General features: G+C 36.5%; 2 protein-coding genes and 1 long non-coding RNA gene across 3 annotated transcripts; 2 read left to right on the top strand and 1 right to left on the bottom strand.

Annotated features, from left to right (window-relative positions):
* Positions 1 to 31008: 31008 nt before the first annotated feature.
* LOC130469945 (uncharacterized) lies at positions 31009 to 34493 on the top strand. The gene is made up of 2 exons (XR_008930104.1): positions 31009 to 31842; positions 32613 to 34493. It is a non-coding gene; the product is annotated as an uncharacterized lncRNA (long non-coding RNA).
* A 5983-nt stretch (positions 34494 to 40476) lies between these two features.
* On the top strand, positions 40477 to 53530 carry LOC110788924 (uncharacterized). Its single transcript, XM_056839481.1, has 15 exons — positions 40477 to 40651; positions 43680 to 44328; positions 44487 to 44799; positions 45510 to 45656; positions 45740 to 45828; positions 45984 to 46076; positions 48513 to 48639; positions 49206 to 49270; positions 49397 to 49571; positions 49844 to 50035; positions 50126 to 50173; positions 50931 to 51077; positions 51166 to 51248; positions 52666 to 52781; positions 53285 to 53530. The coding sequence occupies exons 2-15, from the start codon at positions 43733 to 43735 to the stop codon at positions 53368 to 53370; spliced, it is 2277 nt and encodes a 758-aa protein (XP_056695459.1). The 5' UTR covers positions 40477 to 40651; positions 43680 to 43732; the 3' UTR covers positions 53371 to 53530.
* Positions 53531 to 54564: 1034 nt separating this feature from the next.
* Positions 54565 to 60451, bottom strand: LOC110788930 (uncharacterized). The gene is made up of 7 exons (XM_056839482.1): positions 60251 to 60451; positions 59396 to 59611; positions 58616 to 58757; positions 57856 to 57944; positions 57711 to 57765; positions 57443 to 57528; positions 54565 to 54955 (listed from the first exon to the last, which is right to left on the bottom strand). The coding sequence occupies exons 1-7, from the start codon at positions 60287 to 60289 to the stop codon at positions 54800 to 54802; spliced, it is 783 nt and encodes a 260-aa protein (XP_056695460.1). The 5' UTR covers positions 60290 to 60451; the 3' UTR covers positions 54565 to 54799.
* Between the last annotated feature and the right edge of the window lie 11638 nt (positions 60452 to 72089).

Genomic DNA, 72089 nt, shown 5'->3' with positions numbered 1-72089 from the left:
TCGTGCCTAGAGAGTACGAGCTTCTAGAGGCACAAAAGCGCATTTACTCAGTTAAGATGGACAAAAATACACCAATTCGGTCTCATGAGGATATGATGTCTGCATTATTTTTCACAATTGAGAGACTTGGTGGTTCCATCAAAGAGTCGATAGCTATTGCACTAGTGCTGAATTCTCTTCATAGGGATTGTGAGGGGTTTAAGATGCACTATCTCTTTAATCAGAAAGAGAGCACATTATGTGAACTTGTGGAATTGCTCGAGAAATTCGAGAGAATCCTTAAGTTCAAGCAAGACCCTTTGAATGTGAGGGGCACCAAATTCAAGAAAGTGTGCAAGGGGAAGAAAAGCAAAGTTGGATCTTCATCCACTCCCCACTACTACAAAACAGACTTATAGCAACGACAATAAACCGTTACCATAGATCAACTAACCGTTGTAATAAGCCTATAGCAACGGTTTAAAAACCGTTACCAATAGGGGGCGTTGCTATAAGTATATGGCAACAGTTTTTCATATTTAGGCAACAGTTTTGATAAACTGTTGCCATAAATAACTATGGTAACGCTTTTTATAGGCAACACTTTCAACCTATGCCAACAGTTATTTAACAACTTAAGCCAACATTTACACATTTAAGGCAACAGTTTTCGCCAACTTAAGGCAACACTTATTAGTTTGTTGTTGGTTAAAATTTAAAAACTAATGCAACACTTACTTACACTTAAGGTAACACAACCAATTGTATCTATGACAACACTTTCGATTGAGTTTCTAGCAATGCTTAAAATTGAGTTTATGGCAACACTTTCGGTCATTTGAGTTTATAGCAACACTTTCAATTGAGCTTATGGCAACGTTTTTAATTGGTTTAAAGCTACGTTCTCAAATGGATTTAGTTATCCATATACAATTAATAAATATGAATGACATACAATATGATTCTCATAACAAAAAGTTCAAAAAATGTACACGATTCAAATAAATTAAATTCATAAGAATATATCTATTACAACTATCTCAATAGTTACGTACATATTGGTTCTAAAACTACATCAATTAAAATAAACAAAAATATTGCAATCACAGTCCGAAAGCTCTATTTTTTAAGACATCTTTAACATTAATGTCCCAACAACCCTATAATCCTTCACATATTTAAAATAGCTTGTAATTCTTGAATATATGCACCATCCTGCAAAATAAACAAATTAAGTGTAACATTTAAATAAGAAACTTATTATCAATGAATAAAATCCAAATACGTAAGAAAAAATAAGCTCACATGAATGACAAAATATAAACTTAGGTTATGCTATTTTGTTTAATGGGTAAAGGGCATCTTTTTCCTATACCCAATGTCTCAATGTTAATTCATTAAGACTCCCATTATAGACCTTTATCTATTACAAAAGTCATTAACATACAACGATAGAGAAAGTGAAAAATCCGGCAGGGTTTCCTTTAAAATTGGACTATCCACAAAAATAGGACTAATCAAAACCTGTTAAAATCAATATGACAAATAATTTCAATCCAACACCAACAGTTTTGAAACAATAAACAATATGTCGTTAGCTTTTGATCTAATTTAAACCTCTGTGAAAGGATGATATACATGTCTAATTTGAAAATACTTATCTGTGTTGATATGCAAAATGAGCTGATTTTAATGTCCAAAATATCAGGTATACAAACAGAAGCAGAGAACACACAATTCCTACACAAAGGGGTGTGATCTAGTCCTCAATTCTCGGACAACAACCATCAAGAGGCCCTATGCCGAGACTGACCTGATCCTACTGAGAGTTTTGGGTTTGGGAATATGAGCGAGAAAAATTCGAACATGCCAGCCTCAATTCTTGATTTTTCGAGGGTTCGCCGTAATGTCGTTTAAATCAGAATTACAAATAATAATTAACTTAGGTTATGCTATTTTGTTTAATTGCTTCAGAAACTAGGCTCGGGAATCTAATACCTCCTTACCTATTGTTGTGTCCTTACCATACAAATTGTCATTTCACAAAATAACACCAAAATATTTAAGTTCCATATGGACTTGAGTTCTGCCGATGGATTTGACATGGCATAGATAACATGTGATGAAGAAATACTTACACTCCACCAAGTCGAGGTTGGAATATGATCTCCTGTTTGAACTCGCTCTTTAGACCGTGTAAATAAACCCTCTATCGATAGTTCATATGAGATAGTTGTAGAGCGTATCAAATACTCATAATTAATCATGTACGTGCATTATCAGTCATAACGATTCCTTGAAAAAGTATAAAGATCAAGGTACGAAGAAGTGTATACAAATTAGAAGGTATGAGAAGTATATAAAAATTTGAAGGTACAAAGAAGTATATACTTCCTCCATTTTTTTTTAATTGCACCATCTGTGATTTCACGCTTGCCAATGCACTATTTTAACCACTAATATCTCTCATTATACATTTTAAAAAGTTATAAAAATTTGATAATTTGAAAGTATATTTCGAGACGAATCTAACAAGATCCCACATGAATATATTTTTCCTTACATATAAATCACAAAAAATAACTATATAAGAATATGTGAATAGTGCTAAAACCAAGATGGTGCAATTATTAAAAAATGGAGGAAGTACAAATTAGAAGGGCAAGAGAAAGACCTTTTAACCATAAACCTCGAGTACCGATCATCTCTTGGTTCAGAGCAAGCCCAGGCCATATCTTTGATACTTTTAACATATATACCCATCTATAAGTCTCTGACCTGGCCTGCCATCTCTATCTCATGATTTTCATCTAGGTGAGAACTGGAGGAATTGTTTCTTCTGTCAACCACAATACACAAAACATAGTATAAGATCTCATTTTCATTTCAAAATTAAATGATGCTGTGAACTCTTTTGTGTCATATTTAACATAGACTGGTATGGAGTCCTTTGCGTATCGTTTGATTGATCAACCTACTCGTGTAAACTATACATATAAATATAATTAGTCTAAACCTTTAAAAATAAAAAATAATGGTATAAGAATGCCAAGATAATGACATATATACCTGACCAAATCATATTTGATGAACATAAATAACTTTATAGGAATTAGGAAGGCATCACCAGCATTTAGATCAAGATGCCGGTATATTGTGTGAGTGGAGATACAGGGCTCATAGCAGCAAACTTGGTAGAATCACTGCTCTGAAGGGACATACTGTAGTTGTCACTGTCCGAAACCCAGGTTCATAACTCCCTAACACATCTATATTTGTATGATATTTATTCTAGACGCACTATACTTTTTTACAAATCATACATGTCAGTTAACAAAATTATGGGAACATAAATGTTGAGAAGGTGGGATTTTTATGGGAAATGTAGGGAGCTAAAGAGAAAGTCAGAATCGTCAAAGCTGATTTGATGGTGGAAGGAAGCTTTGATGAAGCTATCCAAGGTGTGGATGGTGTCTCTCATGCTGCTACTCTTGTTTTGGAGGGGGAGTTTTGGCTTCAGGTACTGAGGAAGAACATCTGAGAGTTGTTCAAGCACTCGGTAACTGCTGGCTGTCAGCATAAATGCTGGAGCTGTTACTATGAGCTGTGAGCTCAATTTTTTTAGACACTAGAAGAAAAAGCGGACGGTAAGATGGAGGTTGTTAACTGAAGTACAAAGAACAAGGCTGCTATAAGAAATGTTCATTTGGTACTGCTGGAGAAGATGTTATATTCAACTATGGAAGAGAATGTACAGACTCTCATACAGGCAAGATCACTCAAGCTCTTTGTTAATATATAGGTGTTCCTTGGTTCGTGTCTCAAACCTCAAAAATGCAAGAGTAAATTTTGAAGATGAAATGGATGCCGTGGCTGCTAATAAGGTCAAGCTAGAAAATAAAACACCGAGGACCATATCCAAGGGAGAGAGGGACGAAAAGAGACAATAACGAGATAATGATATATCTATTTTTTAACAAAAACTATAAGACCCCCCTGGAACAAACAAACAGAAACATCATTTGAGTCTTGTTGCAAAAAGGAAAAGAAGAAAAAACAGGTCCCTGGTAGATCCAGTCAGGGTTGTGGAACTTTTTACATGAAGTTATAAATCACCGAGGACAGTCTAATATTGCAATACTGCTACAGACATGTTTTACTTAAAATAAAAAACTAAAGATGGACTATGGGAAAAAAGGAAACATGTCAAAAGATGTTTTTGACAAATACAAAGATGGCTTTTTCAACAAAATTCACTTCAGGTGGAGTAAACCTCCACCAACATAACTTGACAAAAAATAAGATATTTAAGCATAACTTCTAAGAAAATAACCAATCAAAATAGTAAACATCAACTAATAAGTGGCAGCACGAAGATACTCATAATCTTATACATAGTAGGTGCCCAACTATCAGAACATAAATTTACCAAAATCAATCATTTTACTATAAACATTCATCAAGTCTACCCATAGTTTTTGGCATTTCAGAGAAATTAGCATGCTCAAAAATTCTAACAAGTTCATAAATTAGAAGAATAAAAAGGAGATTCAAGAACAGAAAGAAATTTCTATTGACCTAAAAGCATCAAGGTCATACACTTGATTGACATTCTGGACTCAACAAAAAAAATTCCCTAATTAAAGTATACAAATGAACAGATTACATTCTCAAAATTACATATCCAGGATGACCATGAATACAAGCGTGTAGGGTAAAGACAATAGAACTAAAATTACATACATAGGAAATTCAAAATTAATTCTGGAATCAGATTTAAAAAATCAAATCGCCAGAACAAGGATATTCATAAAAATCAAATCATAATAATTCACTTATTAAGAAACCCTAATTTAAGCCTTAAAACCACACATAAATCTCCAGCTATAGTCTATTAACAATATAAAATACAACTTAAATTGGGAAATTTAAGACCAAACCTGAAGAGAAATATTTAAACAAACCTTGTACTTCTCCAATTTGGAACGCCAATCACTAATTTTTCGAAACTCCAATTCAGAGGCCAATCGCCAATTTAAATATCAAATCGCCTGTGTACATACCCATTCTCCAATTCCCATGTTTGAAAGAATGAAGATGAAAAATTTGAAAGAGGACGAAGAGGATAGAAAAAAGTGAACGAAGAAGAAGGGTTTAGGGAGAAAACTGTATGTCGTACGTGGGAGGGAGGAAGAAAAACAAATACGGAGTAGACCTCTATTGAAAAATTTAGCCAAAATTTTATTTTTAATGTTTTTAACCTAATTTTTATTTTTAATGTTCTTGACCAAGAAGTGTTGCAATATCTCTTAGAAAACTAAAAAAAACAAAAAATAATACAAACTGTTACAATAAAATATTTATAATCCACAACCGTTGCTATAATTTTCTACAGCAACACTTTTCTAATGTCAAAGCTTACTCAAATGAATAATTATTTAACTGTTGCAATAGGGTGGCTATAGCAACACCAGTAAAACTGTTGCATAAAAGGGCGTTGCTATAACCCCTTTTTCTTGTAGTGCCCGGAGGGCAACTGGCACCTTCCAAGAGCAAGATGAGGAAAAATGCTTCTCCTTCAACATCGCAATGCTTCAATTGTATGAAATTGGTCATTACAAGCAAGATTTCCCTAAACTAAAGGAAGAGAAGAAGGACGGAAACGTTGCTTCTCCTTCAGGTATGTATGTTATACATTGTAATCTTGCTAATTCTAGTTCTTGGGTATTAGATATTGGTTGTGGCTCACACTTATGTTCCAATTCGCAGGGACTAAGGAGAAGTAGAAGGCTTGATAAAGGAGAGATGGATCTACGCGTGGGAAATGGAGCACGGATTGCTGCATTAGCCGTAGGATCTTATTTAGCTGGGAAACTCATCGTATTAAGTAGCCATTCCATACATTCCAAACGCACTCTATCATAGGCTTTATTCATATCAACTTTGAGAACTTCCATCCTATTTTAACCCTTCTTCTAGCGTTTAATGTAAGTGATTATTTCATTTGCCAAAAGATAGTTGTCCCCCATGAGCCTCTTAGGGACAAAAGCATTCTGAAATGGCCCAATTAAATTATACAAAATTAACTTCATTCTATTTGTGAGGCATTTGGAGATTATCTTGTAGATAACATTATAAGGACTTATAGGTCGAAATAGAGAAGGCTTATGTGGAAAATCGACTTTTGGAACAAGAGAAATGAGAGTACGATTCCATTCTTGCAGGATATACCCTGAAGAGAAAAAATAAAGAACCTCCCTAGTAACATCTGAAGGAAATAATGCCCTTGGTCCAAGTATGCATTCTATGTTAAGTCTAATAAATGCGGTTCAGTATTAATTAACAAGTTAATAATTCAGTGAGATCAAGTGAGCTGAATGCCTAGCTAGAGGCCGCTTCAGTTCAAGTGGAATTAATGATATTAATCCACAGCTTACTCTTGACTGAACCCGTAGGGTCACACAAATAGTACGTAAACGGATCAAGTATTTAATGGCATTAAATACTCCATCTATGGATATTCGGAATCGACGGATCTTGGTTTCAGTGGGAGCTGAGATCGTCACAGGCAAGAAATGAATACTCCGGAAACGATGATATTGCCGGAAACGGAAATATGGATCGTATCGGAAATATAAATATTATCCAAGTCGTAGATGTTGCCGGAAACGGAAACATGGTACGTATCGGAAAATATTATCGGAAATGGAAATATTGCCGGAATCGGAAATATTGCCGGAAACGGAAATATTGTCAGAAACGGAAATATTATCGGAATCGGAAAATAATTCCGGAAACGGAAATATTAAATATTTGTTCGAAACGGAAATTAATTCCGGAATCGGAAATATTAAATGTTGTTCGTATCGGAAATGAATTCCGGAATCGGGAATTTAATCGGAAGCGTATCGTACGAATTAGCATCGGACGAGGCCCGCTAGACGAAGGCCCAGCACGAAGCCAGGCCATCGCCCAGCGAGCCGCACGCAACGCACGCCTCGACCAGGCCCAGCGCAAGGCCAGGCCCAGCCAAGGGCGCGCGCGCGCACGCAGCACCGCACATGGGCTGTGCGCTTGTCGTGGGCCGCAAGGCCTGCGCGGGTGCACGGCTTGTGCGATGCGTATGCCGGAAATCCTAATTCTATTGGGATTCGTGCGAAGATTAAAATCCTAATCTTATTAGAATTGCTTTGTTATTTAGAGTCCTAATAAAGTTCTAATTAACAAATCCACATCCTAGTAGGATTACAATTCCTTTTCCATACCTCTATAAATAAGGGCCTAGGGGTCATTATTTATACACAAGTTTTCAAGTATTCAAAACTAGGATTTTTAAGCAGAAAAATCAGCCATAACTCTTGCCCATTTAGCCGAAAATAATAGTACCTTAAGGGCGATTCTAGTTGGTCAATCATAAGGCGGATTCGGACGTGCTGTGGACTATCTACGGAGGGACGACACTTGGAGTCCTAAAGACTTGTTCTTGTTCGGTTCGGGCGCAGCTAGGGAAGGCACGCAACAAAGAGTATGCATCTAAATTATGCTATATGATTATGTGTAAATAATATGTATTCCTGGCTTAATGGTTTTTTCCGCATGATTTATGAATTGTCATATGTATCATAACCTAACAACATCTCCACCAACAATCTCCCACACCTTTTGGAGGAAAATGGCAGGAACACCATCCGGACCTGGGGCTTTTAAACCTCCCATCTGAAACACGACATTCCTAACTCGAATGCAAAATTTCGTAAATTTAAGATGTTAAATTAAATATTTGCGATTCTTGTTGATAAATCTTGAATTTTTGATTGACCTACTGTATATGTTTAACAAGTTTGAATGCCTAGCCTTGTTAATTATGCAATCTAATTTGTAATTATGATTAATTTGTTGAAAATTAGAATAATTTAGAATTAATTTGATTTTCATAATTAATTATAATTTAATTAGAAACCTATGATTAAAAACCACCATAAAAATTGTAAATTTATGATAAATTTTAAATTTTTATGACCTAGGCTTGAATCCATGATAATCGGAAATCAATTGAATAATAAATTTTCGATTTTTCGCCCTAAAATTGTGAAATTAATATTAATTTATTAATTTGTCATTAATTTTAAATATAAATTTTAAATTTTATGCGATTCGTTCATATAACTTGCACGCACAAAGCAATGGACGCTTCGTGTTACCCTTAAGGGGTGTTGTATAGTGCGGGCATGCGACGACGAGCAAGGGAGCTCGTCGCCCGTGCGGCACGAATGCAATGAGCAGGGGCATGGTGCACGAGCACAAGGCAGCAGCCCTGCCTTGTGTCGTGGGCCACGAGCTATGGATGAATGGGCATGGGCGAAGGCAAGGCATGGCAGTCGCGTGTGGGCAGCAAGCGAGCTGCGCCACAACGCGCACTGCCTCGCGCAAGCGCGCGCAGCCTCGCGCGCAGCGAGCGCAAGCTCGCGTGCCACGAGCGCTGCGCCCAACGCTGATCGCGCGCAGCGCGCAATTGCTCGCGCACAGCGAGCGATGGCTCGCGTGCATCAAGCGTTGGAGCGCGCGCAGCAAGCGCTGGCGAGCGCGCACAGCGAGCGATGGCTCGCGTACGTCGAGCGCTGGCGCGCGCGCAGCGAGCACCACTTGTGCGATGGCTTGCGATAGGAAGATGCAGCAGCTATGCGACGAGCGCATGGGCTGCGCGCACATGGCCAGCGATGGCTGTGTGCGTGTGGCCCATGGGCGTGCGATGCGTAGGGTGTTTGCGTTGCGATTAGATCGTTTTGAATGTTTAATTTGAAATTTTCAGTTCACGTAATTTTAATTAATTTTAAAATTAATAATTTAAATTATTTTCTTGGATTTAAATTTTGAATATTGTAATTATAATAAATTTTATTTATTCTAATTATTTTACTAAAATTAAAATCATGAATTAATTTAAATACGACTGAAATTAAATTAAACTTTTTGGATTCAATTATAAATTTATATGAGCTTTAAATTTTAATTAAATTTGTATGTTTCCGGTTAGACTAGAAATACATTTTTATGTTTAAAATTAGTAAAGCATATGAATTTATTGGTTTAAGTGGGAGCCCTTTTAGTCATAAACTCTTGATTAGGTCTACAAATCCTTAAGGTTAAAACAACTTGATTAGAATTAATAAGGACTGAATAATTGGTAGATTATTGGTGCCCTTGATTAATTGCTGCAAATGTTTACGTGATGCATAATGTGTTTTAACTAACCAGCTATGTGGGCCATTCATGATAATGAATGGGTGAATGGTATATATTGTATATGTACTGTTTTGCAGGTTATGAAGTGACTAGTATGGCCCAAATAGGATAGAAAATATGGTCTGCGTACCATTAATTTGAATGTAATTGGTCTAAAGTACCAAAGTTGTTTTTCAAATTCAAATATGGTCTGCGTACCATCAAATAGTTGTAATTAGTTTTAATTATAGCTTATCCTATTTGAAGAAAATGGTGCCTCCCACGGAGATTTTCAAGACGGACTTTGAAGTCAAAGCTTCAAGATGAAGTCGGGCCATACTAGATCACATTTATCTTATGCATGCTTTAAGTTATTTATTGCTTTAAATATGTCTTAATTATGCATAAGATTGTGGCTTGATTATGTTGCATGATTAAGGATTTTAGTTCACTTAAAATCTAACCAACATAGTAAGAGCCTTAAGTTCCAAACTTAAAAATTGAGTTAAAAGGTGCCATGCCAAAATATACACTTGCTTGGATATCCTTTACATCAATCTAGTAATAGTTTTCGCTCAGCGAGGTGTTACTTATTGGTCCTAAAGGGGCAAGGTACACAAATAATTGTGAGTACATGTTAGTTTTGGTGAAACTCAACGATATAAGTAAGGAGTCCTTTTATGTCGTGGCAAAATCGATAGGTTTACCTAATAAGTTCTTAGACGTACCTATCAACCAAGAATAGTTTCTAGACTATTAGCAAAAGGCTTTTGCTTACCTAAGATGTTTTAGGATTAAGTCGACAAACTGTGCTTAGTTCTTCAATGATTTTAGGATCTTGGAATCATTTTATTCACACCTGCCGGAACACATAACTTGAATAAAATGCTTAATAAACATTAAATTATGCATGTATGCTAGGATTTAAGTTTATTAAGAGAAACTGTGAATGGTTATTTATTTGTTTATTCTTTTCAATTGTAGTTTTTAATATGGCAAACAACAATCAAAGCATCATCATGGGTTCTGAGCTTATGGTCAAGCTGAACCTGGCAAATTTTCTTGAATGGGAAGCTAAGCTAGTTGAAATAGTCAAACTCAATGGACTTGAGTATGTACTGTCACATCCCATGCCAAGCTACTATGCCAGAGACATGACCCCTGAGAGATTTTACGCCTGGGATGCGGATCTCAAAAAGGTTATGAGTCTCATGCTGAACAATATCCCTGATGATTGGGCTAAAAGGTTTGTAGCCTATGAACCTTTTACGCTCATCAAGAATCTGAGGGATATCTGTCGTGGAAGCACGGAGGACAGGGACCTGAACGTCCATGAGTTGATTGAATCAATGTCTGGTCTAAAGGTTAGTTCTCCCAACAGGTGTTATAGGATGGAGGTCCAAGAAACACATGTTCAGCTCCTTCGCACTAAACAGAGGGTAGGCGTCCCACTGAGGTTCCATGTGGATCTTATGCGTTCATACTTTGATCGCCTAAGTCTACTAGGAACACCAATAAGCGAAAGGATGGCAGTCTCTATCTTGCTCAATTCACTACACAGTGGGTTTGGTCGCTTCAAGCAACTATACCTAAGTGAACCAAGAGAAGAAACAGTTGCAGAATTTGTTCACCTTGTCAGAAAGGCTGAAATAATACTGGACTGTGAAGCCAGAGATTTACTCAAGGCTAGAAGGAGACCGTTCAAGAAAGGTGGAAAGTCCAAGGGCAATGCTAAATCAAAGCAGGACAAGTCCACATCAAGCTGTCTTTATTGTGATGGAATAGGCCATTACAAAAGAGAATGTCCAAAGCTAAAGGAAGATCAGAAGAACGGAACACTCGTTCCATCTTCAGGTATTTTCGTTATAGACTGTATACTTGCTAATTCAACTTCTTGGGTATTAGATACTGGTTGTGGCTCACACTTATGTTCCAATCCACAGGGACTAAGAAGAAGTAGAAAGTTAAGCAAGGGTGAAGTCGACCTACGAGTGGGAAATGGAGCACGGATTGCTGCATTAGCTGTAGGAACTTACTATTTGTCGTTGCCCTCCGGGCTAGTTTTGGAACTGGAAGAATGTTTCCATGTTCCAAGTCTTACTAAAAACATCATTTCAGTTTCTTGCTTAGATGCTAAGGGATTTTCCTTTTTAATAAAAGACAATAGTTGTTCGTTTTATTTTAAAGAGATGTTTTATGGATCTGCTAGATTAGTCAATGGACTTTATTTATTAGATCATGACAAACAAGTATATAACATAAATACCAAAAAGGCCAAAATGAATGATTCAGATCTCACCTATCTGTGGCATTGTCGATTAGGCCATATAAACTTGAAACGCTTAGAAAGACTTCAAAATGAAGGAATTCTAGAACCATTTGACTTAGAGGATTATGGTAAATGTGAATCATGTTTACTTGGCAAAATGACAAAGCAACCTTTCTCTAAAGTTGGAGAAAGAGCAAATGAACTATTGGGTTTAATCCATACAGATGTATGTGGACCAATGAGTACAAAAGCTAGAGGTGGTTTCAGCTACTTTATCACTTTCACTGATGACTTCAGTAGGTATGGTTATGTCTACCTAATGAAGCATAAGTCTGAATCCTTTGACAAATTCAAGGAATTTCAGAGTGAAGTAGAGAATCAATTAGGCAAGAAGATAAAGGCACTGCGGTCTGATAGAGGCGGTGAATATCTGAGCTATGAATTTGATGACCATCTGAAAGAATGTGGAATTCTATCAGAATTGACTCCTCCTGGAACACCACAATGGAACGGTGTGTCGGAACGGAGGAACAGAACCTTGCTAGACATGGTCAGGTCAATGATGGGTCAGGCCGAACTTCCATTAGAATTTTGGGGACATGCACTAAATACAGCTGCACTCACTATAAATAGAGCTCCGTCTAAAGATGTCGAAAAGACTCCATACGAGTTATGGTTTGGAAAGCCTCCAAATGTGTCTTTTCTTAAGATTTGGGGATGTGAAGTATACGTCAAACGATTAACTTCAGACAAACTTCATCCAAAATCTGACAAATGTATCCTTGTGGGCTATCCAAAGGAAACAAAGGGGTATTACTTCTACAATACATCTGAGAACAAGGTATTTGTTGCTCGAGATGGTGTCTTTTTGGAGAAAGATCACATTTCCAAAATGACAAGTGGGAGAAAAGTAGACCTCGAAGAAATTCGAGTCGAACAACAAACTCTAGAGAATGCTCAAGATGACATTCAGGATGAAACTCAGAGATCTTTAGAAGAATCTGGTGAGAATCATGGTCAATCTAGAAATTTTACCCCGCGTAGATCGCAAAGATATAGATCTCAACCGGAAAGGTACTTAGGTATTTTGACGAACGAGAGCTATGACGTTCTATTACTTGAAAGTGATGAACCTGCGACTTACAAACAAGCTATGACGAGCCCTAGCTCCAAGCAGTGACAAGAAGCCATGCAATCTGAATTAGACTCCATGTCTGAAAACCAAGTATGGGATTTGGTCGATTTGCCAGATGGCTACCAAGCCATTGGAAGCAAATGGGTTTTCAAACTGAAAAAGGACAAGGATGGGAAACTTGAAGTTTTCAAAGCTAGATTGGTTGCAAAAGGTTACAGGCAAGTCCACGGTGTGGATTATGATGAAACCTTTTCACCAGTTGCAATGCTAAAGTCTATTCGGATAATGTTAGCAATCGCTGCATATTACGATTACGAAATATGGCAGATGGATGTCAAAACTGCTTTCTTAAACGGCGTTTTAACAGAAACTGTGTTTATGACACAGCCTGAAGGTTTTGAGGATCCAAAGAATGCTAAAAAGGTATGCAAGCTAAAGAAGTCAATCTACGGATTGAAGCAGGCATCCAGGAGCTGGAATATACGTTTTGATGAAGCAGTCAGTGACTTTGGTTTCATCAAGAACGCAGACGAATCTTGTGTATACAAGAAGGTCAGTGGGAGCAAAATTGCTTTCCTAGTATTATATGTCGACGACATATTACTTATCGGAAATGACATTCCTATGTTGAACTCTGTCAAGATTTGGCTTGGGAAATGTTTTTCGATGAAGGATCTAGGAGAAGCACAGTACATATTGGGCATCAAGATTTACAGAGATAGATCTAAAAGGATGATTGGACTTAGTCAAAGCACTTATATCAATAAGGTGCTTGATAGGTTCAAGATGGCGGACTCCAAGCGAGGCTACCTACCCATGTCTCATGGAATGACTCTAAGCAAGACTCAGTGCCCAAAAACACTTGATGAGCGTAGACGAATGAATGGGATTCCATATGCATCATTGATTGGTTCAATAATGTATGCTATGATATGTACACGCCCGGATGTTGCGTATGCACTCAGTGCTACGAGCAGATACCAGTCAGACCCAGGAGAGGCGCATTGGACTGCTGCCAAGAACATTCTGAAGTACCTGAAAAGGCACAAAGATGACTTCCTGGTCTATGGTGGAGATGATGAATTAATTGTTAAAGGCTATACGGACGCAAGTTTCCAAACCGACAAAGATGATTTCAGATCACAGTCTGGGTTTGTCTTCTTCCTCAACGGAGGAGCAGTAAGCTGGAAAAGTGCTAAGCAAAGCACCATTGCGGATTCTACAACTGAAGCGGAGTACATTGCTGCACATGAAGCAGCAAAGGAAGCTATATGGCTAAGGAAGTTCATAGGTGAACTTGGTGTAGTCCCCTCCATTAAAGGACCAATTGCCCTGTATCTCTATTATATAAAGGAACAGCTGAGGTCTTTTTGGTAAAATAACTTTTCGTGTCCCCTTTTGAAAAGTCCGTTATACCCTCGATCCTTGGCCAAAACCTCAAACTCTTCGCAAAACCTGCTTCACTTTCTCAATAGAAACTCCGCCACTTTCTCTCTCCTCCTGTTGCTCAACCGTCTGCCGATCTCCGCCGTGGCCACCATCAGTCTGGTCGGCCTTCCAGCGCTTCCATCGTCGTGCGCTTCTCTGCAACAAGAAATGCTCTAGGTAAAGAAATTCGCAGGACCACCAGAAACAGGGCATCAATCACACACCTTCCTACCTCCGCCCTCCTTGCTCCCCGATCGTCACCACCAACAATCTCACCGGCTGCGCCTAATATGGTACTTGAAAACATCTTTCCCTAATCTCCCTTTGCGTTTTCTATTTACATTGATTTTCCGATGTTAGGGTTTTGAAATCGGGGGTTTAATCATGGTTTTGAGGGATGGTAACAAGTCCGTTGTCTTCCATCAAAGCCGCAGCCGCCACGACTGGAGCCGTCTTAAGAGAGAGAAAATAGGAGTAAGGGAAACGAATTTGCGAATCCTGATCTTGATAGATAAACTCTTCGAATAAAGTTTTTAATTTTTCCTTTTTATGGTGTTGGGGTTCGTTTGTTGTTTAAATTGCCAGATCTGGAAATTAATTTAGCAATTATTTTGATCTTCTGCATCTTGGAGTATACCTATCAGTTTTTATACCTAATTACAAATAACAGTGGTATCCATGTTAGTGATTTCATGTGTAATTGATGAATTTTTTGAATGTCCAGGGATTTCGTTTGCTATGTCCATTGTCTTCATGTCAAGGTTAGTTGCGATTCCTATATTTCATTGGTTTAATATTATCTGGTTTTTGCTCATGTTTACATGATGATTAGACATAATGAAGATTTTGTTTTCAATTGATTCGTTTCCAGATTTTAGCTGCAATTAACATTTTAAGAGTTAAATAAGGGTTAAGAATGTTCATTGCAGCTAGGCTTCATTGTTTCATTAAACAGGTAAAGAATGTCTTAAAATGTTTTTGTTTCATTGTAAATTTGTAACTAGAGATAAATATTTTGGCTAATATGTAAGGTACCCTTGCTGTCTTAGAGGAAGAGGTCAAGGATTTGAATGGGAGGCTAAGTCGACTTGGGGAAGAGGCAAAGATGGATAAATTGAAAGGACTACAGATGTACAATTTGTTTGGGTATATGCTGCTATAAGCTTATAATAATATTTTTAGCATGTTAGTAGAAGAAGTCTAAATTGTTAAACATCTTATATGTCAGTCTAAATTGTTATTATTATATTATTATTATCTCTAAAGAGTTAAGAGTTAATATCTATTGGTATTATTATATTAAACATCAATTAGTTAATACTTAAGTCTAAATTGTCATATTATTAATTATCTAATTTGATTTTAACAATTATTTAGACAATTTGATTTTAACCTTACATAGCCTGTACTTTTGTTAGTTTAATTAGTCAGTGTTTACTTAGTCAAATCATCTAAAGATTTCGTCTAAATTGTACAGGCTAAATAATATAACAATTTAGACAATTTAATCTTTAGACAAGTTACAACTTGATTTTAACAACAATAACAAATTTTCTTGCTAATTACTTAATTCAAAATTAGTTAATATGCAATTGTTTAAAACCCTAGAAAGTTCAAATTTGAAATTCGAGTGAAGCATCGAATGGATCGAAACAATGAACAAGAGAATTGCGTAAAGTGATGTTGCAATTATTTTTAAATTATGTTACTGAAACTCCATTCTGATCAACTATTTTATGAGAATTATTGAATTTTTGAACTCTGTATGAATAAATTTTCAATTAACCTTCTCCATTTGCAGCTGGCGTGACATTGGTGGAAAAATGCATGGACGGCCTAGAAACCCTTCAAAGCCCGAAGAGAAGCCGCTTCTGCTACCAAAGCCGCTCAATTACGCACTCTTCAATCCCAATTTATCAACTATCATCACAATCTAAAGTATTTATCTTTCTCTCTCTGTGTGTCTCCCTCTCTCTCTCACACGCAACTATGATATCTAATGTATATATCTTTTTTGAATATGGGTTTCAGTTGTCTCCGTTGTCTCTGTTGTAACCCCAGAGAAAATCGTTGTATCTAATTGCGGCGATTCACGCGCTGTCCTTTGCCATTAAGGCGTCGCAATTCCTCTATCTTCCGATCATAAGGTATATTTACCTCTTAATTATTATTTATTGTTTAATTATTGATAATTAAGTTGAAGGAAAATTAAATTTTGTCTGAATTGATTTATGATTTTGAGGGATGATTTTGGGGGATTTTCTGTCGTTGTCGTCCATCAATTTCTTAGGGTTTCCTATAATCTGTAGAAAAAATCGATCTTTATTTGATTTTTGATTTGGGAATTTTCTGGGTTTGCTTCATGTTTATCTAAAGAACAAGGCGTGGATTTTCTGTCCCTGTTCATTTTGAAATCAATATTGCGTTTTTTTTGTGATTTTATCAGCAAATTATAGAAATTCAGAATAGATATTTTGATTTTTGACTCTCTCAAGTTTGTTCTGAAGTCTAATTATATACTTTCTGCCACGGTAATACCGCAATTTACTCTTCTTTCTGTTTGTCGTTGGGTAAATAATTTGATTTTTTGGTGATTGAATTTGATTGGTGATTGAATTTTTTGGTGATTGAATATTGATTGGTGATTTCCTCAGAATTTTCATCGATCTTTGTTTGAATTTGGTTGAATATTTTGCAGGTCAAAGTTGAAGGATGATTCGGTTATATTTTTTGAGAGAATATCACGTGAGGAATCGGAAAAGGTTGAGGCGATTATCTTAGAGAAGAGCAGTGATACAGCGCCCTGTCAACCCAGCGCTCGATGCTTATGGCTTTTGTTGTTGCTCAATACCGTGAGATGAATGCTAAGACAGCAGCAGAACACTGCAGCAGAACACAACAACTGCTACATCATTAGCCAGCAACAGGTGCAGTAGCAGTTTAATTTTCTGGGAAAAACAGAAGAAAACAGCAGCACCTGCACTTCTGATATGTGCAGATTGGTTCTTCTGATAGTGTTTGGTTCAGCAGCTGCAGGTGCAGTTTGATTTTCTGACTTCTGATATGTGCAGATTGGTTTTGCTGTTATCTTTTTTATTTCCCTTTCAGCTTTGCTTATGCGTATGCTACGCTGTTACACTTACGTTGTTACGTTTTTAATGAGTATCATTCATTGGTGTTATTGTTGTGGTTGGTCGTTTCTATTCAATTTTTGATTTTCAGTATTGTTGTGGTTGTTGTTACTGTTTGAAAGTCATACTGAAGTGCCAGTTGACCATGTGATCAGATCACTGTCTACTCTCTGCTACATTGTTGATTAAATGTTTAGGCACTCAGCCTATTGAAAAACCAAATAGTGCTTACACTAAGCAGTTTCTGATAGCAGCCTATTGAAAAACCAAATAGTGCATATACTAAGCAGTTTCTGATAGCAGGTGTTGAGGTTGTCGTGTGGAGTTTTATTGTCAGAGAGAAGTAAAGATTGGGAATCATACAGAACCAGTGTGAACTTATTTGTGATGATTAATTGTAATACTACAGTTTTATATAATCTCGCACGCATCGCGTGCATATAAGACTAGTTGTGATAATAACGGAGCTATTGCACAGGCAAAGGAGCCTAGACACCACCAGAGAGTCAAGCATGTACTTCGTAGATTTCACCTTCTACGAGAGTTCGTTGAAAGAAAAGAAGTCGAGATAAGCAAAATTGGTACTGATGACAACATATCAGATCCATTAACTAAACCTCTGCCGCAGGCGAAGCACAACTCGCACACTGCAGCTATGGGAATCAAGCATATTGGAGAATGGCTTTGATGTCTCTGTTTAATGTTTTAAATTTTTAGAGTTTAAATCTTTGTAAAACATTATTGGTTAATCATTCACAATAAATGAAAAGAATTCATTTTTCCATTTAATTTGTGGTTTATTAAATGATGAGTCCCTTCAATTTGACGATATATTCAAGATAGACTGTCAGGACCAGTCCTGTGACTAAGAAATTTCTATCAAGTGAACTTGAATGTCAAAGGTTGAAAATGGTCCCTAGTTGGAGTTTTCTATAAAATTGGACGCATAGAAAACGTTAGACGATTAGAATGCAAGATGACTAGTAGTTCTGTTTCTTGAACTATGTGGACATGGCAATGTCATAATCATTTGCATAGATACTTACTTTGGGAAGACTAGTATCGGAGAAGACCTATGAAACTTTACTGTAAGAGATGAAAATCTGTCATAAGTAAATTTCATTAAAATTATTAGACACTAAATCCTCAATACCTGAGTGATTTGAGATTACTTGTTTGAGAACTGGTTGCTTTGACGTTGACCAACCGTCGCACCGTAAAAGGAGGCTATAAAGGCAACGCTCAGGTAATCACCTATCAAACGAAGTCTAATCTCAAGATCGCAAGATTGGGATTGTCCTCCCATAAATCGGGATGAGATGCTTAAAAGTTGTACAAGGCCACTCGGAGAGCTAGAAACTGTGAAATGCATGGCCGTGCTCGGATGAATCATAGGCTATGATTATCTGTCTATTTGATCAGTTGAACTCTGAAACCGAGAAACACCTCTGGACATAATAAGGATGACAACTCTTACCTTATGTTCAAGAGCAAGCATCGAGCGACAAAGGAATTAGGAAATGCACACTTGTCCCTAAGGACAAGTGGGAGACTGAAGGAAATAATGCCCTTGGTCCAAGTATGCATTCTATGTTAAGTCTAATAAATGCGGTTCAGTATTAATTAACAAGTTAATAATTCAGTGAGATCAAGTGAGCTGAATGCCTAGCTAGAGGCCGCTTCAGTTCAAGTGGAATTAATGATATTAATCCACAGCTTACTCTTGACTGAACTCGTAGGGTCACACAAATAGTACGTAAACGGATCAAGTATTTAATGGCATTAAATACTCCATCTATGGATATTCGGAATCGACGGATCTTGGTTTCAGTGGGAGCTGAGATCGTCACAGGCAAGAAATGAATACTCCGGAAACGATGATATTGCCGGAAACGGAAATATGGATCGTATCGGAAATATAAATATTATCCAAGTCGTAGATGTTGCCGGAAACGGAAACATGGTACGTATCGGAAAATATTATCGGAAATGGAAATATTGCCGGAATCGGAAATATTGCCGGAAACGGAAATATTGTCAGAAACGGAAATATTATCGGAATCGGAAAATAATTTCGGAAACGGAAATATTAAATATTTGTTCGAAACGGAAATTAATTCCGGAATCGGAAATATTAAATGTTGTTCGTATCGGAAATGAATTCCGGAATCGGGAATTTAATCGGAAGCGTATCGTACGAATTAGCATCGGACGAGGCCCGCTAGACGAAGGCCCAGCACGAAGCCAGGCCATCGCCCAGCGAGCCGCACGCAACGCACGCCTCGACCAGGCCCAGCGCAAGGCCAGGCCCAGCCAAGGGCGCGCGCGCGCACGCAGCACCGCACATGGGCTGTGCGCTTGTCGTGGGCCGCAAGGCCTGCGCGGGTGCACGGCTTGTGCGATGCGTATGCCGGAAATCCTAATTCTATTGGGATTCGTGCGAAGATTAAAATCCTAATCTTATTAGAATTGCTTTGTTATTTAGAGTCCTAATAAAGTTCTAATTAACAAATCCACATCCTAGTAGGATTATAATTCCTTTTCCATACCTCTATAAATAAGGGCCTAGGGGTCATTATTTATACACAAGTTTTCAAGTATTCAAAACTAGGATTTTTAAGCAGAAAAATCAGCCATAACTCTTGCCTATTTAGCCGAAAATAATAGTACCTTAAGGGCGAATCTAGTTGGTCAATCTTAAGGCGGATCCGGACGTACTGTGGACTATCTACGGAGGGACGACACTTGGAGTCCTAAAGACTTGTTCTTGTTCGGTTCGGGCGCAGCTAGGGAAGGCACGCAACAAAGAGTATGCATCTAAATTATGCTATATGATTATATGTAAATAATATGTATTCTTGGCTTAATGGTTTTTTCCGCATGATTTATGAATTGTCATATGTATCATAACCTAACAACATCTCCACCAACCATCTCCCACACCTTTTGGAGGAAAATGGCAGGAACACCATCCGGACCTGGGGCTTTTAAACCTCCCATCTGAAACACGACATTCCTAACTTCCACCTCCGTAAAGGTTCTATTGAGAATATGAATATGTCTAGTGGTTAATCTAACAGGCAAACTGCTCATGTCTTCCGGAGTTTCCCATTTATTTACCCCTTGACCATTGGCTTGAAGCAGATCCATAAAATGCTCTTGAACCTCCCTTCTAATATGTTGTTGATTAGAGGTCCAATTCCCATCCTTATCTTGAATAAATCTAATCTCATTCCTTGATTTTCTTATCTTAGCACATCTATAAAAAAAAACAAAGTATTTGAGTCTCCCAGTGCCATCAATTTCCCCTTAGCTCTTTGTTTCCAGTATGCCAATTTCACCACGGCCTCCTAAAACACTTCAATCTTTACCTTTGAAACCTAGTGAACATCCGAAGTGTTCTCTATATGCTCCTGATTGTAGAGACATTTCTGAACAACATCATCCCATATTATATTATGTGTCATTTTATATTCCCTACACCATCCATTAAGTGAGTATTTGATTTGTTGAAGTTTCTAGAACAAGAATACATTGGGGAGCCTTGCATGTTAGTACACCATCCCTTCTTAATAATATCCTTTGTTTGCTGAAAATCTAAACACCAACCATCTATTTTACGAATGTTATTCCTCGTAGAATGAGTGGGGGAGGTGTCCAAAATAATAGGGCATGTTCTGAGATAGGTTTAAAATATAAGCTTCCGGGTAAAGGTTCCTCCATTCAATAGATGAATAGCCCCTATCTAGTGTTTCTAAAATACATTCTTCATTCTTTCTTACTACGGAGTACGTCTAGATGATTGAAACATGTGTACATGTCATACTTTTACGTTTTCTTTTCATTTCTTGTTCAAAAAAACAAGAAATATCTTCACTAAAAAAAGGCCAGAAATATGTGCTTCTATATCTGTGTTGTTTTTAATCTTATTTTCACTTACTCGATCCGTATTGATTGAAGGGCAAGTAAATAGTAGATTTAACAAATTAAGTTAATTTTGCACTTAGAAATTGTGAGTGTCAAACTTTAATAAACTCAGTTAAAAGAATCTCCAATGGCAAGCTAATTGTCAAATTAGTTTTCATGCCAACTAAGATTTTAAGGTAATTAACTTTCTAGCTAGTTTGTACTCCAATGGTAAGCTATTTTACTAAACTAGCTTGATATTTAAATGAGTCCACTTTTATATGCATTAAGAGTATTTATGCGAAATATATTAAGTTAATTTCGTACGTACCAACATATAAGCACTAAAAGTATTTATACACCAAGTAATGTCTTGGCCTAGTGGAAAAGATTCCACCTTCCAACCAAAAGGTTGGGGGTTCAATCCCCACTAGGGCACTTTGAGGGAGGATTTCCCTTATCATCCCCCAACTCTCAAAATGTCTAGCCTGCTAACCCGAGTGGGTTGCCCAGTGCGGGGTTCCGACCCGGTAGGGTACTTTATCTTACCTTAAAACAAGATTAAAAGTATTTACACGAAATATATAGATAATGTAAAATATAAATATAGAAATAAATTAATTTTTACAGAGAAGGTTTATTGGTTCCCTTTAAGTACATTTTTCTTGCTGGTTTATTCACCCACCATTAACTCTTTCATATGTATCAGCTCGACCCGTTTTAACCCTTTGAAAAAATAAAAAATAACCCGACCAATTAGTAAGTTAAGTCGCACTTAATTTGACACGTCCCATCCGATAACCAGTTCTTAGCACAAAACAAGACCAAAGTGTAATTTAATACTTCCTTGGATTTTAAAAATTTTACTCCGTATAATTACACTATTTTTTAGAATGTATTAGTATAATTTTCCCACTACTGGTCGTGGCAAGGGACTAAGGGTGGTAACGTGTAAAAAGATTCAACATTGTACTTTTAGCCTTTTAGGTTTGAAAGTCTGCAACGTATTGGAATTAGAAATGGTTGAGTAGAAATTGTAGGATTAGTTTTGTTTTTATTATTTTTATTTTGTTTTTGTTTTTAGTAAATATTACATTTGCTAGTACGGAAAACAAATTTCTTTTTCCTCTTATAAAATCACTGTAAAAGTACAAAAGCGCACAAGTTTTCTTTTGGCTAGGGCAAGGTTTCCCATTTCGCTTACTCCATATAAAAGAAGGGTTTCCCATATAAAAAGAGGAGAGGAGGAAAGAGAGGAGAGAGAAAGACGAGGGAGGAGGAGAAAGAGAAAACATGAGAGATAAGGCAAGCAAGGCACAATGTTTAAGATTATCTCTACTACTTTTATCAGGAGTAATAATCAGGTATTTTTTATTTTTGGACTTTTATTTTTCTATTTTACAAATGTTTAATTTTCTATTTTACAAATGTTTCTTCTTCTTTTTTTATTTTTTATGTCTTATTGCAATTTCAAGCAAGGAACATTTTGGAGATTTATGTCTTCATTTCCAACCCGAAATTTCAGCTCCTTTCAGGTATAGTATAAATGGATTTTTTTAAAATTTATTTATTTATTTATTTACGTGCACATCATAATTCTGGGATGATAATTTTGGTTTTTTTTTCTGGTTGAAATCATGGATTTTATTTTTTCATCAATGCAAGGGTCTAGAAAAAAACAAGGTTTTCATTTTCCTATCAAAAAATCACTGCACAAAGTTCAAACATTGAATATAGGTTTTTGATTATAAAGTTTTGTGTATAAAATTCCGCATCTGGGAGAGCTCGATCTACATGAGTGTGGGTGTGAGAATATGGTGGTTCATCATAGCTAATGTTTGTGGTGTATTAGTTCGATCTTCAACAACATTTACAAAACACTCCCGATTTTTCCAACGGTGTTTTGAATCAGTTGCTATAATTTTTAATCAGACAAACCCTTCTATTAAATATTTGTAATCAGACAAATTAACGAAAAATATTGATTAGCTGGCCGGTTCCGACGTTCGGGTTTGCTTTTAAGTTTTGACCATGTACCTAGTGAAGGCCAACAATGATTATCTTCTACAGGAAATTAGTACTTGAGTCAGTAAGGTGTGAAGCTCTAATACCATATATACTTAATCAATAATAAGGGTTTGGATAGACAAAAATACTCATTTTCAGATCGAAACCCGACCCGACCCGAACTTTATGAATGTCAGTAATAGAAAATACTATATAACTATTTGGTATCAGTATGAAAATTGTGTACAAAAACATGTCCTAGCTTTTGCATTGAAGTGTTGTATTTTTCTTTTTTTGATACGAGTTAAATGGAGTATGAGTATCTCAGTTTAGCCTAGAATGTCCACAAAAAAGTTAGTTTTTACTGTGTAGTAGCAATAGCCGTGTATGAATGCTCAATTTGTGCGCATCTTTAAATAATTTTGTTTTTACACTTTATCATCCATTTTCTATTAATAATGTCTATGTTTGTAGAAGAAGAAGAGAGATAACGAATGTCATTTCTAAATGAACCATGTCGTTCCACCGGAACCACTCCTCCCCGGGCTTAACTTAAATACTCTTGAGCATCAAATTAGCGATAAGAATATAAGCCACAAAGAACGCTACCCGGCATATAGTCCCAAGAGGTTATGTAATGTCCTTTTGATTTTTATTTCAAAAGAAGTGCCGATTATTTATTTAGTTATATTCTCATAGTTTTACTTTGTTGTTTTATATAGGTATACTTGAGGGAAGTGGAGACCTACGTTCCTGAAGCCGTGGATTGGAAGAAAGTGGATCTGAGGAATCCGGTCAAGCAGAGAACGAGAAGTAAGTGTGGTATTTGTTGAAATAAATTTATTTGAGATATTTTCATGATTCGTTCCTGATTGGCCTGTGTCAACTTTAAATAAATGCTTATTGACTTAAAATAAATGCTTATTGATATATCCGACTATATTTCTTAAAGGTTTTTGTATTGATTATATTCCCAAATTTTATGTGTGTTCTTATTTGGAGTCTCAAAAGCATTGCATCCAAGTGTTGAAGTAGGTGTTTATACATGTGGGGAAATAATTATTTTCTGCTATTAGCATCGATCTGTTACGTTCTTCGTTGTTGTTTAAATTACTTGTTTCCTTATAGGTGTGATTCATAAAAGGTCAGTTATAAAATTTAGTTTTTCCCATCTGAAACTTCTCGTAAACGTAAGAATGTACCTATTCTCGTAAACGTATAAGGTACATTTTTAGTTTTTCGTAAATGATACATTCTTACGTTTACGAGAAGTTTCAGATGGGAAAAACTAAATTTTATAACTGACCTTTTATGAATCACACCTATAAGGAAACAAGTAATTTAAACAACAATGAAGAATGTAACAAATCGATGCTAATAGCAGAAAATAATTGTTTCTCCACATGTATAAACAGCTACTTCAACACTTGGATGCAATGCTTTTGAGACTCCAAATAAGAACACACATAAAATTTGGGAATATAATCAATACAAAAACCTTTAAGAAATATAGTCGGATATATCAATAAGCATTTATTTTAAGTCAATAAGCATTTATTTAAAGTTGACACAGGCCAATCAGGAACGAATCATGAAAATATCTCAAATAAATTTATTTCAACAAATACCACACTTACTTCTCGTTCTCTGCTTGACCGGATTCCTCAGATCCACTTTCTTCCAATCCACGGCTTCAGGAACGTAGGTCTCCACTTCCCTCAAGTATACCTATATAAAACAACAAAGTAAAACTATGAGAATATAACTAAATAAATAATCGGCAATTCTTTTGAAATAAAAATCAAAAGGACATTACATAACCTCTTGCGACTATATGCCGGGTAGCGTTCTTTGTGGCCAGTGGCGGCTCCAGAAAATTTTCATTACGGGTTCGAAATTTTCGAACATGACACAACTTAGTTATTGATATCATTAAAAGGGGAAAAAATATAATAAAATCAAATATTTCTGTCCCAAAGTTAAATTAACAATAATAATATGGGTGTGTCCAAGGCAAAAAAAAAGGGAAAGAAATGTCGTTTTCATCCAAATGTATGAACAAAATAGCAAGAAAACAAAAAAGTTTGGGGCAAAGGGTTCGAACCCGTGACCAACACAAAAGCAAAGAACTACTTACACGCGGGTTAAGTACCACTGAGCCATCAACATTTATCTTTCATATTAAGTGTAAAAGATTATATATACTTAGTTTGTTTTCTTCAGATTTTCAGATTTTCCCCAGATGCCAGTACGGGTTCAGTTGAACCCACTGAACCCGTACTGGCACCGCCACTGTTTGTGGCTTATATTCTTATCGCTAATTTGATGTTCAAGAGTATTCAAGTCTAGGCCGGTGAGGAGTGGTTCCGGTGAAACGACATGGTCCATTTTAAAATGTCATTCGTTGTCTCTCTTCTTCTTCTACAAACACATACATTATTAATAGAAAATGGATGATAAAGTGCCAAAATAAAATTATTTAAAGATGCGCACAAATTGAGCATTCATACACGGCTATTGCTACTACACAGTAAAAACTACTCCCTCCGTCCCGGAATACTTGAAACGCTTTCCTTATCGGGCCGTCCGGGATTACTTGAAACGCTTCTAAAAATGGAAACTTTACTAATATTTTATTATTTTCTCACCTTACCTAAGGGCCCACCAACAACCCTACTACCCCAAATAAACATTAAAAAATTCATGACTCCCACCACATCCCACTATCTATGTTAAAAAAATATCCCACTACTAACTACCTTTCAATTAAATAAGAAGTCAATTATAACGAATTAAACTCCATGCCGGTCAAACGGTTTCAAGTATTCCGGGACGGAGGGAGTAACTTTTGATTCAAGTACTAATTTCATGTAGAAGATAATCATTGTTGGCCTTCACTGGGTACATGGTCAAAACTTAAAAGCAAACCCGAATGCCGGAACCGGCCAGCTAGTCAATATTTTTCGTTAATTTGTCTGATTACAAATATTTATTAGAAGGGTTTGTCTGATTAAAAATTATAGCAACTGATTCAAAAGAACGTTGGAAAAATCGGGAGTGTTTTGTAATGTTGTTGAAGATCGAACTAATATACCACAAACATTTGCTATGATGAACCACCATATTCTCACACCCACACTCATGTAGATCGAGCTCTCCCAGATGCGGAATTTTATACACAAAACTTTATAATCAAAAGCCTTTGTGCAGTGATTTTTTGATAGGAAAATGAAAACCTTGTTTTTTTCTAGACCCTTGCATTGATGAAAAAATAAAATCCATGATTTTAACCAGAAAAAAAAAACCAAAATCATAATCCCAGAATTATGATGTGCACGTAAATAAATAAATAAATAAATTTTAAAAAAATCCATTTATACTATACCTGAAAGGAGCTGAAATTTCGGGTTGGAAATGAAGACATAAATCTCCAAGATGTTTCTTGCTTGAAATTGCAATAAGACATAAAAAAAATAAAAATAAAAAAAGAAGAAGAAAGAAACAAGTTAGAGCTACTTGTTGAATAAATATTTGTAAAATAGAAAAATAACAGTCCAAAAATAAAAAATACCTGATTATTACTCCTGATAATAGTAGTAGAGATCATCTTAAACATCGTGCCTTGCCTGCCTTATCTCTCATGTTTTCTCTTTCTCCTCCTCCCTCTCTCTCTCCTCTCTTTCCTCCTCTCCTCTTTTCATATGGGAAACCCTTCTTTTATATGAAGTAAGCGAAATGGGAAACCTTGCCCTAGCCAAAAGAAAACTTGTGCGCTTTTGTACTTTTACAATGATTTTATAAAAGGAAAAAGAAATTTGTTTTCCGTACTAGCAAAGTTAATATTTATAAAAAACAAAAACAAAAAAAAAACAAAAAAAAACTAATCCTACAATTTCTACTCAACTAATTCCAATACGTTGCAGACTTTCAAACCTAAAAGGCTAAAAGTACAATGTTGAATCTTTTTACACGTTACCAACCTTAGTCCCTTGCCACGGCCAAAAGTGAGAAAATTGTACTATTTCATTCTAAAAAATAGTGTAATTATACGTAGTAAAATTTTTTAAATCCAAGGAAGTATTAAATTACATTTTGGTCATGTTTTGTGATAAGAACTGGTTATCGGATGGGGCGTGTCAAATTAAGTGCGACTTAACTTACTAACTGGTCGGGTTATTTTTTATTTTTTCAAAGGGTTAAAACGGGTCGAGCTGATACATATAAAAGAGTTAATGGTGGGTGAATAAACTAGCAAGAAAAATGTACTTAAAGGGAACCAATAAACCTTCTCTGTAAAAATTAATTTATTTCTATATTTATATTTTACATTATCTATATATTTCGTGTAAATACTTTTAATCTTGTTTTAAGGTAAGATAAAGTACCCTACCGGGTTGGAACCCCGCACAGGTCAACCCACCCGGATTAGCAGGCTAGACATTTTGAGAGTTGGGGGATGATAAGGGAAATCCTCCCTCAAAGTGCCCCTAGTGGGGATTGAACCCCCAGCCAAATACTTATATGTTGGTACGTACGAAATTAACTTAATATATTTCGGTGTATAAATAATTTTAATGTATATATGTTGGCACGTACGAAATTAACTCAATATATTTCGCATAAATACTCTTAATGCATATAAAGTGGATTAATTTAAATATCAAGCTAGTTAGTAAAATAGCTTACCATTGGAGTACAAACTAGCTAGAAAGTTAATTACCTTAAAATCTTAGTTGGCATGAAAACTAATTTGACAATGTACGTAGTCGCTAAAGCGCAGCTTTTGTTTACTCGCTTTTGCCATTGGAGATTCTCTTAACTGAGTTTATTAAAGTTTGACACTCATAATTTCTAAGTGCAAAATTAACTTAATTTGTTAAATCTACTATTTACATGCCCTTCAATTAATACGGATCGAGTAAGTGAAAATAAGATTCAAAACAACATAGATATAGAAGCACATATTTCTGGCCTTTTTTTTTAGTGAAGATATTTCTTGTTTTTTTGAACAAGAAATGAAAAGAAAACATAAAAGTATGACATGTACACATGTTTCAATCATCTAGACGTACTCCGTAGTAATAAAGAATGAAGAATGTATTTTAGAAACACTAGATAGGGGCTATTCATCTATTGAATGGAGGAACCTTTATCCGGAAGCTTATATTTTAAACCTATCTCAGAACATGCCCTATTATTTTGGACACTCCCCCCCCCCCCACTTATTCTAAAAGGAATAACATTCGTAAAATTGATGGTTGGTGTTTAGAGTTTCAGCAAACAAAGGATATTATTAAGAAGGAATGGTGTACTAACATGCAAGGCTCCCCAATGTATTCTTGTTCTAGAAACTTCAACAAATCAAATACTCACTTAATGGATGGTGTAGGGAATATAAAATGACACATGATATAATATGGGATGATGTTGTTCAGAAATCTCTCTACAATCAGGAGCATATAGAGAACACTTCGTATGTTCACCAGGTTTCAAAGGTAAAGATGGAAGGGTTTCAGGAGGCCGTGGTGAAATTGGCATACTGGAAACAAAGAGCTAAGGGGAAATTGATGGCACTGGGAGACTCAAATACTTTGTTTTTTTTTATAGATGTGCTAAGACAAGAAAATCAAGGAATGAGATTAGATTTATTCAAGATAAGGATGGGAATTGGATCTCTAATCAACAACATATTAGAAGGGAGATTCAAAAGCATTTTATGGATCTGCTTCAAGCCAATGGTCATGAGGTAAATAAATGGAGAACTCCGGAAGACATGAGCAGTTTGCCTATTAGATTAACCACTAGACATATTCATATTCTCAATAGAACCTTTACGGAGGTGGAAGTTAGGAATGCCGTGTTTCAGATGGGAGGTTTAAAATCCCCAGGTCCGGATGGTGTTCCTGCCATTTTACTCCAAAAGGCGTGGGAGATTGTTGGTGGAGATGTTACTAGGGATGTTCTTTATTTTTTCTCTTCAGGGTATATCTTGCAAGAATGGAATCGTACTCTCATTGCTCTTGTTCCAAAAGTCGATTTTCCAGACAAGCCTTCTCTATTTCGACCTATAAGTCTCTGTATCTACAATATAATCTCCAAATGCCTCACAAATAGAATGAAGTTAATTTTGTGAGAATTTAATTGGGAAATTTCAGAATGCTTTTGTCCCTAAGAGGCTCATGGGGCACAACTATCTTTTGGCAAATAAAATAATCACTTACATTAAACGCCAGAAGAAGGGTTAAAATAGGATGGAAGTTTTGAAAGTTGATATGAATAAAGCCTATGATGATAAAATAATTAAATTCATTAAAATATATTATTTTATTAAATTTAAAGATAAAAGAAAAGAATGTTTTGTGGCCCATATTAATTCTAAACAATGGTCATTTTTAAGATGACCATGGTAGAATGATCCCACGGCTAGTAGCGGAAAAGCTGTACTATTTCATTCTAAATAGTGTAATTATACGTAGTAAAGTTTTAAAAATCCGATGAAGTATTAAATTATACCGTGGTCATATTTTGTGATAAGAACTAATTATTGGATGGGACGTGTTAAAGTCAGTGCGACTCGAATTACTAATAGGTCGGGTTATGTTCATTTTTTAAAGCGTTAAAACGACTCCAGTTGATGTTGGTAAAAGAGTCAATGGTAGGTGAATAAACTAGCAAGAAAAAGGGACTTAAAATAAAAAAAATCATACTTCTCTAGAGATTCAATCATTGTTACTGCCAATACCACCTTCATTTTTTTTCCAATCTTTTGGTTTTATTCCAACAAATAAAACTTCCATTAACAAACTTATCACCTCCTGGTTAACGTGTTTTATCTTTGTACAAGTAACAAATGTAACAAAACACAACATCTTTGTGAATGCTATACTTGAGCAAATTATATTTTTTTATACCAAGATACCCCAAAACGATGCATACCACCCTTTTTTTGTTTGAGGGAATGCATGTGTACGTGGTCGACAAGGCTTTTTGACAATGTATCATCTTCTTACGGGGTCTCGATCATCAGGATGATTAGATGAAATTTGTAATCTTGGATCATGTAGCAGAAGATCGACACCAAAATATCATTTCTCCGACAAACTCTTGCTCTACCTTGAGGAGTGGTTTCACACGAGACTTCATCTTCATCCGAATATTCAGAATCAGAATCGTCACTCATCAGATTCTTAAGTTAATGGCACTAGGATTTCAGTGTCATTTCTTGAATATGAGAAACATCACAGTCAATTTCTTCACTTGGGGGTTCCATCAAAGTTTGTGAGACGAAGAAGATGGTTTTTGTGACTTCCTTTCACCTTTCTTCCAAAAGTATTCTAGACACTTTTCCTTCATCTTGTAGAATTCTAATCTAACATTCTAGCATACATTTTAAAATAATCCTCAATTAGAAAATTATAAAATGAATTATATTCACATTCTGTAATACAAGAACCCCATTTAATAAATAATCCAATTTTAATTGACTAATTTAAATTTTTTAGATAATTGCCTAATTCCTCAAAACTGGAAATATTAAATTTAGAGGGTACACAAATAAAAAATTTGTCAAATAAAATGGTTATGTAAACATGTTCCTCCCGTATTCTTGTTTTAACTAGTTTTTAGGCCCGGGCGATGCCCCGGGTTACTGCATTAGTAAAATTTATATTATTCTTACTTCGTATTTGAAAATATTATTAATCAGTTCCTTTTTATTACATTTATTAGTATATTTTTTTACAATGATAGCATGCAATGTGTTATATCTCGATGGTAAACACTTCAGTGTTTAAACGTGAGGTCGCGGGTTCGAGTCTTATACATGCTGCATTTTTAAATATATGAAGATTACATGAAATGAAATAATCACAAGAAGAGCGCCACATGGCACATAAACTTATTTGAAAACGCCTTTTAATATATATTACTCCCTCCATTCCTTTTTGTTCTTCCCATTTCCTTTTTTAGCATTTCTTTTTGTTCTTCCCCTACTGAATCTTTACTATTTTTGGCCATAGTTTTTTTACCAATTTACCCTAAGATTCCCCACTATTTACAAAAAATACCCTAAGATTCTACCCTTTCCCACCCACTTTTACCCCACCCACCTTATTTAATTAATTAACCTAACCCTACCCCCCCTCCCTTTATTACCCGTCCCTATCTCACAATCCCTCCCTCACCTCTCATTCTGATTTCTCTCTCTCACCTCTTCGGATCTCTCTCTCTCTCTTATTTCACTCTCTCTCTCTCTTAAAATTCCTCCCCTGTTCTTGAGAAAACCCTAGGTTTTCCGCCTCTGATCTGGGTTTTCCTCTCCAAATCTCGCAAATCTGAAACGTTTTCGCAGAAAAACGTTCATAAAAATTACTCGGAATCATTTTCCGATCAGATCCCCTCTATTTTTGTCCCCTTTTTGGTCCCTAATCGTCGCTGATCTCTGTTTTTCTGGTACTTTATGGGTTCTTCTTTGTCTAGAACTCGAGGTGATTCTGGGGTGGGAACTTCTGGTCAAAGAATCCCCGATTCCAACTGTGATTGGGGATCCAAGTGCAACTGTCCCAATAACGAGCATTCCTACTCCGCCGAATATAAAAACAATCTGTATTTGGCCCAAAAAGAAAATACGAGTACTCGAAACTATTTGGAAGAATGGTTTCGGAAGAGGGAAGTGGAGCCAGGAGAGGAGGTTGAGTCAAAATATGACGATCGGAAACCCACTCCCTCAGATCTGCGTTTTTTTCGGTGAAGGAGATTCCGATGAGGTATTAATTTTGATTTTTTGCGATTTATTTAGGGTTATTTATGTCGGTTTTATTAAAATGGTTTGATGAATGTTTGCATGTCTAAAAAAGTGGGATTTGATAAATGTTTGATTTATTTGGAGTATTGTTCATTAAACTCGGATTATTTTCTGGAGTAGTTGCTCTGATTTCCCATTGCATGTGTTAAAAATGCAGATCTGGTATTATTTCGAATTTTTTGGGAATTTTTTGGAGATTTGTTGGATTCATTCGGGCTTTTTATGTTATTCTTTGCTCTGTTTTCTCATTGCATGTTGTTAAAATTGAGTTCTGATTTTATTTTGTGCTCTGTTTTTTCATTGCATGTTGTTAAAATTGAGTTCTGATTTTATTTTGGGCTCTGTTTTTTCATTGCATGTTGTTAAAATTGAGTTCTGATTTTATTTGGAGCTATTTGGAAATTATTTGAAGAAAATCGGAATATTCATGTGTTTTGTTGATCTGTTTTCCCATTGCATGTGGTTAAAAATGGGATCTGGATGTATTTGGGATATTATTTCACATTTTTTGGGTAAAAATGGGATCTGGATGTATTCCGAAAATTAGTTGGATTTTAATGGATTTATTGTGTGATTTGCTTTCATTTATCTCATTGCATGTGGTAACCATGGTGATCTGAAATTATTTGGAACTTTATTTTGAGTTGTTTGATTAAATCTGATTTTAATTCATGGTCCCCTGTTATTTTATGATGGCACTAATCATGTTGTTTGTCCCCTATTGATTGCAAGGAACCAAGTGGGTCTGATTCATTTGATCTGGTGTATGTTGGAGAGTGTGAAAATGAGAATGGTGATGCTGTTGGGTCTCCAGGACAACTTTCATCTGGTTATCCCTCCTCAAAGAAAGGAGAAAAGAGAAAAAAATCGGCTTCAGCATCTGATGATGCTTAGATAAGTCTGTCTCCTTTCTCCCTTTTTTCATTTTATTGAATGCTGGCTAGCTGTGGAGTCATAAGGTGGATGCCAACAACTGTGATCTGTTGTTGGCCAGGGGTGTTGTTGTTTGGATGATGATGTTGTGATTAGTTGTATGGATGTTGATGTTAGATATTTTAAGTTATGATATTGATATTGATAATGATGATTGGATGATGGTGTTTCCATATGGTTATGAAATTTTGTGGAATGTTGTCTGTGTGATGAACATGATTTGATGGCTTAATGTCCCCTGTTTTATGGTATGTTTTGTGTATGATAAATATGATGCTTTGGTGAGTATGAGATTTGATCAGTATAACTATGTTTTGGATTAGTAAAGGCATGAAATGAATATAATTTGGGGATAGGGTTTGAGTTATTTCAGTCCTCTCAGTGTGGCCTGGTGTTGAATGCTTAATGTCCAAGCATGTCCCTTTAGGATACAATAATGTCCCTTTATTTATTGTGATCGATGATGAGTCTTTTTTTTGCTGAGGAACAAGTCCAACTAACCACAAATGCTCGTGCTGCCATTAGTATCAGTAATGATATTTCTCGGGCGCTAAGTGTTTGTGGTTTGGAGTTGTTTTAATGATGCTTGGGGACATTCTGAGATCAATATTAGGAGGTTTGTGATCTTCAATGATGTGATTGTTGATATTCTGAGATCTTTGTTTTGATAATTGTCCTTTAACTTCTTTTGTCGAACGGAGTGAATGTCATTTCACACAATGGAATGTGAATATCAATCATTCCGTTCGGCAGAAGAATGTTAAAGATATGATAGTATTGAAACTACTTGATCAATGATGTGTGTCAATATGTCTGAGAAATGAAACCCTACATGTTAATGATCTGTTTAATGCTTCATGTCCCATTAATCAGTGGAGGTCTGTGATGAGTCTTTCATTTGATGAGGTTCAAACCCTATGTTTTGATCAGTTCATGGTGATCTGATGCATTGTTGATTGTTATTGTTATGCTTGATCTGTGATGAGTCTTTCATTTGCTGAGACTCAAACCCAATGTTCCAATAACACTTGTGCACCATTAGCATCATTGATGCTCTTCCGGAGCTAAGTGTTAGGGGATAGGGTTTGTGTCAATGATGCTTGGGGACATTCTGAGATCTTATGTCAGGTTAGACAGGAGAGGCAATTCATGTCTTGCAAAACATGTATAATGTGTTTCTGATATTCAATGATGTTAGTGTTGATATTCTGAGATCTTTGTTTTGATAATTGTCCTTTAACTTCTTTTGTCGAACGGAGTGAATGTCATTTCACACAATGGAATGTGAATATCAATCATTCCATTCGGCAGAAGAATGTTAAAGATATGATAGTATTGAAACTACTTGATCAATGATGTGTGTCAATATGTCTGAGAAATGAAACCCTACATGTTAATGATCTGTTTAATGCTTCATGTCCCATGAATCAGTGGAGGTCTGTGATGAGTCTTTCATTTGATGAGGTTCAAACCCTATGCTTTGATCAGTTCATGGTGATCTGATGCATTGTTGATTGTTATTGTTATGCTTGATCTGTGATGAGTCTTTCATTTGCTGAGACTCAAACCCAATGTTCCAATAACACTTGTGTACCATTAGCATCATTGATGCTCTTCCGGAGCTAAGTGTTAGGGGATAGGGTTTGTGTCAATGATGCTTGGGGACATTCTGAGATCTTATGTCAGGTTAGACAGGAGAGGCAATTCATGTATTGCAAAACATGTATAATGTGTTTCTGATATTCAATGATGTTAGTGTTTCTGATCTGTGATGTATGTGTTGATAACCTGAGATATTTGATTCTAAACATGTCCCTCACCACCAATCACCAAAGGGAATACAGATCATGTCACATCATTGATTGATCTAGTATCCCCTTTGGTGAATTGGTGGTGAGGTTGTAAATCATTTAGAAACAAATCTGTCAATGATGTAAAACAACTAAACTGAGAGTCAATGATGTTGCCTTGTTCATTGCTTCCTTGTTTTTGCTGCTTTGTTCTTGTTTCCTTACCATTACATCTTTTGGCACATCGGCATCCAATGGGGAAGAATTTCCATCTGAAAATGATGTGATATGCATTCTTTCCATTTGGATGCCGATGTGCTTAGAGATGTGATGTGAAGAAGTTTTTGTACTTATGCCTTGTGATCTGTGATGAGTCTTCATTTTATGAGTGTCAAACCCTTTGTTTTTCAATCAAACTCATGCACCATTAGCATCCATGATGTTTTTCAGGAGCTAAGTTTAATTGGAAAGGGTTTGATTCAATGATTTTTGGGGACATTCTGAGATATTTATGAATCTTTGTTTATGTGAGGCATATTCCATGTGTTATCAATGATGAATTGATTGTTTTTGTCAAAATTACATCTTTTGACGCATCGGTTTCAAAATGGGAATAATTTCCATCTGAAAATGATGTGATATTATTATTTATTTCCATTTTGAAGCCGATGTGTTTAGAGTTGTGATATTGCAAATGCTGCCTTGTTCTTAAGAACCCAATGCTGCCTTGTTTATAGTGTTGCCAATGCTGCCTTACCTCTTGTGCCTTGTACTTTTTCTGCCAATGCTGCCTTGTTCTTGTTATGTACTCATTTGATGTTTATTGCCTTGCCTTGATTACTCTACATTGATGTGAATAAGAATGATGGAAAAAAAACTTTACTAAACTTAAACATGAGATTCATTCATTGATGCTTCCAAAAGATATGCTTACAAAATGTTTTGCCTACATGTTATGCTTGCATTTAAGCTTACAAAAGTGACACATTGGTTTTACTTGTCAATTTAAAAACATGTCCCCAAAACACAAAAAGTTATCTAATTGTTTTCACCTTGCTTCACTGGTTTGCTTTCCATTCATCATAGAGTTGCATGCATTCATTAACTGCCCATATAGGTGCCTTGACTTGCTCTGGCAGTCTGCCTTCATCTTCTAAAATCTTCTTGTTGTGTGGAAGTTGGTAATCATTGTTGCCTTTGTGTTTTAGAATCTCATTAGAAACAAACTGTAATGTCATCCACACATTAGACAATGTCTTAGGATGCAACTCATTAAAAGAATCATACACTGCTCCACTTAAGTCCTCCACAGTTTTAGGCATTTTCTTGTGCATAAGTGATTGTATTGACCTGAAAAATCCCAAGTCCAAGATGTTGCAATCTGGACTGTTTGCTGGCTGTTGAGTCAACACAAAAGTGAACCCATCTTGTTTGTAGTGTAGTTGCCATTCAGGATCATTTTGCAATATATGTGCCTTTGCATTATCTTGAATGATATAGATGACCTTTTCCCCTTCATGTGGTGGCCACTTTGCCTTGATTGCTGGAATTAGCATGTTGATCATCATTGCCCTTGTTTCAATTTGATTCACAGACTTCACTGGCTTTGTTTCAATGGTCCCCTTTACTCTGTTTTTTGATGTCCTCTTGGCTGCAACTGCATTTGTGAATGGAAATATGCCTATTTTACCATCAAATTCACAATTCCCATTTTCACCCCACCTTGGTCTGGCTACTGCTGCCATGAACATGAATTTTGGTATCTTGGTTCTTGAACTTGCACTTCTATGTGGATAGGGTTCATTGTTTGCAAGATAAACTCTCTGGTTTTTTTGAGTCAAATAAAACCACTTCTCATCAATATGAATGAAGTCATACATGCTGTAATATGTTGGTTCCTGTGGTATAGTGTAATCCATTATTAGTCTGAGTACCCACCTCATCCTTGCCATTTTGCATGCATCTGAAATGCCTGGATGCAAGGGACTTGAGTGTGGCTTAATAATTTTCCTCTTGATGAGCCTCCATACTGTTGTTGGTCCCAAATTGAGCATTCTTGCAAGATCTACAATGCATGTTCTGTCCCCCATGGCTATTTGTGCAATAGAGTCATATGTGACTTGAACCTTTTTCCTGCCACACTTGTGATACTTACTTTCCACCACATATGAATTCATTGCTGCCTTCTGCTTCTTTGCTTTGTCCCATATTGACCCTATGGTTTTTCTGTTGTAATCAAATTCTATGGCTGCATCCCTTATTGTCCCAAACAAAAGAGTTTCTGAATCTGGAATTTTTCTATTCAGCAGGTACACCAAAATTTCAAGCCTCAATTCATTATTTATTCTAGGAGTCCTAGGCTTATGATGATCTGTTCTGGGTGTTGCTGTTTGATGATGAATTGGTGATGCATTTTCTGATGGTGGTGGAAAGTTCAAATCAAAAAGAAATGGTACCTCTTGAAAGTTGGTAGTTTGCTGGTGCCCTTCCCCTTCTACTTCTGGTACTTGCTGTACATATTCAGTGCTGTTTGGTACATCTTCATTAAACCCAATGTCCCCAAAATCAGCAGCAGTATTTTGAGAAGCTTGTACCAAGTCAGCAGCATCATCACCTACCTCTGAGTCAGAATCGGAGTTAATGCCATCGCCTTCATCATCAGAAAATCCGAGGAAATCGTCATCCTCTTGATCTGAAGCCATTAAGTCCCCTGTTTTTTTGCTATTTAATGCTGAATTGAGGAAGAAATTTTGGTGTTTTGCTTGTATTTATTGAACTTGGTAAAAGTCAGATTTTGGTCTTTTGTGGGGGGAAAGTGACCCTATTTATAAAGGGAATTCACTATGTCAACCCCTCAAAAATTTGGAGGGAAATTAAAAATCCCCTGTTTTTTTATTTGGGGGGAAAATTTGGAGGGAAAACTGAAATCAATTGTTTGGGCTTAATTTCCAGCCAAAAAAAACGTGAGTCATTGTATGATTAAATCTGATTGGTCCATGTAACAGCTGATGGGTCCCATACCCCATTTGACTGAATTTTTTTGCTGATTTCTTTCATTACTTTAATAAAATATCTACTTTTCTCCCTATTAATTAAATACTTTCTCTCTCTTTACTTTATTCAATTTCTTACACCCAATCATTATTCTTACACCCAATCATTACTCATATCCCAATACAAACCAAGATTCAGTTTTCTTAAACCACACCCAACATTCTTTAGGGGAAGAACAAAAGGGAATGGAGGGAGTATTATAGATTATAGATTGGACAATTTAGTGCAAACAAATCACGAATTTAGAATTATTAGCATTCTACTAGCACATCAAACATACAAAATATTATATCATAATATTGGGTACTCCTAAGCATTATTCACAATCTTGACTTGGAAAAGGGTGTTTTGGATACCATGAAGAAGCAAATACGTACTTAAAGTTCAATAACCAAATGCATCTGATTTGTGACTTGAAAATCAAAATGATGGAAGTACATAGGTGAAAACTCACTTGATTGGGAAAAGTAGCAAACTTGGGATACGATTGATGGAGTTATTGTCGTTCCTTGATTCAAGATTTTAAGGTCGCAAGATCAGGTGTCGACGTTCACGGTTCACCAAGAAACGAGATTTAAATACAAGTGGGTGGCTGGAGTTGAGGAAGTCAGGTGAAATTAGAGGAGAGAGAAATAAGTCGATTATAATGTGGGTTCAATTGAGTCTTTTTTTTTCTTCAAGCCTTGGAATTTACAATAAAAATTTACACAAGCTAACTCTATTTTTTTTTCTCGAACTTTTACTTGGGGAATGGGGTCGTTATACCCCTTACCCCCCCCCCCCCCCTCTAAATATATCCGCCATTGGGCCACATAAGCTAGATTCAAGGATTAATTCATCTGCATATTTAGACATCAAGGAAGAGCACACGAAAGTGACACAAGAAAAGGAGAGGACATGGAGCTGAGTGACGCAAGCAACATTACTAAAGAAGAGCAAGTCGCCAACTGAATTGGCGATTTGCGTTCAATGAAATAGCCATTAGTTGGCGGTTTATTGCTAAATTGTTTTTTCCCTTTTTTAACTGTTATCGGCTGATATGGATAGTAGATCGGACATTATATATAAAAGGGACATATTTTGGAATTTTTAAGTCTTCTATCATTTTAGTCGGATATCGCTCGTAATTTTAAGCATTTTGGATAACTTTACATCCACCTTATGCATAGTAATATTTATTCTACATGGGGGTAATTAAGGTTCTGTTCTGTTCGACTTATTTTGACTTATTTCAGACAAAATAAGTTCAGATAAGTTCAGTCAAGTTCAGATTAATCCAGTTTATTTCAGATAAAATAAGTTTAGAAAAAATAGTTTTTTCACACACTTTTACACCAAATAAGTTTATTTCAAGTTTTCAGATAAAATAAGTTTATTTCAAGTTTTCAGATAAAATAAGTTTTTTTCAAGATAAAATAAGTTTAGATAAATTTAGATTATACTTTCCCCATATTTTAAAAAGAGATACACTTTCCTTAAACTACCGTATTTTAAAAAGAGATACACTTTTCTTTTTTTTAACATTTTTTGTCCCCACTTCCAACTATTAATATACTCCCTCCGTCCCATAATACTCGAAACGGTTTGACTTTTTGCACTATTTACATACTTCACTTTGACCCTATTTTATTTCAAGTATATGAAAACTAATGTTAGTATATAATATATTGTTGGTTTTATCTTAATATATATTTTCAAAATATTAATTTTTATAAGTTTATATAATATGTAGTTAAAAATATTGGTGGTCAAAGTTGTGCATTGGCAAGCGTGTCTAGTCAAAACGTTGCGAGTATTTCGGGACGGAGGGAGTATCTCTCTTTCTTGTGGACCTCACACTTACTAACATCATCGTTTTACTATAATAAATAAATCTACCATTTACCTCATTTTCATCTTATTTTAATGCATTCAACTCACCCTCCTAAAATTATGTACTTGTTAAAGTGTATTCTCTTTATAATATAAGGAAGAAGTATAAATTTAGAAAAAGAAGTCAAACAGAACGTAAACTGCTTCATTTGGTTCAATATTAGTAAAGGAATGGAGGGATGAGAAAAGAAGGGAAGAGAAAAGAAGAGAAAGGAAAGTAAATATAATATATTTTCCCATGTTTGGTATGATGAGAGTAAGTGATAAGAATCAAATGTTTGGTACAACAATAGCAAAGGAAGGGAAAACGTAGGTATAAAATTTAATATTTTGTTTGACAGATTTTAATTTTTTCTTTCCTTCCAAATTCCTCCAATTTTGGGAGGAAAGGAAAGTGAAACTTTTATAAAGGGAGCTTTCCTTTCAATTCTCTTAATTTCTTTCCACTTCCCATATAATTTTTGGAACCAAATACAAGAAACTTTATTTTCCATTTCCTTTTTTTTTGCCTTCCAATTCCTTCCATCCAAATAAGAAAAGTTGTGTGATGTCTGTCGGCAAGATTAATTAGTTAACGTCTTACTCCCTCTGTATTTATTTAAGGGATATACTTGCCTTTTCCAGCCGTATTTATTTAAGAGATACACTTGTCATTTTTAGTAACTTATCAACCCACCATCTAATTAAATAATATATCTACATCCCATCCCCACCCCCTATTCCCTAAAATGACATGGTTCTCACTTATTTTTCTTATTAAAATATCTATTCAACCCCACTTGTTTTATTACTTTATTTCATTCAATTCTTTTTCTTAATATCCGTGCCCGACCAAGTGTATTTCCTAAATAAATACTGAGAGAGTATTCAATTCTTTTTCTTAATATCTTTGCCCGGCTAAGTGTATCTCCATGAAATGATTTTGAAGTTCGAATCTCGTAAACATTGGTCTAAAAACCTCTCGTAAACCCTCCGTTACACAGTCACTCCACACCCAATTTTTTTTTGTCACAGTTCTCAATTCCCCTCTCAGATCCTTCATTAGGCTATCACTCCTCTCTCTAGAACTTTCCTCTACTATCACTCCCGCAGCATCGTCACCTTGCTGCTTGATGGTCTTCGGTAAGTTCATCCATTTTGTGTTTAAGTTTCTCATAATTTTGTCATTTTGAAATATTTGATTTTCCATTTCCGTTTGATCTGTTGTGCTTGTTTTTTAATCAATCATTTGATTCATAATAGTTCGTATTGATTTCTGATCAACTGATATTTTGTTTGATGATATATTTGTATATTTTGGTATTATTCTGACCAACAATTCTTGAACTGCTGCAATCTTTTTTTAAAACTATTAAGGATGACGAATAGTAGCTATAAGATGCAATATGCAGTTAATATTTTGATTATGGGAAATTTCGAGTAAATTCACTTTTTGCCTTATTTTGTGGATGAGGGAGTTTCCTTGAGAAGAGTGATTAGAACTTATTTTAGCTTATGTTACTTAGACTCATACTCGTGTTGGATAGTCAGACACGGCTACTTTGTCAAAATTTGCCATGATTTCGGTTGATAGAGTTCAAGGAGTACTTGAGGTAAATGAAAAGCCTGAGTTACATGTATTGTAGCTAATTTCGTTAGTGAAACCAAAGATGTGAACGTGATATCAGTGGAGGATCCAGGAATTGGTATTCTATTTTCCCCTTTAATCAAGGGAGTGGGAAAAGGTTGATGACAATTTATTAAAAACCAAAACAATCAATTCAGATTTAGGTGTTTTAGTTTGTGGGTTAATAACAATAGAAACTGAACATCTTAGTCCAAATTAAAACAAAAATTTTGGATGATTTCCTTTAAGAAGAAAAAAATTCGAGTGTATGCAAAAAGCTTTATACTTTTAAATAAACTTAATTTATTACAATTTTCCTTGAACAAGTAGCACAAAACAACACTAATAAAAAAAAGTCACAATGTTTTATGGGACATTGTTTTATTAATCAGGCCTCTAAAAAAACTCAAAGAATCAATTTAAAAGTACTAATATCTCATTGCAAAAAAATAAAAAAATAAAAAAAATAAAACAAGAAAGAAATCATGAAGTGGTCAGCAAAGGGCAAGTATAAGTACAAAACAAAAAAGTAAGAAACCATGAAGATGAAGAGTGAACAAGGGTAAGTAAAGAACAAGAAACTTTAAAAAGGACTACTTGTTGGGATTTGAACATCAAACCTCCATGCAAATCTACTGTTTTCGGCATAGTCCACTTACCCCTGCGCTTATTTAGTTTTCATTGTTGAATGTGGGCATTAATTACTGTTATTTAGTTTATCAGTATTTTTTTCCAAGAAAAAATGGGGGTCCCTTCCCCTAAGGACCATGTAGGCCCGCCCCTACGTGATATAGTATTTCCATATTTTGGGAGTTTTTATTAACCTAGTGATATGAGTACATCCTCCGTTCTTGAATGTTAGTCCCTTTTGGAATATGAGAAAATCCAAAACAAGTACACTTGTCACATGAATCTCAATAGAATCTAACACATGTGGGTATGAGAGATAAATAATTAAGGGGTATAATAAGGATAAAGTTTTACTAGAGAGTAAACAAGTGGGTTATTTAAATATTTATAAGGGGGTAAGGGGGATAAATGTTGGACAAAGAAGGAAAGATTCCAAAAGAGACTAACAAATAAAAATAACTCAATACGGAAAGGGGACTAACATTCAAGAACGGAGGGAGTATTCAAATTTGATGAAGTTTGAGGTAATTGTTTGGTTCCGGTTTTTGTAGGTGTACTTAGCATTTGAACAATGATTGTAGTTGCTTGTTTCAGCCGGAATAATTGATAACTAAAGACCACCCGTCTGAAACTTAAATGTTTGCTTTCGTTGATAGGACTGCAAGTAAGATGCTTAAGCTTCTAAAAGACTTTGTGGCAAGTTAGCTTTTTTCTCTAGGATAATTTGTCATCAATTATGAAGTACTTTCTTAAATACTTCTTAAGAAAAATAAACTTGTAAAAAACATTTGCTGCATATTTCTTTATAAGACGTTTTTGGCAAAGAAACCCCACAAGGATCTAATCTGACCCTCAATTGATCATTGTGCTTAGGGGTGTTCATCGGTCCGAACCCGGACCGGACCGGACCGACCCGGACCGGACCGAAGACCGAAATTTGATAATTTGAGACCCAAAGACCGGACCGATTATGCTTGGACCGAACCCGGACCGGACCGATAAAATCGGTCCAAAACCCGGACCGGACCGATTTGGACCGATTGTAGACCTTTTTCTATATATTTTTTTATTTTTCTAAAAATTATGGTAAAAAAGAAAAAATTTATAAAAAAATCAATTTTTAAAGGCCTTTTTTGGAAGCTATAATAAAACATATCACAATATAATAATATTTACAACATATTAAAGGAGAGAATTAACTTTTTAAGTATTTTATATTATATTTTATTAAGAAAAAATCGGTCCGGTCCAAAGGACCAGACCGGACCGGACCGAAGACCGGAAATTGATATTTCTCGACCGGATGACCGGACCGATTGTCTTCGGTCCGGTCTGGTCCGGTCTGGGTCGGTCCGGTCCGGACCAATTTTTGCACACCCCTATTGTGCTGCCTTAAATTGGCCACCGGCAGGCGGCGGATAGTATTGTCACCATTTTTCCTTTGGTTAACGAAATGGTGAGTAAACGAGGGTCAAAGTAAATATATTTGCTCCAAAAGGTAGTCTTATTCTGTAAAGAAAATAAGAAATTGTTAACAAGGTAGTTGTTTGCAGAAAATAAAATCTGACCTCGTTGATTCCAAAAGGGATATATTAGGTATTTCTTGACAAATGTTTTTGTTCCTTTTTGTTATTGTTGTTTTCTATAATCTCTATAATCTATATGAATGACATGATCAGTATTCATACTCAATTCTGATTGATAAAAAATGGTTATGATTTCTTTGGGAAGATAAACAAAAGAAAATAATCTAAATGATGTAAAACACTTCCTACTTAGCATAACTAAGATATAAATGTACCAAATGGAGCTGTATTTCTTTTTCTTTTTCAGTGAACCGGATTTTTCGTTGCTGTGCCATGTTCTCGCTAAACCTTCATAATGGCAGTTGTGACCAATTTGCTTTGAATGCAGGTTTGTAAAGTGTGAATGTGGTTTTTTCTGGGTGAGGGCAGGATCTCTTGCTGATGGCATCCAGAATTTTAGTGAGAAGGAAAAGATATCTTGTCGATTACTTAAATGTCCATTTTCGGTCTATCTTGAATTACCAAAATGCCAGCCCTCCTGGACAGTCTACTCGGCATTTTGATTATCGAAGTGTAAACTCTACTACAAACTATGTTTCTTCAAAGACAAATCATGTGAATGAGGGAAATGCATTTTCATTTTCTAATCCTAAAAGGCATGCCACAGACTTTTCTGCACTAGGAATGTATAGGTCCACAAGTCATGGAATTGGATCACCTGCTTACCACAATGATAGCCAGAAAAATGGGATGCCAACGTCTATGGGTTTGAAGTTACAATCCATACGTCATGCCTCTGTCGCCACAGCAGGACAGCCAGAGTATGGCAATGACGAAAATGAAGTTGCTGCTAAGAAGAAAAAAGATGCATCTCCTGAGGAATGTGATCAAGCTGTAGTTGGCTTGAGTACTGCTAAAGCGAAAGTAAAAGCTAAATTGCAGGATTCACAAAAGATTGAGAAGAGTGTTCTGCATAGAACTTGGGCTACACTTTTGGGAATAGGTCCTGCTATGAGAGCTATTGCTTCCATGAGCAGGTTGGTTGGCTTTTGTAGTGATTAGGTGATGCTTTTGCCATCACTGTGGTTCTTTATTATTTTTGACGGGCGGTCCCTGTGGTTTTTTATTTATTTTTGACGGGCCATCCTATGGTTATTAAATGTTCACTTAATCACGTAGTAGATTATGGATTCAGGGAGGATTGGGCCAAAAAAACAGTTCATTGGAAGGATATAGCCAAATCAACCGCACATCATTATTGGTTGGGCTGCAAACTGTTGGGTGCAGATGTGCGGATTAGTTCAAGGTTGCTCCTTAAACTTGCTGTTGGCAAGAGTCTCTCTCGAAGGGAAAGACAACAGCTTACAAGGACAACAGCAGACATTTTTAGACTTGTTCCATTTGCAGTTTTTATCATTGTCCCGTTTATGGAGGTTTTACTACCAGTATTTCTAAAGTTGTTTCCGAACATGCTTCCATCCACCTTCCAAGACAAGATGAAAGAGCAGGTTTTTGTCTTTTCCTTATATATTTGACTTCGATGGAATTGTATTTATATCTTATGATTCACTAATTGATAAAGATGGAAATTCAGTGTACTGTTGATTTCTTTTTTTCTTAACCATGATATTTACAACTACAAGTTTTGTGAACTTTGATTTATATGTTTATGATGATTTACGGGGTCATTTTTGTATGCTGCAAACCAGTCCATATGGACAAGGAGGCTTGAAATTTTAATTGCACACCTTTTGCTTCTGTATGACACACCATGAAGTACAATTGCTTCTGTATGACACACCTCTTAGGGTTGTTAAAGGGCAAGGGAGGGGGGGGGGGGGGGACGGGGGTTGATATTTATATTTATTTATGATGTGATGATGCCTAAACTGGGATTTATGCACTTGCCACCCCTGAAAGATGGTATATTACTTACCACACGGTATGTGTTGCTTATACAGAGTAGCACCATTCCTGTTCCTTTTACGCTATTATGTTTGTTTGGAGGGTTGATGTATTGAAGCAAGATTTCTGCAGAAATTGGATAGGTGGTGTTCTGCTGATGATTACATGCCTGGGGTGGTTATTTGTATGACATGATGGGTTACTGAAAAAAATATTTATTAGGGATAGTGGTTTGTGTGCATTTATGTGACATCTGACAATGTATTTAACAACATATTAACAGAATGTGTTTATTAACAATGTCATCTTTTAGGAAGCCTTGAAGCGTAGACTAAATGCTAGAATAGAATATGCAAAGTTTCTTCAAGAAACTTGCAAGCAAATGGCCAAAGAGGTGCAAAATTCACGCAGTGGAGAGATGAAGCAAACAGCTGAAGACCTTGATGAGTTTTTGAACAAGGTAGATAAATAATTTTCTCTTTTGTTTTGATTTCTTTGCTCATGGTTGTTATCTTGAATTGATGCAAATATATGTTGTTTTAGGTTAGAAAAGGCAGCAGCGTCTCAAATGAAGAAATTTTGGGCTTTGCGAAGCTGTTCAATGATGAACTCACCCTTGATAATATCAGCAGGTTCCCTTTTTCCTCCTCTTGTGCAATCTCTGTAGCTATAATCAGTTTGACAACAGTAATTATTTGTGAAACCCCTGTCTAGTCTCTTTTCCCCTTCTTCACTATTGATGCAGTTCTCATCCAAAAAAGTTTATTGAATACAATTTTTTTTTCAGGCCTCGACTAGTGAACATGTGTAAATATATGGGAATCAGTCCTTTTGGTACAGATGCATATTTACGTTACATGCTTCGTAGAACGCTGAAGCGGTAAGTTTAACTATCATCATTGATACATGTCACAACTGAAGTATTCTGTTAAATAGGTATGCATTGTGGAAAATAAGTTTTGAACGTGATATGTTTGTGGTTTAAATTGTTGGTAAAAACAAACTCTATCTTAAAATGTTAATAGTTTCATGCAGAGGTTTCTTTTTTGTTTTGGCTGTCAATTTATCAAAAACTCTTTCATATTCCCAATGTAGTAGATAAAAATGATGGACTGTTGTTGGAGTGTTCGGGTCATAGGGTGTATTGACTTACAATGCTGCTACTGAACTTTATTGACTTGCATATACTTCCTCCCTTTTTATTAGTTGACACATTTCTATTTTTTGGAATGTTTTGTAAGACGCGATTTCAGTTTCACCCTTACTCACTCCACATTACTACGCCCTCACCCTGTCTCTTTTTCTTCATAAGTTAGGGACATTATTGTCTTTAGACTTTCTCTTTCACTCCTTAAATCTTGTGCTAGCATGAAGTGAGTCATCTAAATAAAAACGGAGGAAGTATGTAGTAAGTTAGGTGTTGTTTAGTTCACACTAGAGAAAGGGAAAAGAATTAAGAAGGGGAAACAAGGATAAAGAAAACAAGAAAGGGAATCTAACATTTTTGTTTGGTTGTACTGAGCTATGGAATTTTAATTTCCTTTTTGTTTACACAACAAAATACAAGAAAGGGAAACACTAGCCTGTTTTCTTGTGTTTTTCGTGCCATCACCAACAGCCCCACATTTCTCCCTTGTAGCTTTCATTGTGCCTTAGCGGCTCCGCGTCCTTCACTACACCTATTTCTTCAACATCCAACTCTCGGCCATTATTTTGGTGAAATTTACCTTCTTCTACGCCTTCTTGAAATTTTGGTTTTTCTGTTTCCGGAAAGAGATGGCCTAGATCAAACCCTTTGATTGTTAGAATTGGCCAATGGGTTGTGGTGGCGAATTGGATCATGGGGCTTGTCAGTATTATCGATGGTCGTGTTTGGAGGATGAGGATTGAGGAGTACAAGAGAAGGGTAAAGGGAAATGGGGTGATCCTCAAGTCCCATGGTGGAGAAGGGAAGCACGATCAAGGGAGTCTGGGGATTGGAGAACTGCAAAAAGCAAAATGGTGATTGGTGAAAGGGAATATAAAAATAACCTACTATAATTGTGGACATTCTGTGAAACTTTTCTTGAATCGTTTGTGTCATTGATATATGGTCCTGGTGCTGGATTTATTAATTGATAAGGAAGGACTCTATCGCAGAAGCGTGGGAATAGATGCTCCGTATGAAAAGTGTTCCTGGACTGTTGTAAACACTTTCATAGTTTCATCTGTAAAATGGTTAGTGGTTGTATAACCGTATCACATATGTCTAACAAGAGATAGTTTTGTTTAATAGTACTACGCATATAACACCTAAATGTTTTTGGTATACAATCTATACTAATATATTAAAAGGCGTTGAGAAAAACGTATATGTGCCACGTAGTACTCTTCCTTTTGCGTCACATCATGCACTCACCAAATGATATTTCATATCATAGACAACCAAAAATCAATACATACGATGAGTTTCAAACTCAAGACCTCGAGTGTGGATGATAACTCTCATTACCATCTTAACCAACAACCAATTGTGGTTTCTCCTTTCACATTAACTTATAAATGAATGTTAACATGAAGTCTAAAACAACTAAATGTTTATGTGACTTTTTATTTTCTATTCACTATTTTGGGAAAAAAAATAATTAAAGAATTAGGACAACCATGGATAAACATGACGTCACCAGTCTCATAAGCATCAACTACATATTATATTTTGGTGTTTATTAATTTGAAAATTCCACTAGAAAACAAATTATACAAATTGTAAGATGATGTAATTGAAAAATTATTTCTTATGATAAACGACGTAGTGTGTTTGTGCTGTTGACGAACTTGCATGATGGGTGTTTTTCATTTTATGGTATACATGTATTTTAAAAATATTGAGCTCGAGAAAAAACTTAAATTTTAACTATTCAATGTAGCAATCGGGGCATGCCCGAGCTACACACTAGTTTAACATTTAAAGACTGAATGATTAAGGTTTCTGAGCAACATTGTTCAGTACTAGGGGATGCTAATGCCTCAATTTTTTTATCTTGTATGATTTATTTGTATACACATGCTTCCGCCTGAATCAAACTTCAAAAGAGTATATGTGCAAACTTGAAGGTGACTATTTCACAACTTGAAAGACTTACTATACATCATAATGATAAATTTCAAAAGAGTAGAATGTGTGCATTTATAAACCAGAAGTTCCCTTTTGCATGGAAATTTTACTTCTATGGGAGATTTCCTTTCTGGAATGTTCGATGGTACGTCAGTTCATTGAAAGGTTTTCAACTTGTTCTCACGTTTTCTGTTTCCTGGTCCCCTGGTTAAATTGACACAGGATTAAGGATGATGATAGGTTGATTCAAGCAGAGGGTATTGAGTCACTTTCAGAAGCTGAACTTCGTGTAGAATGTAGAGAACGTGGCATGCTTGGATTAGTTTCGGTGGAGGAAATGCGCCAACTGGTAATGCCCTTTCACATAAGTTTTCTCCTCGCGTCAATTCCAAATGTTTCTTAGAACACCAGCCTGTAAGTGATTGACTAGCTGTATTTTTTCATTGGGTATATTGACCGATAATAAGATTTTGTTTTTGTGTTTATGATAACACCACCTTATAAGCATCAGTCTGGGCATATCAGAGCAACTCTTGTTGTTTTTACAGAACATTCCTTGTGGAGTGGTTATTTTTCTTTGTTTGGGGACACACTGCAATATAGTCTTCTGATATTGTGGTGATGCTCTTTTCCAAAAGCAGCTCAGCATCAGATGTTTTTTCATGTGAAATCCAGTCCTTAATATTTCAATGTTGTACCAAGAAGACAATTTTCATTGATTACGCAACTATCAACCTCTGTCATAAATTCATTGTATTACGTATAACTGCAGTGATTTTATATTCATCTCTTATGTCAAATCTAAGTGAGCTGCTGACTGTTTACTAGACTTTGGCCCCCCCTGTCAAAAAAGAAAAGAAAAGAAAAAGGCTATGTTTTCTACCGAATGTTAAGGGCATTAACTTCTGTCTGCAGCTTCGTGACTGGCTGGATTTGTCCCTCAATCACTCTGTCCCATCTTCCCTATTAATCCTTTCCAGGTAGTGTACCCTAACATATCACATATGGATCAATACTTGCTTCTAAGTTGATTGTGAAGTATGATTATAAAGCTTTGTGAAGCTCGAAGGGACATGAAATGATCCTCTTGTTTTTCTGCTTTGCAGGGCTTTCATGGTGTCCGGGAAGCTGAAGCCTGAAGAGGCCATGCAGGCAACTTTGTCTTCTCTTCCAGATGAGGTTGTGGATACTGTTGGTGTCACATCTTTGCCCTCAGAAGATTCTGTTTCTGAGAGGAGGAGGAAATTGGAATACCTTGAGATGCAGGAGGAACGAATTAAGGTGTTGACTCCTATTATGTCCTGGTCATTTAACCCCTCTTCCCTCTTTGTTGTGCAGATCATTTGCAAAATTTTGCTTTGTATGGCTTTATATTGACGTTCTTCAGAACAAAATAGTTGGATCTATGTCGCTGGTTTCTGGCCAACATCATGTGAAAGGAACTTTCTTCTGGTTCCTTGTGTATTTTCTTGTTGTGGGGAGTATGGATGTTCTCTTTCTTTCCACCTTGGTTTTCTTAATAGATTTTACTTTATCTGATTAACTAAACACAGGATGAAGAAGAAAAGGAGAAAGAAAATGCTAGGACCAAAGACTCTGCAGAGGAGGAAGGAGATGTTGCGTTGAAGGAGATGAACATCGTAACCGCAAGAGAAATACAAGAACAGACTAGAACAAGAGCTGCTGAAAAACAAAAGCAGCTCTGTGAACTCAGTCGTGCATTGGCTGTTTTGGCTTCTGCATCTGTATGAAGATTCTAGAAACATTTTTTTCTTCTGTCCTGTTCGATGGAATGATCTGAATTGGTACTGATTATTTTTGCATTAACTTTGCAGTCAGTTAGCAGGGAACGTGAGGAGTTCTTGAGGCTTGTCAATAAAGAGGTATTCCCTGTAGAGTATGCAGATATTTTGGATAAATGACAACTTTAAGCAAAATATCTCTTTCTTGTGATTCTTATCATAAAGGTGAAAAATCTATTGGTTTTTCTTCCTCATTTGTTATGGGCTTTAGCATGTGAAATTTGTTGTTTCCTCAATTATTTTCTTTTCGCGGGGGAGGGTGGTGAGTTCAACGATAGCATAAGTCCTCTTGCTCTCTCATCATTTAATGATTTCCATGACAGAGCTGTGATATCATTTTTCTTTGGGTTTCTTCATGTTTGTTTGGCTTGTTTCTGGTATCTGAATCCAATCGAAAGTTCAAAGAGTTATGCTGCTCTAATTGTAATCTAATTGATGGTACCATTATCAGAGGTATATAATATGGGCCTAGTTTGTGATTCATTTCTTAACTTTGATATGGAACTTTGGCTTCTCGATGAATATGATGACTTGACAGTTGAATTTAGTTGCCTGATTTTTTCCAGTTATCCTAAAGATTCGTTTGATTTGCTGCTTTCTTATTGATACATGAGATTGTCTTTTTCAACTGTACACATTCATGCTGATGGTGGCATGCTCCTCCATTCTGACAATCTGCCATCAAAAGAAAAGAGTTAAAGGAGAATTGCTAGTAACAAAAACGAATTATTAAATGCTTCTATTAATAGGTTTGGTGTGGCTAATCAGTTGTTCGATTGTACTTGAAACTTCTCCTAGCAAACTGAACTTGTGCAAAATTTTTGTTTTTTCCTTTTAGATAGATCTATATAATACCATGGTTGAGAAGGAGGGTACAGATGGTGAAGCAGATGCTCTGAAGGCCTATAAGGCTGCTCGAGAAGAAAGTGACCATGCTGCTGAAGTGGCTGTTGGGGACAAGGTCTCATCAGCGCTCATAGACCGGGTGAGTCTGGTTAATCTACAGATTTGTGGTCCAGTTTTGGTATATAGGTGACACTTACTCATTATATTTGTCCTGTTCGTGCTGGTAGGTCGATGCAATGCTTCAGAAACTGGAAAAAGAAATTGATGACGTGGATGCCAAAATTGGTGATCGCTGGCAGCTGCTTGACAGGTGCAGTATATGATAAGTTAATGCTTTAGATATAGTTTTTAACTAATCTTTAGAATTTCTCTTTGCTTTCATTTTGGCTATCTTTATTAAAGATGAAGTATCTTCTATTTAGAGTCTGCTTGCATTTGAAATAGTGTGTGCTTCTCTTTCCCCAAAGAGGATTGGTTAAAATCTGCTATGAATATACTGCAGTCTGTTTTTTGGGACCGTTTAAACTAAACAACTACATGCTAGACAGTAGACATTAGTCTCTAATCAAGGAGTCGACGTCCTAAAATGTGTTGTGTATATTGATGATCAAGTATTCTCTGCTAGGTTTTTTAGCAAGTGTTTAACTGTTCTCTCGGAAATGTGACTCTGAGTAATGCACATAACCTATTCTCAAGACAAGCTTCTTCTGAAAGTTACTCTGCAGGTGCTTAAATAGGAAAGTTTGCTATCTGTTGTAGTACTCCTCGCACTTGTGCTTAGTTAAACTAAATAGATGCTTGTGATTCTTCTGTTTTCATTGACAAATTTAGGGGATAATCTGTAGAGAAGTATGAATACTAATATATACGAAGTATACTCTAGGAGTGTTGTAGGACTACTAAAGCTGAGGCATTTTGAAGCTTAACCAAGTTCTCTTTCTGCCTATTCAGGAATTAATGCTCTAATTATGTAGGGATACTATGGGTACAAGGATTTCTTTAGTGATCTTTCTTTCTTAAAACCACCAAGACAAAAATAAATGTTGGGAAGAGAACTTAGTTGGAGATAAATTTGATAAACACAAGTGATGGCTTTTCATTTTTTGTTGTGTCTTAGTAACTGGTTGATGCCTTGCGGTTTGTTTTGTAGTTAATATTCAGGAAACTACCTTGTTCTAATAATTTTCTTGCAAATTACCACCTTTGAGCACCCAAATTGACCATATTGCTTCGCTTTAGTCCTCCTTACATATGCAATGACAAAATATCAATCAATTTGGCTTAATGTGGTAAATGTAAGAAAAACTACAATAAAAGAATGCTGCACCCCTCCCCCTCCAAAAGAGGGTTTCTTTGAAATACACCGATCTAGTAGCTGGTTTTTTACAGCCTCTCCGCACCCCCACCCAAAGAAAAAAAGTCGGATGGTTATTTTGTATTCTGGCTTTGTACTTTTTGCTTAGCAGAACGTTCTGATTTAGCATGCAAGTCAGTTTCTCGAGGACCTTTTTTTTAACAACCTCTGCCATCTCTTATTAAAGGTTGGTGAAAGACATAATGAAACAAGTGGATGAATCTAATGTCTCATAGGCTTCTTTCTGTGCAAGTTGTTTGAAAAATTGGGATAGAAATTACAGTTTAATTTTTGCAAGTTAGGTTTGGATATGGATAAAAGTCTACGCTAATGTTTGCAAGTCTCTCTATAACTAGCACCTTGTCTGTACCAGGGACTTTGACGGGAAAGTGACACCTGAGGAAGTGGTTGCTGCTGCTATGTACCTGAAGCATAGATTTGGAAAGGAGGGTATCGAAGAATTGATTAGTAGCCTTTCAAAAGATAAAGGTAATTTATTTAAGTGTGAGACATTGTTTTTCTGAAATGGACACAAAGATTCATGTGTTCTTTTGGCTGTGGGATGTAATGGATTAAATTAAAATGGCTCTTAAAACCTATTCGCTTCCTTTCTATGAAGTAGAAGATGGTTGTCCCGTTATCGCTTTTTGGTCAATTGGAAACAACCTCTTTGTGCAGGGGTAAGATTGCGTACGTCCGACCCCCTCTTACCTCGCTTCTTGCGGGAGCCTCTTTGAGGCAATGGGGTAATGATAATGATGAATGAGACTTGTTTTTCATCATTGTCTTTCATTATTTAAGTCTTTGCTTGGTTTGACAATTGATATATTTGTCCCTCAAATTTATTCTGATAGGAGATTAATGTATTTACTCGATTCCAAATACCATTTTCTTTGCAATGTCCCTTTTGTCCTAGGGCTATTGCGCTATTTCTCATTACATACATACGGAGTATATGTAATCGATCATTTATGTATCTGATGTTGTACCAGATGGAAATATTCTTGTTGAAGACATTGTCAAATTGGGCAGTCGAGCTGAGGACGACAACACGACTAAGTTAGAAAGTAGAAATTGAGTTGCCTTTGTACCATTCAGACGAGTAGAATTATTAGCATGTAAACTCCCAATCTAGAATTTGAAGTTCCAGCATCTGTTTTCAAATGGTGCTGGCGTTGCTCTGTTTGTATAGGCGTTACCCTGATATTATAATTGTTGAGTAACTGATGAAATTCTAACTCTCTTCTCTATGGTTCTAAAATCAGTTTCATAGTCGTTTGTCTACATGTTTGTGTCGATTGCTTAAGAGTGCCAACACTTGAGTAAAACCTTAAAACACTACAAATTTGTCTTTACAGCAACATCATTGTTACATTGACCAAGTACGTTTCTACAGGGAGAAATTGTATAATTTTATTGCTGTTCTATTTGTATACCTCACAGCATAGTAGCATACCATGATATCAGAACCCACATCAGCATCTTGTTATATGTTGAAGCATTTTAAGAAAAATAAAGTTAAATAAAGCCTACATGTTTATCAGTTCAGCAGCAAATTCTTCAATCTTGTCAGAGCTACCAGCCTACTACCTTCGTCCATTCTCCTTCCTTTAACCTAATACCTATTCTCCAAACATCGGCTATGTACTTAGCGTTGGTGGGTTGGTCTGTCCACTAAAGCATTGCCAACAAAGGAACCCCTAAACTTATAGCCTCTAGAGTCGAGTTCCACCTACGATGAGTTACCAAACACCCTATTGCTCGGTCAGCCGAAATGACAACTAAACCTTTTTTCTGAGCCTGTAACAACCCTTAATAATAAGAAATACTTTTCGGTTTTCAATATACCTTTAGCTATCTCTTCCATTTGCTCTTCTCCTAGGGAAGCCAAGCTTCCCATTATTGATACGCAGGAATCCCATTAATGAGACTTTGGCAGGATTAACTATCAAAGAAGGCATTTCATTAAAACCCTTAACAAAGGAATTGTACCTTGAATAGGAGACTTCAATGCTCCTTGACAAACATGGTGATGGATGAATGTTAGGCTGCTGATTTGAGTGAAAAAAGGAGCCCCATCGAATCATAGATCTCAGCCGTACGTGCCAAGTGTACGACTCATGTGACCAAATCCGACCTTATGACAAGGTAAAATAAGCAAACTTGATACAAACCACCTTCCTATCGGTTGGATGGAGGAACCAAAAAAGTATGTAAAAGGAAATTATGGGTTTTCTAGTGAAACACAACCCTTTTTAAACACTGAATCAACTGAAAGAAGCACGAATCACCATATATATATATATATATAAGCTTTAAAAGTAAAGCATCCGTCTGGTGAAGTTATTCAAGAATTTCTAAAGCTGACAGCCTTCAAATGATAATTGATACAAAAACAAATATCTCCATATCAGAGAGTACTACCGCCAAAAAACTTACTCGTTGAACCTCTGCTCTTTGTAAAACACAATCAAGCAGTAGTTGTCTGTCTGGTCTTAACAAAGCCATTAGGCCTCGAGAGGAAGCTCTCCGCAGTTGAGAATTCTGCATGGCTTGCGAGGATAATTTGTACTGCTTGTTTCTGTGGCTTCAAGTGTTCGAACAACATCCATCCCTTCAATAACTTGTCCAAATACAACATGGCGATTATCCAGCCACTGGGTCTGCAAACAAATTAACCCACAATGTATCAGATATCTAGCTAATGCTTTCACTTTCTTATCACTCTTATATATTAGGAAACAAAGGACAAGAAATTCACCAGGCAAAATATTCAATTCCACATATCACTTGTTTCTCTCAGACTTGTTTTCTTATTATTTCTTTCGGTCAGGGATAGATTAGACATAGGTGAGTTGGTTTGTGAAGAACCCAAACAGTGTATGAGTGTATGACTCTACAGTTTCAGTTTTATCACATTATCCCAAACGTGATTTCTGTAATTTCATGGTTCATGCAGCCAACCCCATCCTTTTCGGAAGGCTTTAGTTTATCACACCTCGTGACGCAACTATTGCAAGTTCCATTACACTTGTTTTGGGTTAAGGCTGAAGATAGGCAATAATGCTAAAAGACCCCCATGTGTTAGTGTTACAAATTTTTGCAGTTTATTAAGCATGAAATTGAAATGTTAATCATTTAGATGAACTGTAGCAGACGATTAGAAGCCACGGAAAGCAAAATGAATGATATAACCCAAAAAGAGAATAGTTTATTAGTGATAAGCACCTACTGAATGGAACATGGGCCAAGGGAGGCTGTGCTAACATAATGAGACTGTCAACTTACGATCACTATAATTCAAGGGCCAAGGGGTCATGGCCAAAGAAATCAAAGTAAGGGGAAGCATTACAGAATCAAACCAAGAGAAACAACACTAGCGTTTGTGTTCTACTGGTTATAAAGAGCCCATGGAACTTCTGGAGCATTACTCTCACAGTTCACTTCAGATCATATTGAAGCTATGGAAACCTGTCTGAACAAATGATTCATAACAGTGTAATTCAGAGAAAGGCCTTGTTTCAGAATTAGTTGTTGGTTGGTCCACTGGCTTGTTTGAACAACTAAAGCTCTTTGTATTACTTGTTTAATCAGCCTAACATTAGCTATTTCAAAGATGTTCGATAAATCAACTTTTGCTTATGCAAACTTGACTTAAAATTTTCATTTTTGGATTAAAAAAACTGGTTGAGCAGCAACTAAAAAGCTTGCTTTTCAGCCAGTTGAAAAGCCATTTACCAAAAAGAATTCTTGACTGCTTGACCACATTAATAGGCCCTAAACTTGAGGGCGAGATGTCACAAGGGTTCTGCAATGATAACAAGGTGTATGCTTCAATTTGTTCATAAAATTAGTTCTCAGAAAAAATGTTCAATCCTAACCAAGTCACTATCCAATTTTTGTTGCGTTGATTTTAAAATTTCATCGTTCGGAAATATGTCCTCGGACAGTAAAATAAAATAGGGATGTGACCTGAAATTCGAGAGTTAGTCGTTGAACAAAGGCAAATTTTGCAGTTTGTAAAAATATTTGATATTTTTTCTTCTAAGCTACTCGAATTTTGGGAGTGTTTGAAATTCAACATTGAAAGTAAACATCATTCAGGAACAATTTCACTAATATAAAGGATACCTTCATTGGAGAAGGAGTATGGAAAACCCTTTGTTCAACAACGGGAATGGATTCATGGAAGACTTACTCAATGAGGAAATTTGGAAATAAAAAACTGCAAATCATGTGGAGTGAAATGCAAAGTTCTAAGCCTTCATTTGAAAACTAAAGGTGTTAGTTCACCCACCAATCAACACACTCAAACATATGGGCAAGTCAAAATAAAGTTGATGTTTCCATCTACAAATAGCATGAGTAACTAGATGATACTAGTTACTTCCTCTGTTTTTTTTACTTGCACCATTTGGGTTGGGCACAAATATTAAGAAAGGAAGTACATTTCAAGCATGCCCATGTAATAACAAACAAATTAGGTGGAAAAGGGTTAGATATTAATGGTAAATATAAAAATATGTATTAGGGTACAATGGGTGTTTGGCGTATGAACACACCAAAAAACATGTGAATGTATACCACAGAGAGAAATGGTCCAAGTAATATGCAACTTCCAAAAAAGGAAAATGATGCAAGTAAAAAAAAACGGAGGAAGTACTAGATACTAATACTATAGCCACCCATTTATAAACTCTTATTGAGTAGATGGAATTTAATTTCTAAATGTGGAAAATGGTGAAGAAGTGGGTAACCGCTTAAGTGATTCTAGAATTTCTCTACGTACTTGTCTTTGTTCAATTAATTTTCGTTTTCTTTATGTAGCAATTATTATTATTATTATTACTAATGTACTCTTCTCCAAAAGAAATTAATACAAAATCATCGAGTTGTCACACGCTATCCAGCCGAGTTAGAGTTTGCTCAACTCGTGCCCGTTAGGTTTCGAGTCGAGTCAAGTTCAAGTCAAGCCAACTCAAGTCGAGTTTTGACCGAGTTGAATTTGAGTTGCTCACGAGCTGCTCAACTCGATTAGCACCCTAAATGGGTGTTAGTTAATCAAAACTTTAATATTAACCAAACTTAAACCTTGTTTTAGTTCATGTTTAATAAACTGAAATGAACTGAGATTAGATTTTTCAACTCACTTTCACAGTGCAAATGAAAAATTGGCTTCCGTTGCTGTCAGGACCAGCATTTGCCATGCTTAACACACCAGGTCCAACATGTTTCACTGCAATATTAAAAATATAAATCAGAGACTCCAACGATCCAGTTAGAGATAGAGATTTTCAGAAGTTATAAAGGGGATGGAGCAATCTCACAGTTACATCAAGTAAACAAATATTATCTCAACCCACTTTAAGCAAATTTAAAAGTTTGACTGTATCATTATTGTCTTAGTATTATACTTACATGAGAAGTTTTCATCCTCAAATTTGTTACCATAGATGCTTACTCCTCCAGTTCCCTGAAAGAAGCAAGGTTATTCACTCAGTCACTTCAAGTTACCGCTCCTGAAACTGAACCACAAAGGTAAAAGATGGGTGCAAGAACTCACATCTCCTGTGGTGAAGTCCCCTCCTTGAATCATGAAATCTTTAATTATGCGGTGAAAGTGGCACCCCTTGTAACCATAGCCTTTGTCACCTGTAATAAAATGTCAGACATCAACCTTTTAAATTCAACGTAATCCTTATTTGTTTCTTAAATGAAATATCAGAATTCATACTTAAAAGAATTATTGCGTCTCACTGAAAAAAAGAAAGGAAAAGAATTTGCTGACGTCAAAGGAGAATTTTCCTTTACAATACCAAGAACCTTAACATAAAAACTGATTAATGGAGGTACAGGTGACTTTTAGTATCTCAACCCCTGCCTCTTGATCTCCTTCGTAGATATTTTGAATTTAGTAAAAACCATATCCCTAAATTTTACAACTTCAGTGGGATTGAGTGAGTTAGCTCAAGTACAAGATTGGTATTTCACCAATTTTGTTGTAATTTTTCATGTTGGCCTGCTTTATTTCCTAGACAATCTGTTTCTTATAACCACAGTAGAACTACAATCTTTTAGTGCTGAAGCAATACTTGGTCTTCATCTTACTTGGATTATCCCCCTTACAAACTTTCCCCAGTAAAGTAAATTATTTGCAAAATCCTTACCAAGTCCTTTTAATACTAAAGAGAATTCAGAAAAGAATATGTCACTTAGTTGCAAAGATATTCTTTGTCGCATTACATCTAGACAAGATAACAATAAATACACAGCAAAAAAGAGGAATTACAGGATGCAAGATACGTTACAAAAATAAATCTTACCTGTGCATAGGACACGGAAGTTCTCAGCAGTTTTAGGAACCACACCTCCAAATAAGCCCATAACAATTCTTCCCACTTGCTCCCCACCAATGTCTACATCAAAGAAGACTTTACTGGTCACTTCTGCTTGCACGTCTTGAACCTAATCACAAAGTAAATTTTACATCACAAACCATGAAGTATAATCTGCATTCCAACTAAACATATATAAAGACCTAACTTGAAGTTCTGAAAATGTTGATGCGGCAATCAATTTTACAGACATCAAATGAAATAGTGCGCCAAAAATACTCACTATCTCCAAGCTGTTATTTTTTCATGCCGGGAAATTACACATTATGTAAGTAGCCACTGAATACACGAAAAGATAAACCTACTTACACACAGTTCTTGCAAGTAGCAGTAGTAGGAAACTAGATAGTGGAGCCAATGATACATAAGCATACCCAAGTTATAATTAAAATATTACTTGCTCATGTATGTGATAACTCTAACCCAGATATTCAACTTTGATGGTTCTAGAAGAACCTTGATTCTTTCCATACTTTCAATTGTCCTTCCTTACTTCCATGCATCAAAGAGAATGAGGAATCTTAATACTGAAAAGCCGAAGACAGGTGAATTTTGTTTTGGTCTGTCTTTTCCTTCAAAATGCACCAAAATGCCCCTAGCTCATTGATAATGATGAGTTGATGACTGATCTCAATATCCCCACAGTTAACATTATATGTATCCAAAATGAAGAAACAATTGATAAAAGTAAATAAAGAGGAAACTCACATCAGTTTCGGTGCTCATACATCGAATACTACGATGTGGGATTGAAGATGTCTTCGATATTTTACAGCCAAAGGCTGATGCAGAAAGATTTGTCGATGACAACCTGCATTCTGAGTACCTTGCAGAAGCAGACAGACGTTGAAATTGTGGCACAGTGGTCATGCTAGTCATCATAGGCAATCTTTGAACATGAAAACGAGTATTGCAGAAGCTACCCTGAAATTTCCAACAATTAAACATCACATTTCAGTTTTCACCCTAAATTTTCAAAAGGAAATAAAAAGTTCAACAAATAAAAATGTCTTTAAACCCTTCATTCTCCCACAAGGCAGCAGATCTCAAACCCCAAACACCTCACATAAGAAAGAGAGGACACCAACACCTACTATCAGTCAATTTTATTTTATTTTCCTATCCTTCAATTTTCTTTTCTAATGGAGGCTTATACCAACCTTTTTCCAAACTCAACCAACTCGAAATTACTCCGTCCAGTCCAATTTAGTTGTCACATTACTAGTTCAAATTACATTATCAAAGCGAACATTAATCCTGGAAAGGATAGAACAAATAATAGTAGTAGGAGTGCCGGGGTAAGGGAAAAACAAACTACTGAATTGCTAAAACATTGTAGGTGAAACTGACGAATTGCTATGATAAAAATTACAATTACAAATAACTCTAAAAATTAAGTCGAAGATTAACATTACATTTGCAAGGTTTATTATAATGCATGAAATCAAACAAGAACAAATCCTCAAGTTTGAGTCCTGGAAGCAGGAATTAAAAAGCAGGAAAAACACCCAACAAAATTGAAATTGAAATTGAAATTAGAAAGTGAATAACAAGGGAAAATACCATTTGGGACTGCAAATTAAGAGCTGAGCAAGACACCATTGTTGCAAACTGTAACAGAATTTGGGTAAGCTGGTTGGAAGGTAGAAGGAAGAGAGAAATGAGTGTGCAAAAGAGTGGAGATAGAAATGGATAATGTTTGGAGGGCTATTCTCTTCAGTTCCACCGTTTTGCATTATATTTACATGATGCCAAACCCATACTCTTTTTCGACCAAAAAAACACACCACTCTTTTTTTTATTTTTTTTATTTTTTTAAGTACAAAACAATCTGCAAATTCGACGGTGTTCTTTGCATTGTTATTTTTCTGTTTGCTTTTTTTTTTTTTTTAGTATTTTTAAAATGACGATTATTTTCTAACATTAGACTTATGTTTATCTGTCAAATTATAATACTTACTCCTGTAAACACAAATTTAAGAGTCTGCAAAAATAATAAACTCAAAATAGTGAACAAAATATATTTTATTGATTTTTGAAGTTTCTGGGTACAATCTCTAATATTTGCTCCTCTGATTCGATCTCCATGTTGAATTTGACTTTGTTCACGGACTGATTTGATTTGTACTTGAATGAGGGTCTTCGGGCTTGATCTCGTTCAAAAATGTTGATGTAGAAATAGAACGACACGTCAGTTTTGTATGCTTGTTGTTCTTCTTCCACCGGGATTATTTGATGTTGATTTTTTATTGCTCACGAACTGGTTTGATCTTCTTGAATAAGGGCCTCCGGGCTTGATCTCGTCTAAGGTTGATCTTCTAGAATGGAACGGCACGTCGATTTAAATGTTTGATGTTCTTCTTCTAGGGAGAGAGTTGTGACTTGACTGGCAGGGAGAGATTGGAGAGTTTTAGGTTTTGCCGTCTTTTCTCCCACCTCCCGAAATGAGATGAAAACCTTGTATTTATAGAGTGCATGAGATTTTAGGTGTTTTTGTGTTTTGGGCTTCGAAAATCGGACTTAATAGTCGTGACCCGTTTATAACAATTTAACCTATTTTGTTAGGTTTAAGCATTAAATTATATCCGGGGTTTTATTAAAATAATTAAAATGGGCTAAATTAATATGAGAACCCAAATCAATTAATTTAAGAAACCGTCAAAATGACTTTCGAGGTCAATTAATCAGTACTTTGACTTTTGACGCAAATAATATCCAATGTGGCACGTAGACAAATTTTTCATGCCTACAAATTGCCCCCTCGAGACTAAGTCACGTACACGATTTTGAGTGTTTGCTCGTGATTGAGTATCGATCTCTTTTGTAACAAAATTTGGACGGATAATTTGACCCAAGAAATACCTTCATGTACTTGGCCTTGACGGTTTGTATTATTGAATGGGCTTCTTCTTCACTTTAATATCCTTGCTGGGGATAATCATATTAATTAACTCCGTATATGATAAAGATAAACGTGAGTGATACCAAATTACCAATATTGAACATACTCGATCATATCCAATAAAATTCAAGATAAACTTTGTAAACCATCTTTATCTTTATCTTTATCTTTATCTTTAAGAGTTGTAAACCGTGTAAACTCAATTCTACTTATTAAACTAGTCAAACTTAGTGTTATAAATACACCTAAAGAATGAATTATTTGAGATAGGAGCCATACTTGACGTGAATTAGAACCGGCCGGCTTACTACTTCTTCTCCTTTTTTAATACCAAGAACATTCATCGCCAAATACATGACTGCTCCAATCCAAGATGAAGGGTAATTTTCATCAACGTTGAAGATGGAGGCCTACCATGCAATTAAGATGTACGTGATGAACACTGAAGACCTTGATTTACGGCGTGCCAAGAGAAGCCTTGCAGGTTTTCCCGTACTTGAAGTATTTTAATATCGGCGAGCCCGACTTAATGCCGTACTTGAAGAAGAAGCTTTCACTTTAGAAGATAACCTTCGAAGCCGACCTCGACGTAGCGGAGTCCCGGCTCTTGACAACTTGACTAGAGGGGGAGACTGAAGTTGCACCTTAGAAGAGTTAACTGGAGACGTTCATCTTGCTGTAGTGAATCTGTCATGAAGAAGGAAGCTCGCTGCACATGTACAGTTTAACGTTGTTTTTTTTCCTTTTCTTTTAGTTTTTGTGCAGTTTAAATAAGCCAACACCATGAAGAAGGAGCCTTCGAATTTTTCATATGTTTTGGAGTATCGACGCCCAAGGATCTTCCTTGAAGAACAAAGCCACATTCGACCGAAACTGTACGTAGGTTATGTCTAGTTTGATTTCCAGACGATACAATTGAATTTGCAGTGCTGCGTACTTCCGTTCCTGCTACCTTGCAGCCACCTTGAACAATTGTAGTTGCCCAGTAGAAGGACCAAGAAGGAGACCCTCGTAGGCCCCGTCAACAAACCTCCACGCTGCAAGGCCACCTAATTGAGATCACAATCACCAATACGGAGAAAGAAAGCTAACTTTGTCTACATCAACTGAACCACAACAGAGAAGGATCAACTTTGACATTGCTATAGCAGTATATAGTCCGTTGCCATCACTCTTATGGTCCTTATGAAGTGTCCTTTAACCGGTGCCGATGATTGCTACTGTAAAGCCGATCGACCGATGATTGCTACCGCATTAACATTATGGAGCATTGTTTCGTTGTTTCTTTTAATCTCTTTAGAGCTTCTGTCTACTCTTTGCTTCGGAACTCACGTACACCCTTAATTGTTTGATTGATGATAACGGGGATATTGATGCATTGTAGACATTTTCGTATTTTTCCTTCGTAGAAATTTCATGAGACCGATGCATATCCTGGTTTTCTGCGAGTCACAGTCCTTTGATGTTTTTTTTTCTACCCGTTTGAAACAACATGAATAGCTTGAGGCGGTCTTGTTAACAACGTTGGTGATTCAGTGCGTGTGAGGTTTCTCCAGACTTCATGTCTAACATTTGGTGGATTCCTGGTGTTTGGCGGCTTTCTCCAGACTTCAATTTAGCTCTAATTTCTGGTGCTTAGAAGCTTTCTCCAGATTATAATGTAGTTTTTGCGAACCCCTAGTGCTTGGAAGCTTTCTCCAGATCTTTGGTTCGAGGTGTTTGGTGCTTTTGTCCAAGAAATTTGACGACTTCTCTTTCAGTAAAACTCTGGTGCTTGGAAGCTTTCTCCAGATCTCAATGTAGTTGAACTCCTGGTGCTTGGAAGCTTATCGCTGGTTCGAGGTGTTAGGTACTTTTGAGCTTTCTCCAAACTTTGAGTACATGACGACAACTTTCATGGGCATCATTCGAAAAATAAATTTTGAAGATAAAGTAACAAAATTTAAATTCTTTTACTAATGCCCCCAATGTCGTACTTCGATTTTTTAAAAACGTTTTGTGTTTTTCAAAACATACGTACTCCTTTAATGATTTTCATTTTTTTGATGTGGCTGCACTTGATTTTTTTTAATTATCCAAGATGCCTACGTACCAATAAAGTGATTGTTTTTTACACTTGCATTGAAGACTTAGTGTCCGCCAACGATCTATGTATTCCACGACTGGTTCATCCTCCAACTGGTTTGTTTGTGTCAACTCCAGCATGCTGACAATACGACGAGCGTTGATGAAGCGATTCAGGAACAAATCTTCCATTTGGTCCCAGCTATCAATCGATCCAGATTCTAATTCGTCGGCATACCAATCGAAGGCAACTTCTTTTAGCGATCGAACAAACTATTTCACGAGCAAGTCTCCTTCGGTGCCTGCGCTGTTACACGTTTCAATAAAATGTGCAACATGTTGCTTCGGATTGCCTTTTCCATCAAACTGCATGAATTTTGGAGGTTGATAAGCGTCAGGCATCTCCAATGCATCAATCCTTTTTGTGTACAGTTTGATGTAATGACCACTTTCGCCAGGATCTACTCCAAGTTGATGTTTGATAGTTTTGGCTATCATATCTTGAATTTGACGGAAGCAGAATGAATCACCATGTGGCTTTCTTCTTCTTGGCTTGGACTTCAATGTCGATTTGGAATCATCGCTTTTGCCTTCACTTTCGTTTTCACCGTTTTTGTATGATTCGCCAAAGGGACGTTTTTCCAGCTTCTTGGTCAAATTGGCAATTTTTTCTTCTTGCCGTTTGATTTGGGCTCTCTTTTCTTCGCCGTCTTTAACAAGTTTTTCAAGGAGTTTCTTCGTGTACGTCAATTCTTCCTCAATAGTGTTTGCTTCAATCGCCAATACGTTTACAATGACGGTGTCTATTCTTCCATTGCTTGGCTCCAATGACGAACTTTGGACCGCTCCCTTGCCTGGCTCCTGTAACGGACCTTGGACCGCTCCATCGCTTGACTCTTGTAATGGACCTTGGATTGTTGTCGAAGAAAAGGACTTGTTACTTTTGTAGCCACATCCTGGATTTATGAGCGACTCAAAACGCATGGATCTTTTCTTGACCACCACGATTGGACCTTCCTTCTTCATCTAGACGCTTTTGTGGCTCGAGAGTACTTCGGTAATTGGATTTGTGGAGAAAGAGATGAGAGGTAGAAATCGTCCCACCGAGCGTGCCAAATTCGTAAACACAAATTTAAGAGTCTGCAAAAATAATAAACTCAAAATAGTGAACAAAATATATTTTATTGATTTTTGAAGTTTCTGGGTACAATCTCTAATATTTGCTCCTCTGATTCGAGCTCCACGTTGAATTTGACTTTGTTCACGGACTGATTTGATTTGTACTTGAATGAGGGCCTTCGGGCTTGATCTCGTTCAAGAATGTTGATGTAGAAATAGAACGACACGTCAGTTTTGTATGCTTGTTGTTCTTCTTCCACCGGGATTATTTGATGTTGATTTTTTGTTGCTCACGAACTGGTTTGATCTTCTTGAATAAGGGCCTCCGGGCTTGATCTCGTCTAAGGTTGATCTTCTAGAATGGAACGGCACGTCGATTTAAATGCTTGATGTTCTTCTTCTAGGGAGAGAGTTGTGACTTGACTGGCAGGGAGAGATTTGAGAGTTTTAGGTTTTGCCGTCTTTTCTCCCACCTCCCGAAATGAGATGAAAACCTTGTATTTATAGAGTGCATGAGATTTTAGGGTTTTTTGTGTTTTGGGCTTCGAAAATCGGACTTAATAGTCGTGACCCGTTTATAACAATTTAACCTATTTTGTTAGGTTTAAGCATTAAATTATATCCGGGTTTTATTAAAATAACTAAAATGGGCTAAATTAATATGAGAACCCAAATCAATTAATTTAAGAAACCGTCAAAATGATTTTCGAGTCAATTAATCAGTACTTTGACTTTTGACCCAAATAATATCCAATGTGGCACGTAGACAAATTTTTCGTGCCTACAACTCCCTCCGTCCCAAAATAGTAATGTTTTTTAAATCGGACATTCCAAAATTATAGTCATGTATCTAATTTTGGTTATTAAAGTATCCACTTTCTCTTGTAGTATAATAATTAAAAATGCATTGAAAATTCCACTCATGTACTATATTCCACATTCCTATGTACTATATTCTCTTTCCCGTGTACTTTATTCCACTTTTTCATGCAACTCATTCATCATTTGTACTTTATTCCACTTTTCCATGTACTATATTCTATTTTTATTAAAACTCGTGTTTTTAGTCAAACGAGACTATAAATATGGGACGGAGGGAGTAGATGCTTGTCAACTTGTAAAGTCTAATACTTCCTCCGTCCCGGAATACTCACATCGCTTTCCTTATAAAGTCGTCCTAGAATATTTGCCCCGTTTCTAGCATATGTTTTCTAATTTTGTATTGTTTCTCTCACTTACCTAAGGTCTCACTTGTATTCCTAACATCTAAAAAAACATTAAAAAATCACCCTCACCCCCCACTACCCTCAAAAAGTTGACACATTTTCCACTAACTATACTACTCCCTCCGTCCCATAATATAGTGCCCGTTTGACCAAAATCACGGTTGTTAAGATAAAGGATAAGCTAAATCATTGTTTGTACTTTCAAGATAAAGTACATATTTTATTTAAATTTTAATCAAAAACAAAAAAAACAGCGGTTAATGGGTTTGGATAATAGTGTTGATGTTGTAAGCCAATAACAAATGAGTAATTATTATGCCAAGCACTTATCCATACAAAAACAAACTGACCAATAAAATGTTTTTATTTCTCAGCAACTTCCAATAGAATTACATATTAGAAAAACACACAGATTACTCAAATTCACATTTCGAAACTTGTGACTCACACCCACAATATAAATACGACTTCATTTGTTGATTGTTCAGAAAATTTTTAACAAAACAGAGAGAGAAAAAAATCACAAAAGGGGGGGGGGGGGAGCAGCCAGCTTTTTGAGGAGAGCATCATCGCCTGGGTTTGATGGCTTCAGACTTCGATCTAAATCAGCCATGGTTTCCGCCTTTCCGGATGAAGAACGTGAAGAGGATCAAAACCACAATTTTTCAAGTGGTGATGAAATAAATGATGATGAGCTTGACATACTCTTTAATAGAACCAACAAGAACTTGAATACGGAACATCATATAGCTTACCTGTTTGATTTAAATATGGAACCACCAGAAACAGAGCAACAAGGGACAGAGAAACAGGGGACAGAAACAGAGCAACAACATACACAGGCAGCAAGCAGTATTGTAGAAACAGGGCTGGATTTACAGCATTCTCAGGCAGCCACTCATCCGGAAATAAGGCAGGGAGGAAGGCGTCCTCATAAGCGTACCAAGCTCAGCAGTGCTGATAGGCTGCATATCCTCATTTGGATACTTAACAGGGGACTGGGAAAAGATGGGAAAGTCAAGAAAGGCTCGATAAAGGCTGCAATACAAGAATTCGGACTGTCAAGAAGATGTTTAAGCAACTTATGGAACACATCAAAGAAGCAGAAAGAAACCAACACAAAATACAATGTAAGTACAAAATTTCACAGTTCCGGTAGGAAAAGAATTGAAGTTACTCTTGAAAGCATCACAAGTATTAACATGGGGGGACATAACATGTTTAAGAGATTTAGCAAAAATGCTCGGAATAGAAAAGAGTACAGTCCATAGAATGGTTAAAAGGGGAATCATTAAGGCTCATACAAATTCATTACATCCCGGTTTGAATGATGAAAACATGACGGGTAGGTTGCAATGGATTTCGGGCTTGCTAATGGGAAATACACCAGAAACAAAACAAAAATATTTCACAATGTATGATTTGTGCATTTGGATGAAAAGTGGTTTTATTTAAGCAAGAAATCACAAAGATCATACCTAGCAAAGGGGGAAAAATGCAAGTATAGATCAGCAAGTTCAAGCAAGTTTATTCCAAAAGTCATGTTCACGGGGTTGTTGCAAGGCCAAGGTTTAATGAACAAGGTGAGTGCACATTTGATGGGGAAATTGGAATCTTCCTGTTCACTTACCTGTAGACACCTACTTTTGTCCCCATTCCCGAAAGGGAAGGTTCGATGATGAGAACATAAATCTCCACTTGACAACGCATCTCCTATAAAATAACGAATCTCAATTCCCCTTTTCATTTCACCCGAAACCTGCTATTTATGGAAACCTGCTAAAAATAGTAACTGCCGTAATGGGAAGTTGTTAAAAGTGGCAAGTCATAAAATATAGAAACCTGTCAGAATTAGGTGTTGCACTCCAACATAAATCCTAAATGAGATAGAAATTGCGAGAGAATCCTATTCCTAATACGATTCAAAAATAAGAGTTACGTATTAATTAAAAATCCTAACGAGCCTAGAGTTCGTAATGGGCCCAGATGCATTCCATCATAAAATTAATACGCACTAAAAGACTCGATTAAAGTCTCATACACTCCGGATTCTAAGAGTCCGAATCTGACAAAGAAACGGCCCAAACATCAATTCCAACGCCCAGCCCTGGGCGCTGAAAATGCCTGGATTCTGGGCGTTCGAAATCTTTGACGCCCAGCCCTGGGCGCTGAAATTACCTAGGACGTGTTCTTTCCTAATTCCTCATGGATTAGAGTTCTACAATTCTATCTTTCCACGAACTCTTTTCTATAAATAGGGCCCTAAGTTCGACGTGAAAAACACAACACACAATTCATATTCTGAGTATTGACTCTAACCCCTAAGCCTAAGCCTCACGCTGCGAAATTGATCACGTGTTCTGTCGCAATCGATCCAAAAATCGAATAGAACATATCCTGTCCCGTAGTTTGAGATTCGTTAAATAAAAGGAGAAATAGCAAAGTCAAAGTGGTTAGTTTTCTGAGAACCGCGACGCACCTCTCAAGGGTGCGTCGTAATGTGTCCCTTTTTCATGATTTAATCGCTTTTCTCGCCCTTTTATGAAATGTTAAACTAATTAAATCTGATTGTTCTATCACGCCTAATAAAGATAATATTTTTGGAAAATTGGATTATCATGCTAGGTCCCTTAATACAATCTAAGTCAGATAATCGCGCTCGATCTAGTATTATATGTTGCATATTATTAAAATCAACTCAGATTAATTTAATAGTTAACGCATGTCCCATCAATTATTTATGCTGAGCTAGTAAGGATATCCTGCCTCTGGAGTTATCGACGAGCGAGTACTCCTCTCGGTAGTTACAGTCCCCCGAACCCTCAATCTCTACCTTGCGGGTGTATGTTGAGCGATCCCCACACCAGGGATCACAAGGGAACCTACGGCCGTCGTGGTCAAACATAATTGCACTCCCTTTATGTCACGATAACCGGGTTTTGTCATTTTTTCTCATTGTCGTTAAAAACTGAATGGCGACTCCTATATTACTAGTCAATTGGGTGTAAACTCACAGGAAATCCAATTACACTTGATTTGATAAAAAGAAACGTCACACCCACGAGGGACGAGGTCACGCATTAGCCTCGCGCTTTTTCGACCCCCTCACAGTGGCGACTCCACTGGGGATAGTGAAGGAAATACTCGTGCTCGTAGGTAATCAAAATAGCCGAAGGGTGAAACGATCCTACCCCGCGTTTATTTCCCCATCAAGTTGGGACGACCTGAAAATCAGCATATTAATGTGAACGGACAGAATCGCATAACAAATCTTGGCTCCCTTGGATGTTTCATCTCGGGAGTCGGGACTAAGGATACCCATTGCCAACCGGGGGGTGCATACGCTTCGAATGTTGTCCACTCGGCACTTTCGCTAGTAGTACACCCGTCCCAAACCCAATCGCTCGCCCATTAGGTCCCTCTCATCGGTGCATGCCCCCTTGGCTTACATCGCGATTGGCCTCTTGGGCGAAATTCGTCTGTTGAAGGCACTACCTCGACCGGGGCATGTGTTGGATCTGCGATAGAAGCGGTACCAAGCCAGGCGCAAATACTACCCATAGAAGCCTATCATAAACTACATGACATATTATTATTGCCTCATGATGTAATGTTAGTTATGTGTAGCGAAATATGTGATCGTGTGTGACAAACAATGTTAGAAAACCAACGACCTTAAAAATTGCCCAAACATTCATAAACCAATTGGCCAAAGAGTTATACCAAAATACGTGTTCCGCAAACCCGAACGATCGCCACAAAAATAAGCGACGCTCGGGATGGCCTGTAACGAATCCCACGAACGCTGCACAACGCGTAAAGGACGTTATAAGGCAAGCACGCAAAATTAAAGTCGCAAAAACAAAAGTATACGCAAACAGAGAACGAGAACCAGCCAGGGACGCATTTTCAACGCCCCTGGCTGGGCGCCAGAATTTCTCACGCCTTACGTTGGGCGCTGAAGTTTCTGCCTGGCCTTTTGGTCAGGCGCACCAGCCTCGGTGCCCACGTGAAAAAAATATACGTAGCAAAAAAAAACTTTTCGTAAAAATTGCTGCAAGGGCGTATGAAAAGGAACTCGATTCTAAAAGCGACTAAAAAATAAATAAAAATAACTCTTTGTGTCGTTGTTAGGCCTCCTATGACGACAATGTTCGGCTCCAAAACCGAGCACACTAATTGAAATAACCGTGAATGTCACATGGGCAAAGTATTCAAAAAATAATGTTCAAACGAAGTTTTCAAGGAAAAATAATGTTCGAATAAAAAAAAAATCCGAGTCTAGACTAGGCTATGCCAAAGTACAATCTAAATCCTAAGTCTTAGTTGTCTTATCCATAGAATCGGTCATAATGCTTGGTGTCGTTCCGCAAGTTAAAAGGTTAAACCATATTGAGTCTCCCTTCCTAACATTTAAATCAATAAGCACCCCTATGTAATTGTCATCCCTTGCTAAGAATCTACGGCCTCAATACTCTCTCTCACCAATAAAAAGAATATATTATAGTATTTGCAAAATGGAAACAGTCACATTCTGAAAATCATTCCCCCATAGTCGCACAACCCCCAAAGTGAACCTAAGATGTCAATACCATCAACAAAAAAATTAATGGCCTCAAGGCTTATGATCACATTAGGTTACGACTATCATAGTCCTCTCGAGCCACTCGCTCCTTGAAATACTCCTAAGTACGGACTAAAAGATTTTCCATGAATGCAACATGACCAACCATGAAAATACCCAAATCGGCATACCATAAGGCTACCATTGGGGTAAAGCAATACACACTAAGAGGGAAGCTGCACTAATGATTCTAGCCTTGCAAAGATGAAAATTCGATCTCCCCAACTGACTACCTTGCCAACATCAAGCAAAATGGTGCATGACAAATGAACACCCCAAGGGTTAAAATCTAAAGTGTCAACCAACGAAAGGTATGGTCCAGTTAGCCTAAGTCTGAGAGTCGCTTGGTCAAGTGTTATAGGCTTACGCCACGTCACTATTTTGAGTCTAGGCCACCTCCTTGTATTCATACACGGGTTATAATCAGGAAGATTAATGAAAGTTCGAGTCTAAATCACAACTTTCAATTAAATCCCAGAAACTGGAGTCTGAAAAGAAGCAAAAAATTATTTTCGATGTAATTCTTTCGTTAAATTTCAATAAAGTAAAAATAACGTTTTGAATCTATAAAGTAAAAATATTCGTTTGAGGCATAAGACCGTCAAAGAATTGTTGTCAAGTGGGGTGATATCACTAGACTATGTAAAGTCTGAAATAAACATTGCGGATCCGTTGACGAAAGACCTGTCTAGAAAACTAGTTTTGGAAACATCGGAAGGGATGGGCTTGAGGCTCATTGGATGAATTGTAAAGTAATGAACTCCTACTCTCATAGTTCAAAGGGCGACATTATGTTATAATTCGGAAGCACACAATTTTATTTTATTTGTCCATCTCATAGATGTTATTATGTGCTTGCTACAAACGGAAAGAGGTTGAGCATACGGCTCTTAATGAACCCATACCATATTTTTGGTGGTGTGAAGGTAGCTCACACTTGATGGGATTCACCTACGTAGGTGTGAAGTGTGGCCGCTTCGTATGAGAATTGTGATATGGGCTATTCTCTAGAGCACCTATGGGCATATCCAGGTCAGACGTATTGCCAGTATAAGGCGTCACTTTATTTGCGGAGTCAGAATTGAAGGAAATAATGCCCTTGGTCCAAGTATGCATTCTATGTTAAGTCTAATAAATGCGGTTCAGTATTAATTAACAAGTTAATAATTCAGTGAGATCAAGTGAGCTGAATGCCTAGCTAGAGGCCGCTTCAGTTCAAGTGGAATTAATGATATTAATCCACAGCTTACTCTTGACTGAACCCGTAGGGTCACACAAATAGTACGTAAACGGATCAAGTATTTAATGGCATTAAATACTCCATCTATGAATATTCGGAACCGACGGATCTTGGTTTCAGTGGGAGCTAAGATCGTCACAGGCAAGAAATGAATACTCCGGAAACGATGATATTGCCGGAAACGGAAATATGGATCGTATCGGAAATATAAATATTATCCAAGTCGT

This window comes from Spinacia oleracea, chromosome 3 (assembly GCF_020520425.1).
Source record: "Spinacia oleracea cultivar Varoflay chromosome 3, BTI_SOV_V1, whole genome shotgun sequence".
Lineage (NCBI taxonomy): Eukaryota > Viridiplantae > Streptophyta > Magnoliopsida > Caryophyllales > Amaranthaceae > Spinacia > Spinacia oleracea.
The sequence above is the reverse complement of the archived record's forward strand: the minus strand, read 5'-3'. Positions and strand labels throughout refer to the sequence as shown.

What these genes read in the sequence shown, in the direction of transcription:
- LOC110788924 (XM_056839481.1), top strand. Translation starts at nt 43,733, where the DNA reads ATGGCATCCAGAATTTTAGTGAGAAGGAAAAGATATCTTGTCGATTAC. An exon ending in TTGATGAGTTTTTGAACAAG is followed by an intron (nt 45,657 to 45,739) that starts GTAGATAAATAA and finishes ATGTTGTTTTAG; the next exon opens with GTTAGAAAAGGCAGCAGCGT. An exon ending in TCCCTATTAATCCTTTCCAG is followed by an intron (nt 49,271 to 49,396) that starts GTAGTGTACCCT and finishes TCTGCTTTGCAG; the next exon opens with GGCTTTCATGGTGTCCGGGA.
- LOC110788930 (XM_056839482.1), bottom strand. Translation starts at nt 60,289, where the DNA reads ATGGTGTCTTGCTCAGCTCTTAATTTGCAGTCCCAAATG. An exon ending in TTAATTTGCAGTCCCAAATG is followed by an intron (nt 59,612 to 60,250) that starts GTATTTTCCCTT and finishes TGGAAATTTCAG; the next exon opens with GGTAGCTTCTGCAATACTCG. An exon ending in CTTCCGTGTCCTATGCACAG is followed by an intron (nt 57,945 to 58,615) that starts GTAAGATTTATT and finishes ATTTTATTACAG; the next exon opens with GTGACAAAGGCTATGGTTAC.